At 37.2% G+C, this 71511-nt stretch overlaps 6 protein-coding genes across 7 annotated transcripts; all 6 read left to right on the forward strand.

The window, feature by feature from the left end:
- The first annotated feature begins 9748 nt into the window (after positions 1-9748).
- On the forward strand, positions 9749-13462 carry LOC121989455 (10 kDa chaperonin, mitochondrial-like). Its single transcript, XM_042543527.1, has 3 exons — positions 9749-10073; positions 12172-12311; positions 13260-13462. The coding sequence occupies exons 1-3, from the start codon at positions 9969-9971 to the stop codon at positions 13306-13308; spliced, it is 294 nt and encodes a 97-aa protein (XP_042399461.1). The 5' UTR covers positions 9749-9968; the 3' UTR covers positions 13309-13462.
- Positions 13463-22059: 8597 nt separating this feature from the next.
- Positions 22060-25309, forward strand: LOC121989456 (probable 1-deoxy-D-xylulose-5-phosphate synthase, chloroplastic). Its single transcript, XM_042543528.1, has 9 exons — positions 22060-22248; positions 22344-22475; positions 22555-22719; positions 22806-22956; positions 23040-23311; positions 23460-23733; positions 23806-24395; positions 24481-24765; positions 24852-25309. The coding sequence occupies exons 1-9, from the start codon at positions 22126-22128 to the stop codon at positions 25011-25013; spliced, it is 2154 nt and encodes a 717-aa protein (XP_042399462.1). The 5' UTR covers positions 22060-22125; the 3' UTR covers positions 25014-25309.
- An 18414-nt stretch (positions 25310-43723) lies between these two features.
- Positions 43724-45742, forward strand: LOC121989457 (heavy metal-associated isoprenylated plant protein 33-like). The gene is made up of 3 exons (XM_042543529.1): positions 43724-44034; positions 44125-44200; positions 44330-45742. Exons 1-3 carry the CDS (start codon positions 43996-43998, stop codon positions 45631-45633), a joined length of 1419 nt encoding a protein of 472 aa, XP_042399463.1. The 5' UTR covers positions 43724-43995; the 3' UTR covers positions 45634-45742.
- A 3565-nt stretch (positions 45743-49307) lies between these two features.
- LOC121991516 (protein FAR1-RELATED SEQUENCE 5-like) lies at positions 49308-50764 on the forward strand. The gene is made up of 3 exons (XM_042545510.1): positions 49308-49824; positions 49887-50104; positions 50537-50764. The coding sequence occupies exons 1-3, from the start codon at positions 49308-49310 to the stop codon at positions 50762-50764; spliced, it is 963 nt and encodes a 320-aa protein (XP_042401444.1).
- Positions 50765-51422: 658 nt separating this feature from the next.
- On the forward strand, positions 51423-62070 carry LOC121989459 (NEDD8-activating enzyme E1 catalytic subunit-like). Its single transcript, XM_042543530.1, has 9 exons — positions 51423-51656; positions 51737-51900; positions 52457-52659; positions 53556-53788; positions 53866-53928; positions 54007-54063; positions 55338-55459; positions 58283-58400; positions 61538-62070. The coding sequence occupies exons 1-9, from the start codon at positions 51555-51557 to the stop codon at positions 61826-61828; spliced, it is 1353 nt and encodes a 450-aa protein (XP_042399464.1). The 5' UTR covers positions 51423-51554; the 3' UTR covers positions 61829-62070.
- Positions 62071-64011: 1941 nt separating this feature from the next.
- On the forward strand, positions 64012-65067 carry LOC121990661. Of its 2 annotated transcripts, none has more exons than XM_042544765.1 (2): positions 64012-64257; positions 64580-65067. In XM_042544765.1, exons 1-2 carry the CDS (start codon positions 64141-64143, stop codon positions 64838-64840), a joined length of 378 nt encoding a protein of 125 aa, XP_042400699.1. In that variant the 5' UTR covers positions 64012-64140; the 3' UTR covers positions 64841-65067. The 2 variants fall into 2 exon arrangements, with proteins under 2 accessions (XP_042400699.1, XP_042400700.1); XM_042544766.1 differs by having other exon boundaries at positions 64589-65067.
- Positions 65068-71511: the final 6444 nt, after the last annotated feature.

The following is a 71511-nucleotide window of genomic DNA, read 5'->3' on the forward strand; positions in this document are numbered from 1 at the left end:
TTTGTTTGAACACAAGGTCAATGTTACCTGATGTTAAAGATGTTATATTAGCTTGGCCTGAAGTTCAACCCAGCTGATGTTAAAGATGTTAAAGATGCACATTATTGATTCTATGTTATGTTATATAATTTGGACCATCACAGAACTAATGGACTTCTTGATATTTTGAATGAGTTTCGTTGTTGTGTGATTAGTTTTCATCCCTTCAGCCTCTTGCTCCAAGCCTTGTTCCTTTCGCTTTCATATTTGGTTTTATGACTAGCTGCAAATAGCAAAAAAATCTGGTTGCGGATTTTCCGCAGATGGAAGAGGAATTCTGCATCACAGCCAAAGATTTGGTGAAGAAGTTGAACTCGGCTTTCAAGCATATCATGTGAGATTCTCACTGGTTTTTGCAGCATGTTTTTGCCCCTATTATCTTGTCTTCAGATTAAGCTACTTCCTCCTCTCTTAATTTTCTTTTTGCATGGTTAAGCTACTGATCATGTTTTTTAGAAGAAGAGAAGAATGGAGTATTCATTTGTCTTCTTTTAATAGTATTTTTGAGGACGTCAATTGAGTTTTCTTAACCTTTCTTATCTTCCCTTCCTTAAAGTCTCTCTCTGGTTCAAATTAAGTCAATGATGTTAGGACCTTCAAATTAAGTCATGTTGTGGATCGGTCAGCAGACCGATCCATAGCCCTCTGGATCGATCAGGATATATCCTGATCGGTCTGGGAGGCTTCTGATTGGTCTGTGGATCGATCAGGGATCGGTCCACAGACCGATCCCCTATTGTTCTCTGAATCCCATCTGATCGGTCTACAGACCGATCAGATAACTTACAGTGAGAACTACTGTTTGGTTACTGATCGGTCACCAGACCGATCAGATAACCCACAGAACGCTACTGTTTGGTTACTGATCGGTCACCAGACCGATCAGATAACCACAGTATCACTGGATCGGTCTGCAGACCGATCCAATACCCATGTGGATTTAGGTTACTGATCGGTCACCAGACCGATCAGATAACCACAGTATCACTGGATCGGTCTGCAGACCGATCCAATACCCATGTGGATTTAGAGCTTCCTGATCTAGAGAAGACTGTAGTGGTAAAAAATCAATGGTGGCCTTCAGAAGACTGTAATGGTAAAAAATCAATGACCATTCATAATGATAGTCAAAATTAAGATTTTACCATGATATAATCCTAGTCCTGCGAGGGACCAAAAAAACAGTACAACAAGCAGAAAAATGAACTTCAAATCTATTAAGAAGAAACAACACATTGTTTACTAAATCAAGATGAATCATAGATACAACATTCGACCACAGAAGATTACAGTGCAAATCACAACAACACAAAACTATTCATATAAATATCAATCAACACAAAACTATAACTAATATCCAAACCATTGATGGTACATTTGAATTTCCTAGATTATGCTCACGAGAAGCAATGGGTTCACTACCTAACCTTGACTCTATTTTTCCTAACCTTCCACGGCATATTTCACTGTTGTCTTCATCAGAAAAAGTATCGGTTACCACCCACTTTTGCCAGCCATGCTGCCCACATCGATAATACCTCCTTCCGGGATTTTTGCTCGATCTAGAAACACAAACCACTGTTCTTTGTCCGCAATCCCTGCATGGTACATATTCAAATTTTGTATTGTCGATGGAGTTGTAACTTGATGATGCCACGAAATACCAACCTATTAAGCAAACAAGAATTACTTAAGTTCAAATATTTTTTAATGTTCATAGATTGTATGCTAAATAAATTTAAAAAAATAAATAAACTCAAAGTTATAATTCAAAGTTGTAAACAATGAGTTACTTGATGTTGAGTACAGATTGGAACTTGATGTTGAATTTGAATTCAGTGCTGCAATCTGAATACAAATTATTTCCAATCATCAGAGTTACTTGATGTTGATGTTCTTATAACTTCAATATCAACATTAAAGGCGAAACCTATATTATGCATAAGCAATTAACAGTTAAACTCAAATCAACATTATAACTTCAAAGTATTAGAATATGTTACAACAAACAGTTAAATAGTTATTCTTGCGTAGCATTCAATCCTACTTTCATGTGCATGCAACAAACACACAAACACAGAATAAACACAGATACATATATAGCAGGCTAATCACTGTTACAACCACATTCCAATATCATATGGCAATCTATAATATATAATAGCACAATATAAAGATGTAAAATGTTTCAAACAATGTCAGTTATATTTTGTTTTTGTAAAGAGTAATTTGTACATGTGCTGTATCATGTAGGGAATTAATCAACAACATTCAACTAAAATTGGCATATGCAGAACTCAAACAATTAAATAGTTAGGAATTCAAGCAAAGACAGTAAAATAGAAAACAAGCTTTCGTTGGCACAAACTGTCAGAACTTTGTAAAATCCATAGTTATAAGACTGTGGTTACTTGCAGAAAGTTCCAGATGGATTTTATTATGTAAAAAGGCCTCTATTGCAAGAATTGTTTGCTGGCCCTCAAAGCAAAATCACAGTCTTATAATCAGGGACATAACGATGTTTCTCGCGTTTTAGTGGAGAGCATCCGTCAGAAGCTAAAGAGCAAGAAGACTGACAATGATACCAGATCCCGGCGGATGATGGCGAGAGGAAAGGAAGAAGTGGAAGATGGCACCGGCGGATCGCAGATGCGGGGACGATGACTTGCGGCTAGGGCAGAGCTTGTGTTTCGCGTGGAAGAAGTCGAAGATGGCGTTTTCCGTCGCCGGCTTCAGTACCCGGCTTGAGGCTAGAGCTCGCTGCCTCTCGTCGTTTGGGCGTGAGGTTAGGGCTCCACCTGTTTTGCAGCTACACGTTTCGTCTCGGCGGACTTGGGGAGGATGGATGCTAGGGCTCGCGAGAAACACTGCCGATGCTTGCGTTTCGCGTGAGTTGAGTTTCGGGCGTGCACGTGCCTTGCGCGTAATACACGTTTTATATAGGTTTTGTGGTCCAGGGATGGTCCAGGGTTAGTTGGTCCAGAAGATCCGAACTGTAACAATTTGTAAGTTTCATTTTTTTTTTGTTTTGTAATTAATCTAGTGCATATTTTAGACTTAATAAATTGTATAATACTTTTTAAATATTATAAATAAAATGATTATAATTTCAATAATCTTTTTTCATTTTTTGAGAAAATTATATAATTGATGATCGTCATGACCGGTGGTAGAAGTGTAATTAAATCAAATCGAGCCAAATAGTAAGGGTTTAAGCACGACTCAATTGGTCTTTCATTAAGTTCAATCTCGACTCGAGTTCGATTCGAATTATAATTCTTAAACTTAAGCTTGGTTCGTAATAAAATTAAATAGTTCAGGAACGACTTGAGTTTGATTTGAAAATAGCTCATTTAAAAATTAAACGAACTTAATTCGAACTCGACTCGTTAACACATCAATTATAAATCATTAAGCAAGCTCAAGTTCAAGCTCGTTAGGTACATAATCAAACTGGAGTTCGAGCTCATGAAAATCACCTGCAGTACATGAAAATCAACTGCAGAAGATGTAAATTACCTGTAGCAATGAATACATGAGAATCTAATTAATATAAAATTAAACAACTTAAAATGTTAGCACATGGATTATAAATAACACTTAATAGTTCTTAACACTACATAGTACATAACATGAAAATGTAGTCAATAAACAATATATAAATAGTAAGGAAATTTAAAAAGTTCAATTGAAATTTCAACTCCCAACTTAATCAGCTTTGCTTTTAATCTTCTTGCCAAATAGTAAAATGTTGAAATAGTTAAGAGAAAGATATTTGAATGACAAGAAAAATTCTAAAATGATAGCTAGTTGAGTAGATTTTTCAATGGGTTACATCAAACTAGAAAATCAGAAGATAGAATGAAGACCTTTGTTAATACTTCTTGAATGTTAACAATAAAGGCAACATCTAACTCTATTGAATCTCTTTAATCTCAGATTTTTTTTTTTTTACATACAAATACATAGCATCAAAAAATTAGAAATGAACAAAACAAGATGCAGAACAAATGACAATAAGTCAACAACTAATTAAATAAAATATTTATATACTCTCCTTTGATTTTCTCTTGATTTCATAATGATAAGGCAACCAATCTGATATAGTAAATAATACTTGGACTGTATCTATTCTAAAAAGGCACGATAAGGTTTAATAATTACCCTACCACTCGCATTAGAAATTGATTCAGAAGCCATTATAGTTATCAGAATTGATAATCATAAGTCATTTTTTATAAGATCCTAAATTTTTAGTTACAAATTCTTCACCATGACATCAAAGTCAAATAACACACTCTTCATCAAAAGTACACATCTAATTTAGATTTTCCTTACTCAACACTATCAACACTTTTACTTTAACTAAAAAAGTATACTTTTACTTTACCTTTTTCTCTTCCATTTAAATTACTCCGACCATTAGAACTTTTTCTTTGAATTTCACCTTGAACATTGCCGCTACCAACATTAGCTTTACAAGCTCCAACATACTCATTGTACAACATGAACAATGTCTCACGGACCATAGAAATGTGCTCAATTACATCACTGATAGAATAGATATCCGAAAAATATTATTTAATCAACTTCATCTTCTTCCTTGGCTCCTACTGCTATAGAAATTAATAAATTATTAACATTTCAATATTTATCAAATTTAGTCTTCATCTTGTTAGTCATTTCTGCCATGAAATATCCTTTATCTGCACTTGCTTCATTTAATAATTTTTTTTATGATGTGAAGTTCAGCAAGGAATAAATTAGAAGTAGGATATTTACTTCTTGAAATGAGATGAGCTAATTAAATTCCTTAAGAAATGAATAAACAGCGGTAATCTTCTTCTAATCCTGCACATTTGGCCAAAAAGTGTAAGTTGCATTCCTTACTACATATCTAGGAAAAATGTCAAGAAGCTTGATAACATGCAAAATGTTGAATTCCACCTCATGCAATAATCTAAAATAAACTTCTTTGAAGATAATTTCAATTGCTTTGAAATTTTACTAAATATATTAACACGAATCTCTAAGACATTTCACACTTTTCTCAGATAATCCATCTTACATCAAAAGATTCAAGATGTGTGCATAATATCTTATATAAAATAATTTGCCACTAAGAAGAAGATTAATTTTACAGAAAATATTATCCTTCAATATTCTCACAATTATATCATTATATACCCCTAACATTATAAATTGTAATTGATCATATCTTATTTTCAATTCCCCATTTAGCCAAACATTTATTTAACGCATCACAAATGGAAACACCATTATGAGATGAAGAAGCATATAAAAAATTTAAATTCCACTTCTATAAATTTGAACTAAAGTCCACATAGCGACAAGTGATAACCATATACCAAACATGTTGATCTAACATCACATCTTTTAATCTTTTAATGATGTCATGACTTTGTCCTTCTCAATTTCATAAGAATTGTGCAATCTGTTTTCACAGTAGCATAGCTAATATGGAGTAACAGTCATCATCGATAATTGAATATTTCATATTAGGAGAAAAGGAATGACAATATTTTTTTATTTGGCACTAAGTATCCATCTTACATTGATTAATCTTGGGGGGAGGGTGATCGGCCTAGCCACACGAAAATTTTCCACCGATAACCAGAATAAATTAGAAAGTGCTCGCAGTGAGTGACCCATCAGCTTAGCATTTTTAGGTCAATCGCCCATTAAAGGAAATTTATACGTTAATTCGTCAAAGCTTGGACTCAATACTTAGATGTTTGAAAAACTAAGAAGACATTCTGCTATTACATCATTGCCCCGGGGCAAAGGAATGACAGCTCATTGTAGCAATGATCATTTGAGAAAGAATCTCCCTTATCTTCTTATAATCATACTTGAAATTCTGAACAATATTTACTATTTATGATTCAACAATAGTTGTAGAGATATTATTATTATTTTTATTTATCCTTCTAACTAATTTGCTTATACTGTCCTTGAGGTGCCTAAAAAAAGGGATTTAACTGTTGGATCGAAAGTGCTAGAGGAGGAGGGGAGGGGAAGGGGGTGAATAGCACTCGTGGCTTTCACTGGTTTCGGAATCGCAAAACTCGAGTAATCACGCAGCAGAACTCCTACTCCAAGGTCCGCAGTCGTTGATCGCTTTCGGTGGACAACAACTATAATATCGAAAATGAATTACAAGTTAAGTACAAGGAAAACAGTAAACTTATACCAATGACAGGAGGAAAATAATAATATTAAGTCTCCGGGTCATCGGCGTCAAGTCGCAGCTTCGTCGGATCGTCTCGTTAGCAATTTGTCGTAAAAAGATGGCTCATGAGTTGTTGTTATAAGCTGCTGCTCGAACCCCTCTTTTATACAGTGCTGGAGGCGCCTCTAAACCTATCTGAGGCGTCTCCAGGCTGTCGAGTCGCACGCGTGGATCAGCACAGAACTGGTCGCACTATCTGCTTTAAGGCGCCTCCAAACCTCTTCAAGGCGCCTTCAAACCTTGGTCCAAGGCACCTCCAGCTACGTCCAAGGTGCCTCCAGCTCCTCTGAACAACTGGCTTCGGCTTGCACCCGAGGCACCTCCATGCTTCGGCTTGCACCCGAGGCGCCTCCAAGCTCCATGGAGGCGCCTCAGACACTGTTCATCTGAGGCTTACCTTTGGTGTTTTTGTACCTGCAAGATGTGTTAGCTCCAAAACAATAGCCTACCCTGCAAGACAAATATTAGCACACATAAAATATAATAAAGACAGTAAATGACAGTCTCCGAACTGTCCGAGTCTGACTTCAAATTTCCTACCGGAAACCCTAGGTCGACCCGACGTCTACTATTCCCTTTACGAGGAACGCGTCCTCACCTACTCCACTCAGGAGAGTTACCTTATGTCAGTCTGGTCCTCCAGACCGACTGGTCTTTCTGCCTAGGGTTACCACCTCCTAGGACCGCCCCCTAGGGTTTTTCTCCACCTAGAGTTACCACCCCCTAGGACCTAAGGTTACCCCCCTTAGGGTTTTCCTCCACCTAGGGTTACCGTCCCCTAGGACCTAAGATTACCACCCCTTAGGATTTTCCTTCACCTAGGGTTACCGCCCCCTAGGACCTAGGGTTACCACCCCCTAGATTTTTTTCACCTGCCTAATCGTAGTTAGGACTTTTCTGTAATCTTATTTGAGCACATCAGATAACAATTAACCTTAACTTTGAATCCCTTTACCATTATCAAAACTAAGGTTCGATCGTCAAATGCTTCCTGCACCAACATTAACATCAGTCTTGTTCTTTATGAGTTGATATTTATAATGAATACATTTCACCTTTGTTATCCCATCTAAAAGAGTAACCTCTTTAAAGTTAGTTCATGTTTTGGATGACCGTTTTTTTTTTCTTTGAGTTATATGAATTTTCATCTTCTTCTTCAATGGTTTTGGATTGCTACATATTATTGCTTTGAGTTGCTTCATTGATATTATTTGCTAAAGGTTGAATTTCTTTCAAAATAGGACTTGCGGTTGAATCTTCAGTTGATAAATGCGGAATTGACATGGATTGTTACGTTCCTCCCTTTGTAGCTCACTACACATTCAAATACAGCAGTTAATGGCTACATCACTAATATTACAACATTAGTGACTAAAGCCAAAATTAAAAACACATAGAATCATGCTGTAAACTAAAAAAAAAAAATAAAAAAAAAATAGATCTGTTATCTTAGCGGCCCTCTTAGTGTCGGCCCTACGGATATGAAGGGAGATTCATGTAAGTACATAGGTCATAGACACATGGCTGAGTAAATCTCAGGTTGTCAGTTCTTGAGAATCGACTCCTGATTATTATGCCAGAGATACCATGCGTCCACTGTTTATGTTATACCCTGAAGGTATCATGCTGTAAACTAAAGTTTTGACAAATATTTGCAGATATTCAAATCCAAATTCTATTTTACTTTATATAAAAATTATAATTTGCCATGAAGCAATAAAACAATTAAGGATCCATATCATATTATTTTCATGACTAATCGTTGCAAATCATAGCAGATTGGGAATACTGTAACCGTTTGCAATGGAGAGAAAGTAGGCCTACAACAGAACAAGAATATATTGCATTTCAATTTTCACAGCTCTAACAGAAGTTATGAATCCGTTCTATTCTGAATTTGACACGACGATAAATAAATTTTATCCCTTGATATTATTTTCTAATACTCAATCTTATAATAGTCAATTTCGTACCATTATAAGAACATTATTCTCTAATTTTGTCCTTGATATGCACATATATACAGAGAGAATTAAATCCCTTGACAGTTGACACGCGCACATAAATATTACTAACGGGGCGTTTGGTTCTTTCCTAGGACTAGGAATAGGAATCGGAATGGGAATCATTGTATTGTGGAATGTGAATGGATATGAGCATGGATATCACTCTTAAAAGCAATGTTTGGTTAGTTGTATATCTTCTATCGGAATAAATCAAAGTTTCTTTTTTTACCCTTAAAGGAAAATAAGAGAAAAAATTAGATGTGAGATAAAGATGAATGTGAGAGAAAAATATGATGAAAGAGAATGATGAGAGAGAAAGTGTGATAAGAAAGAATGAAGAGAGAGAAAGTGTGATGAGAGAAAATGAAAAAAGAGAGTGTGATTGGAGAGAACATGATGAGAGAAAATATGATGTGAGAGAAAGTATGATAGGAGAGGATGAAGAGAGTGAAAATATAATGAAAAAAATGAGGAGAGAGAGTGTGATGAGAGAGATTGAAGAGAGAGAAAGTATGGTGAGAGAAAAAGAGAACAGTGAATATGATGGGAGAGATTGAGGAGAGAGAAAGTAGATGAGAGAGAAAGTGTGTTGAGGAAAAAAGGAGTAAATGTGATAAGAGAGATTAAGGAGAGAGAAAGTATGATGAGAGAGAAAGTGTGTTGAGGAAAAAAGGAGGAAGTGTGATAAGAGAGATTGAGGAGAGAGAAAGTGTGATGAGAGAGAAAGTATGATGAGGAAAAAAAGAATGAAGAGAGTGCGATGGAAGAGATTGAGTAGAGAGAAAGTGTGATGAGAGAGAAAGTATGATGAGGAAAAAAGAGGAAAGAGAGTGTGATAGGAGAGATTAAGGAGAGAGAAAGTGTGTAATAAAATGATGAGAGAGAAACTATGATGAGAGAGAAAATATCATGAGAGAGAATAAAGAGAGATAATTGATATGAAAGAATAAATAAATAAATAAATTTTGATATTTGATATTAATGAAGAAAATTTTAGTTTTAAGTCAAGGGTATTTTTGGAATAAGGGAATATTTTGATTGATGAAAATAGGGTAATGACTCATTGAAGGGGAGGTACATGGGAATGAGTTATTACCCAATTTTAAGGATTCATTCCCCACTCCTATTATCCTAAACCAAATGCCCCCTAAGTATAATCACGACAATAAAAACACAATTATGAGTTCGTGGTGCAGTAATTACGAGCAAATAATAAAAAGATTAAATTTTAAATAAGATAAATATTTTAAAAATTGATCGCACATAAATTGTACTTCGAATTTGTTAAATAGACGAACCCTTTCAAAATTAGTTAGCAATATCTAAAATATTAAGAAAAAAAATAATTGTGAACGTTTCTAAAATATAAATTTGGGCCGAGTCCATAAAAAGCCCAGCACAGCTCTCCCATTTTGTCGAGAGTTCTATGCAGTCCCAAAACCCTAGATGCCAAAATCAAATGTGCAGCAGGGATTCGCAGACTGTCACCGCGCAGTCCGCATTTGCCCTTCCTCCCGTGCCGAGCGAAATGGGAATGAGAGGGTAGTTCGAGAAGCGATTGAGGGGGTGTTTAGGGTATTTCGTTGCTTCCATAACCCCTTCTTAAGCCCTTCGAGCCAAAGGTGTTTCCAAGTCGTTCGCCGTCGCCTCTGCTTCTCGTGTTCATTTCGATGGCAAGGCGTCTGATTCCTTCCCTAAACCGTGTTCTCGTGGAGAAGATCGTCCCTCCCTCCAAGAACAGCTCCGGGATACTTCTGCCGGAGAAGACGAACCAGGTGATTAATGGGGCCTTGATTTTGTAATTTGGATGAGTGAAATTGAGTCTTGATTTCTATTTGAAAATCTGTGGTTATTTATGCGCATTGCTTCGGTTTTATGCCAAAAGAAATGAAATTAATGATGAATTTGCTCCGTAAGTACTATTTTATCGAGGATTTACTTTTCGTCATTACCTGAGAGGTGGATAAAGTCTACAAGACTCAATTTTTTTACCCTTTTGAATGCAAACTCGGGGATTAAAAGATAAGGGTTCATGACGTCTTTTTTGAGAAATATAAAGTCGGATGTTCTATTTTGTGATTTATTCTCGGAAGGTTTTGCTACAGAGTTATGAGGTTGGTCACATTGGTGATGATGCTTCTGTTAGTTCAAATTGCCTCATTCTTTAGTTTTCTTACTCATGCTTATACAGGAATTGGATATAAGAAAAAAAAAAAGACCCAAATCCATTTTCATATCGTATGTTAGGCGATGTGAAACTATGATAAACATGCATATAAAACGAGGAAGAGGAAGACCAAAAAAGACTTGGTTAGCAACAATAAAACAAGATAAAATTTATTTAAATATAGATGATGATATAATAGGAGATAGAGCTCAATGGCGTAAAAGGATTCATACAGCCGACCCCACTTAGTGGGAAAAGGCTTGGTTGTTGTTGTTGTTGTTGTATGTTAGGTCGGCATTTAGCAAAGGTAGATCAAAGGGTGACATTTTAAGCAGCATGATAACTTAAAGATACTGTTGGCTTAAAACAAGGTTACTCATTTTGATGTTTATTACTCTACGTCGCTCGTGTGGAAGATCTATATACCAAGTTATCCATTAAAGCAGTTTTTTCCTTGTAATCTGATCTATATTGCAATGCACACATAGATGTCTTGCACCGTTCTTGGTTTAAATCCACTCAGAAGTCCGTAAAAAAAGGAATATTATTGGAATTGTGCCCTTGCCTGGTAGATCTTTGCTAAAATAACCATGAACAGCAATTAGTTGCAACTTTGCTTGTCTAATGAACAGCCAGTGCTGATAGTAAGGCCTACTGATTTTGTATAAACATACACGCACATTTAAAATTCGATGTTCATAGATCATGCTAACATCATTAGGATTTTGTCGGATAACAATCAAGTTATTTATAGCTTGGTACCAGAATGAGTAACATGTGAAGTTTAAGGCTGTGAACAAGCAGAGGGCTGCCAAGCTTGATGATATTCAAGTTTTTTATCAGGATTTAGCAAAACAAGTTTAAAATAAAGCTAAATCTGAGATCAATGGTAATTGAGTTTAACATATTGAGTTGGAGCTTGAATATCAAAAATGTTTATGGAGTACAAATCAAGCTCAACAAAGACAAGGCCATACTTAAAAAATAACTAACATTCAATTCAGTATGCGAAATTTATTTATTTATATTTTTCTGTAACATACTGTAGATAACAATGCTTAGAATGCAATCAAAAGTCTATGCTGATCTAAGGGAAAATACCATCTTTTAAATTGTTTGTTGATTTAGTTAACTTATCTATATTTTCATATTTTAGCATAACGTTAATTATAAACTAGTTTTCTTTCATTATGGCTTTATGACTATTGACTATTAATTTACTGAATAGCTCTTCTCTAAGATAATGTCTCTATGCTCTTCTCCATCATCTTCTCTTCTCTATTTTTCATCTTCAACGTTTACAGATGTTCCCTTCAAAACAGCAAAATAGGCTAAATAGCTAGTTAAGGCTGTAGAAATCTTACTTGCTGCAATTTTTGTTCACCGTCACTCTTTCTTTCAGTTTGATTAAAATATTTTGTTAAATGTCTCAAATTGCTCCATATGATTATCTTTAATTTATCACTGTACATGTGAACCAGATCATTAAGTTTTTTTTTTGGTGACGCACATCTTAAGTTTCAGAAAGCAGTTATTATACTACTATTCTATGTGTAATCTTGTGAAGATTTTCGCTTTCATTCATTTAACTAATTGTTTGTTGAATAAGCGATTCTCAGTAATGTTAGTTCATAATATGTGAGATGGTAACATTTTTTTTAGTAGTGGATATGGGTTTTACTTGTTTATTTGCTCTCTATTTGCAGTTAAACTCTGGAAAAGTTATAGCAGTAGGCGCTGGAGCACGTGATAGGGATGGGAAACTTATCCCAGTTACCGTGAAGGAAGGTGATACTGTTCTACTGCCCGAATATGGAGGGACTGAGGTTAAGCTTGGTGATAAAGAGTATGCTTATCTTACTTCTATGATCTGTCTTCTCTATAGTTATTTGCATTGTGAAGAAAGTAGGCAAAAGTTCTGAGGGTTTATCATTGTTTCAAAGTTTTTGTTATTTGCTTTATATGCTTTCCCTGGTTATCCACGTTCAATATCCGTTTTGGCATGGGGACCAAAGTAATTTATCATATAACATGATTCAATTAGTTCACAAATTTAAGAAATACCTCAATTGACTAAGATAGATGAAAATATTAGCCAATAGAAGGTTCATTTGAACTTGGAATCATTTCAATTCACAAATAATGTGGAAGTAATAACTTGGAAGTTTGTTAGAGTTGGGCTAGTCGATGAAACTTCTGCATTATTTATGATCCTATATGGTCATGTTGATGACAAATACAATGCTGCACCTAGCTGCTAGATCTTGTTAATTATGGGTTGGACAAGAATAAGGAGATAATGTGTTGCAGAACATTTTGTTTTCTTCACGAGGTGCTTTAGTGCCCATTTAGTTATCTATTCTGTCAGACTGTCAAGAATACGTTACATTCATCCCCTCACAGCTGAAAGTTCTGGGACAAAGTGGCTGCCAATCAATTCTAACTGTTACTTCATCAACTGATTTTTTAGTTTTGGGCTAGTGAAGAATACTTACTCACCCATAAAGGGGGATTATTAAGGGGTTTAATTATATAGATTGGATCCTCTATTGCTGTTTTGAATTTTTGAGGATGGCGATTATATGGTAAAATATTCCATATGGAAAGCATCTCTTGAAGAAAGATGATTTTATTGACTGCTATCACTAAAGATAACCGTTTTAAACTAGTTATTAACTTGAGTGGATGTTACACACTTACCTAATGTGTTTACCTCAGTTGCCTAATTTACTTGGTCATGTCTGATATGGTAGTATGGATCTTCCTGATCTGAGATGGTGCTGGCCGTTTTCAGGTTTCACCTCTACCCAGAGGACGACATTCTTGGGACCCTTCATGATTGATTTCCAAGTAGATAAAGTATATCACTTGTCTCGGAATGCTTTTACAATTGTGGCGGAGATGTAATGAGAGTTGAACTCGTGTACTTCGTGTATCCTTTTTGGAGCACTGAAACTTTTATAATTTAAATGCAGGATTTTGTTTCTTTTCCGCTAATATTTTGTAGATTCGACCGCCAGGTATGACAATCTGTGATATTTTCAAATATCCTAGAGATTATGCCTTTGGCTTCGAGTTGGGTATTGTATTGGTGAGCATATCTCTTGGTCCACAAAAAAAAAAGTGGATCAAGAGATGGACTACTTGTAATTACGGTCGGATTGTGGCCGCGATTTAATCATAATTGATTGCGATCTGTCTTTGGATTTACCCTCTCCACTAGATTATAATTTGGGTCGGAGGTTGTCAATTGTGATTGAATTGTGGTCATAATTCGATTGTAATTACAATGGACCGTAATTACAAGTGGTCCATCCTCTGATCATTTTTTTATGGACTAGGAGATATGGTCTCATTGTACTGGAAATCATTTTTGATTTTTCATGACTTGTTTCTGAATACAAAGCATTGGTCGTGGAAAGGAATAGGCACTTGAGTGTTCTTAAGGTTGGTTGTTTATGATTAAACGGTACATGCTCTTATGATTGTTTCAAGACTATTGTTCTCAGAGGTTTTGAACTATTTGGTATTATACAATTATTGCCTGTAACACAAATGAACAAAATCTTCAGTACAGTAGGATCTGCTAAAAACTTTTTTTTTTTTTTCATTTTTTGTGAATAAAAGGGCCAACCTATATGGTATTGCTGGAAGGATAATTGATGTCTAATAGTGTTATTGTGCTTGTTTGTCATTATTTCCTTGCTCGTGGAGGCGTGATTAAATTAGCTACTACATGAGCTTCAAGGCTAAAACGTTCATATTGGATCCAAGTCAATAATCTCGACCCAATATTCAACAATTATTATAAGCAAAACTCACCTCGATCGCCAACCTTGTCAATTTCTCATATTGGTCTTAGTGTTTGAGTTTCAAACTCATTTCTCAGATTCAAACCATTTATTGTTCTTTGATTCTCATTATAGCAAAAGACGATTAATCTTTGGTCTCCTTATAGCACATCATCAAGTTAAAAAGATTTTTTTCCTGGATATATGCACGTTGAGACGTAATAAGCTTCGTGTTTGAGTATATGAAAGCATCTGTTAGGTAGAGAATTAACCAAATCAGCTGGCAACTTCGCTTACTCAGAAGCCTTGCATGCACTAAATTAATAGGGCGGTAGTCAGCAGCATTAAACATCTCTCGTCTCTTCAGTTCAATTCTAGAGTTGACATCGCACTTTGGACCGCCCCAGTTCCCAACCGGCCAACCCCCACTTCCCTCTGCTCTCCGCCCACCAACTCGGCGACGATGACGACGACGAGCCCACTTGATTAATGGAGGAGTAACGTGTTGCTAACTGAGCTCCGCCACTCCACTCACCAACTGCTCGACGAAATGCCAAGTGCTCCCTCCACTGCCATGCCCTCTCTTTCAGTATATTTGTCTCTTCGATTGTGACCCCTACTTGTTCTTTGTCTTGCGATTAGTTAGTTAGTGGTTAGATTCTCTGCATTATATGTCTGGATTCAGAATTCTCATTTGACCACGGCGCGGTCTTTCACTGTCTACGTTGCAGAAACGGCAGACCAATCTCCAATGGAAGGAATGATGCACTTTATCTTTGTTCTGATGCCCGACTGAAGTGGTCCAGTAAGATGCAAGAGATATCACATCAGTTAAGGGTGCACTTTCCACTCAGGAGTAGGAGACAGAGAAGCAGAGTAAAGAGGGTGGAGTGAACACTCCACGGACAAGGCAGGCAGGCCAACTGACCTAACTCCCTGTCGCAATTGAATAGCAACGCCTGCCGGACCAAACTATTATGATATTCTTCTTCATCTTGCTTTATATGAAAACTCATTTGATGACTCTTGAATTTAAGAGGAACTGATTTCTATTGATGATCGATTAATAGCAAAGCATAATTCCTCTTCCACGTTTTCGTAAAGAAAGCATCTAGCACCTCAGCCTACATTGCAACTGTTAGATCCTCCCAATAATTAATCAGGCATTTAAAGTTAAATATTTAACTACGATCTGTTACACAAAATATTTTTAAGTGGAACGATAAATTTAAGAATGTTGGCTGTTTGTATAAATGTTCAGGTGTGCTTTTCAATTTAACGCGATGGCTCGTCGTTAGAATTAATTGATTCAAACGGAATATTTACTTTTATAAATTTCTTCCGACTCATTTTTGCTCAATTGATAGTTAATTAAATATTCAAGCACGTGTTTTTTAATCACATAATATTTTAGACATGATTAAAAAAAATTTCTTTCAATTATATATGCATGATACTAATACAGTAGAAATCCAAAGATTCCGGAGTTATGATTAAAAGTACTTGATGATCAATAATTCATTACGTGCCGGTTGTTAGTCATCGAATTCCCATACGCTATAAGATCTCATGCGCGACTGCTCATTTTTAAACTTCTGTAAATTGTGTGAGGTTTTTTGTGTATCAATACAACAACAATAATAACAAGTTTTTTCCCACCAGGTAAGGTCAATTGTATGAATCCTTTTATGTCATTAAGCCCTATCTCCTATTATATTATCATCTATATTTAAATAAATTTTATCTTGTTTTATTGTTGCTAATCAAGTCTTTTTTGGTCGTCCTCTTCCTCGTTTGATATGCATGTTTATCATGGTTTCACATCGCCTAACTGGAGTATTTATTGGTCGTCTAAGTACATGTCCGTACCATCTTAAACATGTCTCTCGGAGTTTGTCCTCAATAGATGCAACTCCGACTTTCTCTCTAATGCTCTCATTCCTTATTTTGTCCATCTTCGTATGTCCACACATCCACCTTAACATCCTCATCTCTGCAACTCTCATCTTATGCTCATGTGCTCGAGTCATAGCCCAACATTCAGTTCCATATAACATAGCAGGTCTAACTGCGATTTTATAGAACTTACCTTTAAGTTTAAGAGGTACTTTACGATCACATAAAACACCATGCTCCCCTCCATTTCACCCATCCTGCTTGTATTCTATGTAAGACATCTCTCTCAATCTCTCCATCATTTTGTAAAAAAGATCCTAAATATTTTGTTTAAGAGGTCTAACTGCAGTTTTTGGTGTATCAAATGCATGTATTTTTTTTTTTAATAATTTAAGTATTTAATTTTTACGATTGAATTAATTCTAAAAATGGTTGTCCAATTTCATGAAAATTTTTACCGACTATAAATTAAATTTAAAAATACATATAAGAATTATTTTTTTAATATTTTTATTTTTTAAATCAGAAATAAACATATTTAATAAAATTTAAAATAAAAAAAAAAATGGAAAAACGGTTCCATGAACAGAGAGCCACTTCCTCGTAATTACACAAAAGGGCTTCCTTCAGTATAGAAGGGAGCTCCTTCGCTAAAGCCACATCATCGTGGAGCTCTAAAGACCTTAGTTTGTCCCCCGGGCGTAGCACAGATGGGGAGTGCATGGTTCTGTGGCCGAAAGGTCCAGGGGTCGATCCCCGGGGTGTCACTGCCTGGGGTTAACGTCTCCGCCATGCACTTTCCACCTGTGTACCTGCATTTACCTCCCTCCATATTCGTGGGATCGGCTCTAGGGGGGCCGCTGATGTGGCAGTTCCACATTTTTTTTTTTTCTAAAGACCTTAGTTTTGTGTTAAATTAATATCGTTTATTTTTAGCCTATCTATATTTTCTTTTATTTTAAATTTGGGAGAAGGAGATTTTAGTGAACTAAAAGTTAAAAGTTAAAAAAAAAAAAGAAGTAAAGAACAGAACTAAAAGTTGAAGTACAGAATTTATTTACAAGTGTTATTCTTAACTAATGAGACTAGCTAGGGCTCTATTTATATAGTCTATTGGTCGAATCTAACTTTTGCTGATGTGGCAGCTTTGGGCGCCTTGCATGACTCCAGGTGTCTAAGCGTGGATAAAACTTTATACATATCATAACGATTTTGCATAGGATAAATTACACTTTATCAGGTCCGGGAGCCCGGACCGTGTTGACGCTGCTTCGAACAGCGCTTATGCTCGTCGAGGAGGCGCCCCTAGGCTGCCCCAGAGGGTCCAGCGCCCGGATTGTTTGGGCGCCCGAACCAATCTAGGCGCCCGGGCAGTCAACAACAGGTTGACTATCCAGATTCTCCTGCATTCCGACTCCATTCGTTTGGGCGATTTCGATCATTCAGAATAAAGCTCGCTCGAATCCATCTTCTGACCTTCCACTCGAGCAAGCTTCCGCTCAAACTTCTCGTCCCTCGAAAATGTCGCACGCTTCCTTCTTGTCCGTCAACGTACTCTTCCACAGCACCTCGTCCCTAGGACGGATCGAGCTCGTTGACTCTCTCCCATACCGTCCTTCTTGCTAGCTACGTCTTTTGTTCGACTTCTTATACTCCTAAATTCTACACACTAGACACAAAGCATCAAATATATACATGACTTAACTTGACTTGGTTGATTACATCAAAACCACCACGAGATACTTATAATATCTCTCTTTTTGACGTGGATCAACCCATTTTAAGTTAAGGTAAAATAAATCATTAAAGTAAATGAATATGTAAATTAAAACATTAAATATATAGATTAAAATGTACCTTCCCTAAACTTAATCTATAATCCTCCTCTTTGATTACATTAAAAATAAGGGTTAAAAAAAACTAAGGGTAACACAATCAGTGATTAACACTTAGAAAAAATTTGAATAGTATATTTTGAAAACTAAATTTTTTGTGATTTAAAAATTAGGTTTTAAACTAAATAATTTTAAAATTAGTTTTAATAATTTAAAATTTTTAAAATTTTTTGTATCGGTTAAACATACTTATCTAAAATAGATATAAAATTTTCAAAAAAAAATAATAATAATTAGAGCAGTAATTAATTATTCTATATAGAAAGGTATATTTGTAAATAAAATTTTTAAAAATAGATTTTTAACTCGAAAAATCTTTAAAAAATTTTGAGAATGTAAAATAGTAAGTATTTTTTTTTAAGAAAAAGTAAATTGTCAAGAATAGAATGTTTAAGAATTTTTAATATTAAAAATTAGTATTTAAATAAATAATCTATAGAAAATCAAATAACTGTCGAAAAATTTTAAAAAATTTTCTTAGACAGAGAACATGATGTCTTATCACATTTTTTTTCAAAAATAACTCTGCAAAATAATTTTAAATTTAAATATATAAATTTTGCAATCCACTAATCAGTCGGTCGAAACTCACTGATCGACCTAGAGACCTCAAATTGCAACCATTTTAAGTCCTGTAGATTTCTAAAATTGTAAATATGCACTTCATTGTTATTTTCGGCATTACAAGTGGTGGTCCAAAGGTTTTGGAAAAAATAAATTCTCTTTTTTTTTAATTTTTTTTTCTCAATCCTATTGTAAGAGATCAAGTTCATGTTGGCATGATATCTCTTCATATTAGGCCTAATGTATCTCTCCATATCAGACCCAACAACAGAAAAAAGGAAAAAAAAGATTTATTTTTTCAAAACCTTTGGACAACCACTAGGAATGCCGAACATAACAATGGAGAGCATATTTAGACTTTGCAATTTTTTGAAATCTGCAAGACTTGAAATGGTTGCAATCTGAGGTTTCTAGGTCGCTCAGTGGGTATTTAATCCCATTGATCAACCTAGAGACCTCAGATTGTAACCATTTCAGGTCCTGTAAATTTCTAAAATTACAAGAACTCTAAATATGCTCTCCATTGTTATTTTCAACTTTACTAGTGGTGGTCCAAAGGTTTTAGAAAAAATAAATTCTCTTTTTTTCATCCTTTTTTATTATTTTTTTCTCAACCCTATTATAAGATATCAGGCCCACGTTGGGTCTGATATCACTTCATATCAGGCCCAACAATAGAAAAAAAAAAGAAAGAGAGATTTATTTTTTTCAAAACCTTTGGACAACCACTAGGAATGTCGAAAATAATAATAGAGAGCATATTTAGATTTCTTGCAATTTTAGAAATCTATAGGATCTAAAATGGTTGCAATATGAGATCTCTAGGTCTATCAGTGGGTTTCGGTCTTGCAACTATTTCAAGTCCTGTAGATTTCTAAAATTGCAAGAAATCTAAATATATTCTCCATTGTTATTTTTGGCATTATTAGTAGTGGTTCAAAGGTTTTGAAAAAACTAAATTCTCTTTTTCTTCATTTTATATTTTTTTTTCTCAACCCTACAATAGGAGATCAAATTCACGTTATGCCCGATATCTCTTCATATCAGGCCCAACAACAGAAAAAAAAAAAGGAAAAAGGATAAAAAAAGAAAGAGAGATTTATTTTTTTCAAAACATTTGGACAACTACTAGGAATGCTAAAATAAGACTCCTTGCCATTTTAGAAATCTACAAGACCTGAAATGATTACAATCTGAGCTCTCTAGGCCGATTAGCGGTCAATCCACTGATTAATTTAGAGAGCTCATATTGCAACCATTTCAGGTCTCGTAGATTTCTAAAATTGCAAGAAGTCTAAATATGCTCTCCATTGTTATTTTTGGCATTCCTAGTGGTTGTCCAAAGGTTTTAAAAATATTTTTCCTGGTCAAAACCCACTGATCGATCTAGAAACCTCAGATTGCAATCATTTCATGTCCTATGGATTTGTAGAATTGTAGAATGGCAAGAATTATAAATATGCTCTCCATTGTTATTTTCGACATCTCTAGTGGTTGTTCAAAGGTTTTTTAAAAAAAATAAATTCTTTTTTTTCCTTATTTTTTTCTTCTTTTTTGTCAACTCTATTATAGGAGATCAGACTCAGACCCACGTTGGACCTGATATCTCTTCATATCAGCCTTAATGTGGGTCCGATATCTCTCCATATCATGCCCAACAATAGAAAAAAAAAAAAAGACAGAAAGAGAGCGCTCTGTTCGCACGAGTATGCTTCTCAATCGATCGGCTGATCGATTGGGAATTCAATCGATCAACTGATTGATTCGAGAGTGCTCTGTTCACATGAGTATGCTTCTCAATCGATCGGCTGATCGATTGGGAATCTAATCAATCAATTGATTGATTCGAGAGTGCTCTATTCACACAAGTATGCTTCTCAATCGACCGGCTGATCAATTGGGAATCTAATCGATCAACTGATCGATTCAAGAGCGCTTTGTTCACACGTGTATGCTTTTCAATCGATTGCCCAATCGATTGAATGTTTTCAATTGATTAGTCAATCGATTGATACATTCTTTTGTTCACAGGTCTTAGCTTTTAGCTCACCATTCGTTGACAAACTTACCAATCAATCTTGTTCGACAAACATATTCATATTTACAAACTCTAAATAATAATTCTTTCCAACAAGCATACTGTTGGGGTTGCAAGGTTACAAACATAGTCCCATATTGAAAACACATGGGAAAAATCATGGGTTTATAAGAGAAAGATATCTCCATTGGTATGAGGTATTTTGGGTAGAGCCTAAGAGTAAAACCATAAGGGCTTAGGCCCAAAGTGGATAATATCATATCATTGTGGAGATATCTAAATTCTTTTCGATCCTAGAATTGGTATCAGAACCCAGACTGCCAGAATGACTAACCGCCAATTGTACACAAGAGCAAAGAAGTGGGGGCTCCCGTGTCCGGATCAAGAGAACGATGGATCATGTGAACCACCTGGAAATGGTTCACATAATATTTCATCATCTTCATTGTTCCCTCCATGAAGATTCCCTCCAATGGGTAACTTTTCATGCACATCTTCTTGTTGTTGTACCTCTTTTTGGGTTACTTGTGATTATTGTACCTCTTCTTGTAATGATTGTACCTCTCATGCAAGTCTCTCTTGTCGACACTATCTGTCAGAAGTCGTTGGTCTATTCCTCCTTGAAAATGTTTTCAACATTTTTATTGCACATAAGAAATAAGTGGATTAGATATACAACCAACATGTATTGAAAAGAAACAGAGATGTTCGACCACTAAAAATGTAACAAAACATAATGTATTCGGCAACACACAACCAAACAAATTTGTCGGTGTTCAGCTGCTGGAGGCCAAACGTTTAGTGTTTCGTTCAACGTTCATTGATCGAACACATTGTGTTGCATTCAGTAAACCATGACGGAACAGATCCTGGTGCATTCGGCATATTGTAGATGAACAAGTGACAAACTAGGGAAAAATGACGTGCGACTGAAATTTGAGAGATTTTCATGAGCACTTGAAACATAAACACAAAATCTAACAAAAACAATATAATGATTTGAACGAGCACTAATATTATTTGATTCGGCTGGAAATCGAGTTGCCCAAGTGGAGAGATGAGAGAGAGAGACGACAAAAATGGCGAAGGCGATGACGAAAATGGCACAGGTAGGAGCGACGGTGAAAATCGCAGGTAGGAAGATGATACTAAAGATTTGTATGGTTTTTAGGATTTTTAGAAAGGGTAATATAGTAATTTTATGGGGTGTAATTTTATGGGGTGTATTAAAAAGGAATTATGATAAAATATTTTTTTGATGAGCGAATTTAGAAAATAGGGTGTGTTTAATAATTCTTGGGGTGTGGATAGCCGCTCCCTTCACACAACACATTATGGTCCATATTAGTTTTATCCAACACCCCCACCCAACTTAAGGGCTAAGCCACTTTACTCGTCCGATTTGCTCCCCCCCCTATAATAATTTGCAGCCGTCTTCTCAAATCTCATTCATTGAGTTTTTGCTTTGTTCCTTCGATGGCTCTCTCCACATTCTCCTTCCCCTGCCATCTTCTTGCTGCAGCTGCCTCTAATCACCACAAGAGTTCCATGTTGCTTTCTGAACTTCATCACCAGCAACATCCCCGCAGATTTCTCAAGGTTAGTCTTCCTTTAATCGCTGTCTTAATTAACTTCGTTAACTGAAAAGGCTCAACCTTGATCTCTTAATTGATTTGCTTGAATTTATTGACTAGCAATTGAAGAAGAGAAGGGCATCCGTTTGTGCATCGCAATCAGAGATCGGAGAGTACCATTCACAGAGGCCTGCGACTCCACTTCTGGACACCATCAACTATCCCGCTCACATGAAAAACCTCTCTCTCAGGGTACGCAGCCAAAAACTGAACGCAGCCTCTCCTTCAGGATCGCTTAAGCATTTATTTTTGATGATTTGAATTGCTTCAGGAGCTTAAGCAGTTATCAGATGAACTCCGTTCTGATATCATCTTCAACGTCTCCAATACTGGAGGCCATCTCGGTTCGAGCCTCGGAGTCGTCGAGCTCACCGTTGCCATCCACCATGTCTTCAGTGCTCCGAAGGACAAGATACTCTGGGATGTTGGCCACCAGGTTTCCTTCTTTATTCGCATTTGTTCCTCTGTTTTTTTAGTTTCCTTAGAAAGTGAATAAGTTCTAAATATTGGAGCGGTTTGCAGTCTTACCCTCACAAGATATTAACTGGAAGGCGAGACAAGATGCAAACTCTGAGACAAACTAATGGCTTATCCGGGTTCACTAAGCGTTCCGAGAGCGATTACGATGCCTTTGGTGCAGGGCATAGTTCAACCAGCATATCAGCAGCACTCGGTACGTAAGAAAAAAACTCAGATTAAAATATTGATTTTCTTCGATTAAATGGGTTCGATCGAGCTAAGATTACAAATGAACAGGGATGGCGGTTGGGAGGGATCTGAAGGGAAGGAAGAACAATGTGATAGCAGTGATTGGCGACGGAGCCATGACTGCCGGGCAAGCATATGAAGCCATGAACAACGCAGGATATTTGGACACCGATATGATTGTGATTTTAAATGACAACAAGCAAGTCTCTCTCCCCACCGCAACTCTCGATGGCCCTGCGCCGCCTGTCGGGGCTTTGAGCAGCGCCCTCAGCAGGTTGCAGTCGAGCAAGCCACTGAGAGAGCTGAGGGAGTTGGCTAAGGTCAGTATCCATGTGCGATTAAAACAAGTTGAAGGATCTTTTCTTCATTGGATCTTGTTCAGAGGAATATTACTAAACGAATCATATCGACCAGAGTCCTCTTTGTCGTGACTAAACGAATCTGAAATAGCATCTCTCGACGCTGCAGGGAATGACAAAGCAAATCGGTGGGTCCGTGCACGACATAGCGGCTAAAGTCGATGAATACGCCCGAGGAATGATCAGTGGATCCGGCTCGACTTTGTTCGAAGAGCTTGGCCTCTACTACATCGGCCCAGTGGACGGGCACAACATAGATGACCTCGTCACCATTCTCAAAGAGATCAAGAGCACAAAGACAACGGGTCCAGTTCTCATTCATGTCATCACGGAGAAAGGAAGAGGATACCCTTATGCGGAGAGAGCTGCGGACAAGTATCACGGTAGGTCATAATTCACTGACAATATGTAAATTAAATTCCTCTGCTAAATTTTTGTTGTCGTTGTTGTTGAAGGTGTCACCAAATTCGATCCGGCGACTGGGAAACAGTTCAAATCAAGCTGTTCGACAAAATCTTACACCGACTACTTCGCCGAGGCGCTGGTGGCGGAGGCGGAGGTGGACAAGGACATCGTGGCGATCCATGCAGCCATGGGAGGTGGAACCGGGCTCAACCACTTCCTTCGGAAGTTCCCAGACAGGTGCTTCGATGTGGGAATAGCAGAGCAGCACGCGGTCACGTTTGCGGCCGGGTTGGCTTGCGAGGGCCTTAAGCCTTTCTGCGCCATCTACTCTTCCTTCTTGCAGAGAGCTTACGATCAGGTGGTGCACGACGTCGACTTGCAGAAGCTTCCGGTGAGGTTCGCGTTGGATCGCGCCGGCCTCGTGGGGGCCGACGGACCGACGCACTCGGGGGCGTTCGACGTGGCCTACATGGCCTGCCTGCCGAACATGGTGGTAATGGCGCCGTCCGACGAAGCAGAGCTGTTCCACATGGTGGCCACAGCGGCTGCCATTGACGACAGACCGTCGTGCTTCCGGTACCCGAGAGGAAACGGCGTCGCCGTTCCTCTTCCTCAGGGAAACAAGGGTGTTCCTCTGGAGGTTACTAGTAATTCGATCATCTTCGGGGTTCAGATCTCTATGCACGCGCTTCCAATTGGTTGATTATCAGTTGTTTATTTCTCAGATTGGGAAAGGAAGGATACTAATTGAAGGGGAAAGGGTGGCGCTGCTGGGGTACGGGACGGCGGTGCGGAGTTGCTTGGCGGCGGCTTCCATGGTGGAGCTCCACGGCCTCAAGATCACGGTGGCCGACGCACGGTTCTGCAAGCCACTTGACCGAAGCTTGATTCGGAGCTTGGCGAAGTCGCACGAGGTTCTCATCACCGTGGAAGAAGCATCAATTGGCGGCTTCAGCTCTCACGTAGCTCAGTTCATGGCTCTGGATGGCCTCTTCGATGGCAAACTCAAGGTAATTAAACAGATTCATTAGTAATTAGTGCGATCGATGATTAAAGGATTAATTAAAAACTTCTTGAATTGTTGTTGTTGCAACAGTGGAGGCCTTTGGCTCTTCCTGATAGATACATCGACCATGGATCGGCAAGTGATCAGTTATCAGAGGCTGGACTGACACCGTCGCATATCGCAGCGAGTGTGTTCAACGTCATTGGACAGACAAGAGACGCACTTAAAATTATGATGCCGTTGGAAAAATAGGAAGAGACATTAAACGTACGGTTTAATTTCTTCTTGTTTTTCTTCAATCCGGTGGATTAATTGCTTATTCTCTGGTAGCTGATAACGAATAGGAAATGGTATGAAAAGGACAAATCGAGCCAAGCATAATAATATGGACGCAGGCCGAATCATAACTACAGGAACATGATATTTCTTCATATTAGGCTTTATCGTTCTAGTAGTGGTTGCGTTTCAATTGGTTTTGTTATTGCTGGTGTAGGTGGTTTTGATGGGATTGTAGGAATTATATAATAATTGCATAAAATAATTAAACATTTATAGTGATTTTATGTAGATTTGTAATCGATGATGGTAGGATTTGCTATCGGAAGAACGATCACAAAATCAGAAATATCTTTATGGTTCACAAACCAAATCCCTCTCTAATGAATGTTCTCATTATCTACAAGACACAGTCTCGGATAGTCTCAGTAGAATTCTGACAGTACTTCTGTTGTGCTTCGATCTCATCTACGTACACAACACAAGAACCTTTTCCTGATGCATGCACTCCATTCTCATCATACATCAATTGCCTTGGACGCTCTTTTATATAGAGGAAGATGACTCTTCCTCTGCCTCCATTAATGGAGGAAGGTGAAAGGGTTAGAAGATGAAGGGGAGAGACACCCTTTCACCTTCTTAACATCAACATCTCTCACTCGTCCAAGTCAATTCTTAAAGGTTAACTGGTCACATAGACCATGTCAGTCACATAGATTACAAGGTGACCATGTCAGTCGCAATGCCAAAGCTAAACATTAATTGGTCACAATGACCGATTAAGTCATTTAGACTATTTGACGATCAAATCACAAAGACCAGAGCAAAATAATTAGTCACAAAGACCAAATAAGAACATTCATTCCATACATTAGGGAAAATGATTCGTGCGACAACAAGCACACTGAGCAATTATTGCTAAGAAGATTGTTACATCTTACATAGCTGCTCTCTAAGTGATCAATATTAACAAAGTTTGTACACTTTACTTACTCGCTCTTTCAAATGAATTAGAGACACTCTCATTATGACTCATATCTGTTACCCAGAAAATATTCAATCTCCTAGTAGCACACAACCATTATCTAGGAGATATCCATGTCTTGCTATTTATCTAGATTAAATAATCTTCATTTACATCAATATGAACATCTCTAATCCCTCATAATAACTATTATGTCAAGAGCATGTTTCATATTCAATATTCACAATCATTTCTATACATAACAAAAATGGATCGACCGGTGAATAACATCAAAAGATGTAAATCTATTTAATTTTCCTTTTTAGCTAGAATCTATTCATTTTAATTAGTCGTTTTTCTAGTTATGCTCTATAGACCGAATTATCCATAGCAATATGAAACATGCTAAAGTAGCAGACACTGATTATAACTTCAAATAGACAGCTAAATAGTCACTGAGGGTAAAATTGAGATTAACTTATAATCTCAAGTGTCTCACATAGTAGAGAAGTAGGGATCTATTCTTCTAGTACCTTTCTTGTCGCCATAGCACATGTGGTATGAATCACATGCTATGATGTTATTCTCTTTACTAAAAAGAGCGCATGTTTTTCTCAAATTTTAACATCGTACAGATTTCGATCTAGACATACCTAATGTCTAATCCTGAATTCAATATATGAATTCCAATCTGGCCTTTAAACATATTCAGTAAATGGTGGGTACATTTACTCCGATCATTACATAAATAATCTCATTTTGATACAATTATCAAGGTGACCTTAACTTATAGGTATGTCTCTATTCACAGCTACATAAGTTATCCCATAAGTAATGGTCTTACCTTTATTTATACTTAACAAATAGAGATGATTGTCCATGTGAGTGGACCAATCTTAATCTGCCAACATGCTCATCGAGACTTTAATCTAAAATGTAACAATATATACACTGAATAGATCATGACATTTTACAAAGTCATAAAGACTTCCCATATCCTTGAAATGACTCTTTAGTCAATGTCTTAGTAAAAGGATCTGCAACCATAGTACGTGTAGGGATATACTCAAGTATTATCATTTTCTTGTCCACAATATCCTTATAAAATTATGTTTAATTCTATATGCTTGCCTTTGCTGTGATATTTGGGATCCTCAACTTGACCATTATAGTACACTGTAACAGAACTCTCACTGTCCTTAGCAATCTTCAAATGCTTTAGGACCTTTTTAACCAGACAGATTATTGCACAATTGATACGCAAGTCACACAGCTTCCATTGTCGATAAGGCTACACAAGCCTAACAATATAGCTTCTATTGTCGACAAGACTACACAAGCCAAGCCACACGGCTTCCATTATCAACACGGCTACATAAACTTAGTTCTTGTTATTGCATGAGATGACACCACCATTTAGCAAGAAGGTATAGCCAAATGTAGATTTTCTTTCATCAAGGTCTCCTGTCCAATCTGCATCTATGTAGCCACCTAGGCTCATCTTAGATTCTTGAAAATAGATACATAATATGTTGTCCTTATAAGGTATTTTAATATCCTCTTCATCACTTTCCAGTGTCTCGATCTTGAGTTTAACTGGAAACGACTAACCAAGCCAACACCATGGCTTATATCAAGATGAGTACATAACATAGTGTATATCAAACTATCAATAGAACTGACATATGGTATTACCTTCATTTTGGCCATTTCTTTAGGAGTCTTGGGATATAATGTTGCAATCTGACATATTGAAGTGTTGTATCATCTTAGCGATATAAGTCTCTTAAGACAATTCCAAAAGTATTTTTGATTAATCTTTTATGATCTTTACTCCTAAGATGTACTTAACTTCTCTTCAAAAATAATACCCTACATTTGGGTATATCCTTTTGCAACTAGTCGAGCTTTGTATCGATTAATCAATCGATGCGCTTTTCTCTTGATTTTGAGAATCAACTTATTCTCAATAGCCCTTCGGCCTAGAGGAAGATCAACTATGATCACAAACTTGATTCTTTCTCATCGACTCCATCTTTTCAACTATTGCAACTTTTCAATTTTTTTTCTCTAACTTTACATCCCAATGCTTCTTATTAAGGTTTGTCATCGTCAATTGGAAGTGTTATCAATGCCTCATTTTCAATATCAAACCTCTTCTTAGGTTTGATTTTACGAACACTTCTTCGTAAATTAGGCTGTTGAGAAGTCAACTCATGATTCGGCATATCACTCCTACTCGGTTGACTAGACTCAGACATCCCTTTTGACACATCTCTTGTTGATAATATCTCATCATATTCAAATAAAGGAACTTTTTTATCAACATCACCTCTGATTGGGAACTCTATTTCAAGAAAAGTCACATATCTCAAATCTATTTCGGAGATGGTTTCATCTAGTTGCTCACCTATGAAAACAGAACCTTTGGAAATCTCATGATATCTAATAAAGATACATTTCTTACCCTTAGGTCCTAGTTTTCCATATTTGTGAGAACTCTCATGAACATAAGCAGCGACCCCAGGGTCTCAGATTACTTAAATCCGATTTTCTGCCTGTCCAATGTTCATATGGGATAGATGAAACTGACTTTGAAGGCACTTTGTTAAGTATATAGGTTGCAATTAATAATGTATCTTCCCAATAAGAGATTGGCAAATTAGCCTACGCTATCATAAACCTAACCATTTCAAGAAGAGTTCTATTTCTTCTTTTAACTATCCCATTTTGCTATGGAGTTTCAGGGATTGTCAGTTGTCTAATAATCCCTCTATCATTACATATTATCTTGAACATATCAAATAAATATTTCCCTCCACGGTCAATGCGTAAGGTCTTAACTTTACATTCTATTTGATTCTCAACTTCGTTCATATAACAAATGAAGCAATCCAATTCTTCAGATTTGTGAGAAATCAAATACACATGACCGAACCAAGAGAAATCATCAATAAATGTAATGAAATAGGAAACTCCATATCTAGCCTTCACATTCATTGGACCACAAATATTCGAATGAATTATTTGCAATGGAGATTCAGATTTAATAGTCTTACCAAATGGCTTCCTAGTTATTTTTTCAGTAAGATAATGCTCATATATAGACAAGTGAATCTTAGTTTGAGTGCCCAATAGACATTCTCTAGCCAACCGATTCATACGTTCTTGTCCTATACGTCCTAATCTAGCATGTCAAACATGATCAGTTATATCTACATTACTAGTTAGAGCAATGTTCGAAAAATAGCCTTCAATTGCACAATTGACATCTAGTTCTATTTCAAGAACCATAAAATTATTTATTAAAAAATCATATCCGATTAACACTGAGTCAATCTTAAGTTCAACACATTGGCTGTAAAAATTAATACAGTACCCTAAATCAAGAAGACATATAATGGAAACAAGATTCCATCAAATTTCAGGAGCATACAGGACATCATGTAGAAACAAAACACTACCGCCATGAAGGTTGAGTTTGCAAGTGTTGATTCCTTTGACTTCAACTCTTGCATTGTTTCCTACATAGATCCATTTCTTGCTAACTGGTACCCGATGGTACTCAACAAATGTAACTCGTTCCCGAGCTACATGGTTGGTTACTCCCAAAACTATAATCTACAAAAGATAAGAATCAGCTAACAACACTAAATTAGCAACAAAATGCTCAGTTAAAGAAGACACACATGGATTTACCTTTTTCGGCTCAGTGCACTCCCGAGCGAAGTGACCTTTCTTGCGGCAATTAAAACAAGTCAACTTATTTTTAGGTTTCTTTCCAGTATTCTTTCCTATCTTCTTGATTAGGCCCTACCCCATAGTAGCAACTTCTTTCTTCTTTCCCTTCTCTTTCTTGTACCATTTCTTTTTCATGGATACAGATGATCTAACAGAACCGACAGTCACATAGGCTTATACAAAAATCCTTGCAGATTCAACTCTCTCCGCCTCCAATTCTATATAGCATGAGACGTTAGTAAAAGTCTTGATACACTCACTGTGAGTCAGGATCTACTTCATGGTCTTCTAAGAATCTGGAAGGGAATGAATAACCGTTTGAACCTATTGTTTATCGGTCAACTCATGACCAGAAGTTTTAAGCTCCCGAATCATGTTCAACATCTCCCTAAGGTGTTGAACCATTGAAACATTCAGACGCTTCTTGTAGTTATCAAACCTGATTGTCAGCTATCGAAACTTGCTCAGACTTACTCCACTGTATTTTTAAGAGCTACCCAGACTGCATGAGTCAAAAGATAGGACTTATACTCAAAAGTTAGGTCATCTACCATTAAACTAATCAATATGTCCTTTGTAATGGAGTCCTTTTTCTTCCATGCCTTATAGGCATCAAGATCTCGTCTGTGTTGTGCAGTGAGACCATCTACAGGTTCTACCATAACCTGATTTATAGTCTCTAGAACTTCTTGTTCCTCAAGTACATATTGTATCTTGAGCTGTCAAATTTTGTAGTTATCTTTATATAATTTCTCTCTGTTATTGAGTTTAACTATGATGTTCTTATTTGCCATGATCTAACATAAATAAACATATTATTTAGTATTCGGTGTAATTCACATGGATGTAATTTTTTATTAACTCATTGTTAATTTGAGTTGGTTTACAAAATCAAGTGATAACTACGTTTTCACTCATCATTTGTATGATCTAATCAAATCAACATTGATCAATATTATTACACACATCCCAACTAATGAACTTAATCATTATTCTATCATGATTTCTTTAATTAAATGAACTAATCATTTTTTATGACACCATGTAGAGCAATCAGCATATGAATGAACATATCATTAACATAAACATGTTGTAGTTTGTTAACATATAACAAATTGACATGAACTAAATGGACTAATACTGTTCATACATAATGATAGAAACAATAATATAACTCTAATTAACTAGATAGGCTACTATCACTCCCACTAGGATAGACACTAGTGCAGTGATCAACATTATCCCTTTCAACCTAGACTCATTTGGGGTAATCTCAGGCGGGACAACTTCATGATTCTCCATCAGATCCCCAATTGGATCCTCTTCTGGATCCTCGATCATTTTCGGGCCCTCTTCAAATTTTTCAGGATCCTCTTCAGTCATATGGTGAAGCAGTTCCTCACATAATTCTGAATATATGACACGTCCTTGATGACGATCCCAAATATAGTTTGTTATCATCCTAGGATTATCTGGCAATGAACGTATCAAAGGCCAAATCCTATAACTGTCCAGGACTGGAAACTCTTCTCGCTCAAGTTTTTAAAATAGATCATCAAGTTGTTCAACGTGTTCGTCGACTCCATAAGCAGAGTTATACTCTATCTCCTAAATTTCCTCCCTGAGATGATTTCATCTCACTTCGCGACGAGTCAATATGGTAATTATCCGTGCCATCTGAAAAATTGAAATTAAATAAGTCAATACAAAATTGACTAACCAGTACGAAACCGGCTTAATTCAATTTATACATGCATAGTGCCAACATAATAAATCAAGAAAGAACAAATCTTTTCGATTTTCAGAAGTATAAGTCGACTAACTCATTAGATCAGTGATTGGGAATCCAGATCCTAAGTCTGGTCATTTGTCCTCGTTATAACTAATCTAATTTGACAAAGATTTATAGTACCTATGTTTTGTTATTGTTTAATCTAAGTCCATTTCAGCCAAACTCAGACTTATTGATTAAACTCAAGTTCGTTTGATCAAATCAAGGCTCATTGGTTAAAGTCTGACAAATTAGAATAAATCTAATCAAATTTGATCCAATAGAATAAATATAGTCATTTGATCATATTTGGTCTAAGTCCAATTAATCAACCCAAATTATTTCTAGTTTTGATCAAACTGATTCAATTAAACTAACTAATGATTTAATCTAAACCGAGGCTAAGTGGACAAAACTAATCTAGCCCATTAATTGAATCAAATTTTCAATTAATTACCGCATGCAAAAAATAATGCTACAGTATACTTGCGTTGGCAAAAAACATGCATTGATTAATTGAGACAAAAAATATAAAGTTTATCTTTATAAACCTACTATGTTTCTTGATTTCAAGATGCATACAGTAACGAAATGTTTTTTTATTATTATTCTTTTATTTTCTAAAAATAAATTTTTTCTCACGAAGCACTATGCTACGTGTTTATCCTTCGTTCATTTTCTTCATCGCACGATACCCACTCCGCCTCAACCGTTGCCTCCACGCAACCACGATAGACATAGTCACCGGCCACGAGGAGGCTAATCTCCGACTTACTGGTGCGGTCGCCGGTCCTATCCTGCACCAGAATCCAATCACTTTTGGCCTGACGAGGTTGTTGTTGGTTGTTCTACCCGTCCCGGCCACCAACATAACACTGGTTATCCGGTATGCCATCACTGGCCACGGAAAGCCTTCGTCGGCATATCCCTGTGGCTCGAGCCCGACTCTAATGAAAATCGTGACCCTCTCATGATTTTGGCGCAGTGCGCTGTTGAGCAGCAATGTTAACGTCGGCAGGCGACGCTTACTAGCGACCCTATCATCGGCAAGCGACACTTAAGAGCGACCCTGTCACTGGTCTCCCTGACACCCTAATGTCGGCATCATACAACTGTGATGCAGTCGCAAGCGCTTGTCTGCTACGACACATTGGTCGTGCAAACAGTGACGAGAAACCGCAACTAGGTATAATTCCTAATGCTCTGATACCATTGTAGGAATTATATAATAATTACACAAAACAATTAAACATTTACAGCGATCTTCCGTAGATTTGCAATCGACGATGGTAGGACTTACTATCGGAAGAACGATCATAAAATCGGGAAGCTCTTTATAGTTCACAAACCAAATCCCACTTTAACGGATGTTCTCCTTCTCTGCAAGACACATAGTCTCGGTAGAATTCTGATAGCATTTCTGTTGTGCTTCGATCTCATCTGTATACACAACACAACAACGTTTTCCTGATGCATGCACTCCTTTCTCGTCATACACCACTTGCCTTGGACTCTTTTTTATATAGAGGAAGATGAAGGGAAAGAGACACTCTTTCACCTTCTTAAAACCGACAGGTACGAGTAACATCTTAAAGTGGTTGTTATTTTTTATGAGAGCGTGTATCGGGTGTGAATCCAACATACCTATTGATCCAATAAGTGACATTCGAGGTGTGGCTCAACTGACTTATTGATGCTAAGTATTTAGTTCTTCGAATCTAATAATTTTAGAGTGAATAATTTCAATCCCATAAAAGTTTTTTTTTTTATTGATCATCAAAGTAAATTAAAAAACATAAATGGCACATGGTCCAACATCTAACGTCTCATCCTACTAGAGGAAAATATCCTAATATGTCTTAATTGGAAATTAAACTGTGAATACATGAAAACCACAAGGACAGGGCCAACATGGACCCAATGTAGGCAGGACCATGGTTTGTAAAATCGTGATCTGGATCGTACGATCCTACGATCCGAAAATCCAAAATCGATCCAGGATCGTACAAAATCGATTTTTACAGTAGGGTCGCAACAGGATTGGTAGGATCGTCACAAAATCGGTAGGATCGTAACAGGATCGAAGCAGGATCGGTGGAAGCTTTGAGAGGTCATAACTTTTGACTCGGATTGAACCACGGGGCCTATAATATATCAAACCAAAGCTCGTTCAAAGATCTTTAATAAATTTCAAAGTTTATCATTAACTACCCTATTTCAAATCCAAAAAATATCATTTAAATCATTTTCAGATGTCCAGAAGATTTTATCTTTTTTTTATTATCTTTTTTCGTCTTATTAGGGTTTTAAATTATTTAAACATATATTTATTTATTTTTGAGTTAGTTTTTTATTAATAATATTTTGTCATTTCTTTTTTCCAAAATGATGAGTTTTTGGATGTCTATTGTCTAGTATAGTGTGGCATCAACCAGTCTGATCCAGTGACAAGGTCGGGCCCCGCCCCGCAAAGAGGTCAATACCACGTGGAAGGTCAAAGTCAAGGCGGTCAACACCCCGGACTAGCGTCCGATCGGGTAACCCCATCGGCCAATCGGACTAGGGAATGGTCGGTCCGACGTTATTACAGCTCGGTCTTGCATCGAGCTTCCGACACTCAAAAGACTATTACCAAAGCAGGCGCCGACCGGCAAGCTAAGTCATGTGCCGAACGGCGAGCATCCCAACCGACCAAAGATTAGATCACAGCCAACAAAATGAAAACACGACTCAACAAGCCTAGACAGTGGAAGTAGATGAGCGGAAACCCCGCTCGGCCCAGACAGCAGAATTAGCCAAGCGGCCTCCCCGCTTGGCCCGCCAGCATACAAAAGTCGCCCGAGCGGCCCACCCGCTCGGCCCACTAGCAGACAGAGGCAGGATCAACTGGTATCCTCCTCGAGACCCGTGTCGTAGACAGAGAGCATGGTCGGCGACATGATCAGGCAGAGAATCATACGACGGAAGCTTCCACTGTTGTCAGGATATGCTCGAGCTGTTAAGGTACAACATCAAGTATACTTTTTTGACACGTCCTATCAAGGGAAGCTTTGAGATGCGTGCATGCCTCGAAGAGCGTGCACACCCCCCCGGAGCCCTATATAAAGGACCCCAAGCTTCAACGAAGGTATGCGCATTCTACTGTAGCCACAGTTACACTGCCACTTTCATTTCTTTACTTACCTGTTGCTTTCGCGGGAGATCTGACTTGAGCGTCAGAGGGTCATCCCCGGGGAACCACTCCCTGGCTCGACATTGACCCTTTTGTGCTTGCAGGCTAGTCTCATTGGAGGTCCACGCACGGTCAACAGAAGTGTCACATCCCTAGCGTCCGTCACCCTCGACTCTCGGACAGGATCACAGTCTTTAAAAGATTATTTCCTACGTTTATATTTGAATCAAAGGATTCAATAGCTTCTATTATGTACGTTAGGTGATTTGTTGGTCTTTAAATTGGATCATCTTATAAACCAAGAAAATATTTTTGACGTTGAATACGTTATTATTATTGTATTAATAGAAATTTTATATTATTTTATTTTATGATATGAAAATATAAATATTACTATGCGAGAATGGTAGTTAAATTACTAGTTAATTTAAATTTGTATATGTAGTAATGTAATATGAGGTGTTGAGTATAAATGGTTGTATATATATGCAAAATTAGTTATCTATTTATATGTAAATAAGTTTTTTAGGTATTTTTTTTCTAATTATTAATCATGTATGATAAGATTTTAAAGGTTTTTGGTAGGATTGTATGATTCTACGATCCAATCTGAAACCGATCCGATCCTAACCCTAAATCAATTTTACGTAAGATCATGTGGCAAAAGGCAAAATCGCTCGCCCCCAGCGCCCCCGCCGCACCCGACCCAAGGCCATCACGAGGGAGGTAAATCACAGCATCCTGAGCGAGCATGTGGCAGGTGGGGTGAGTTGCACAGGGACCGGGGATTTACGCCCCGACTACCCTGAGTTTCGACCCCGCGACCTCATGTGGCAAGCATCCCACCACATACCAACTCGGATGACCTGTGGGGTCTAATTTTATGTAAGATCATGATTCTACATACAATGGATAGGACCACAAAATATTGCATTACACATTGTGAAGGGAAAGCCCATAATAATAATCGAACTCCATAGCTCACAGTACAAAATAAAATTAAAATTTTTTAAACTTGGAAGACAAGATCGTGCAGAAATAATTATAGACAATCTCAAGTTCGGCACTTGCTCAAATGTCGTGAATTAGGCTTATAATATCGGTCGTATAACGATTATATGCTCTTGCTACGATCATGTCGTTTCTTAGTGGGGTAATAGTCGCTCACGAGACTACCACATTATTTCTTACTTCGTCGAGTAATGCAAAGTGACCACGCATGTACTGAACTAATATTCTAACTCCGTCCTGGAACTACTGGAATGTCATTGTCGTGGTAACGTAACGTGGGATTGTAATAACTATACTCTTGGAAATTGAGAAATTAGAAGGTCATTCCTGGTGCAAGTTTTATTTGCTAACAAAACAAAAATGTACAGCTCTACGATATATTAGAGTTACAATTAGGGTCGTCCTACCAAATAATGTAAGTAGATTTGATTAAAATTTTATTAATTCATTTAAAAATAAGTTTAGCCGGGTTAATCCATGGCAGGCTCGATTGACATATAGGTTTAGAAGTTTTTTTTTTTTTTTATCAAAATTTAAAATTAAAATGAAAAACCTAATATGCTCATGAGTTTAACTTACTTAATCCGCAACTAAATTTAAAATTTTTATTTTTATTTATAGTTTTTTTTATGATCTCGTGAACTGACTCATTTAACCCCAGCCCAGATCCTCTGGACCGCAAAAAGTGATCCAGGGGATGATCTCTTGATTTGGATTGGTAGAGATGAATGATCCCCACCTATTTTATGAATGGGGATCATCTCCTGAATCAATCCAAGCCAAAAGACCATCCCCTGGACCGCTTTTTGCGGTCCAGAGGATCTGCCCTCATTTAACCCGCAACTCATTTTAGATTATATTGAAAAATTTTTAATCGATTAGAATGACAGATTGGTACATCCTATCCTACCTTACGATAGGTTGAGTTTTTAACGGTTGGATCCACCCCGCCATGGGTTCCGTTTGGCCGCACAAACGATAATGAGAAAAGAACGTAACTAGCAACTGATGTTTAGGTAGATCAGTAATCAGAGTTTGTTTAATATAAAAGAAAAGTGATAAACGAAGAGTTCAAATTAATTATTTTATTACAGAAAAACATCTGCAGTGGAAGAAAATTACTAAATAAATTTAAAGCGTACTGTAAAAAAAATCTCAAATTATATAAATCATAAAAAGTACATTTAAAGCATTAATAATAATTAAAGACATTTTGCTTTTCAAAAATAACCTTACTTTTACTGCGGTTGTAATATAATACTATAACTAGCTGACACAATGTACTGTAATGGGTAACAATTAATATAACATTATTAGGGTAGGGTGTGTTTGAGTTAGGGTTCAGGATTATCGTTAGGTAATGATCATTGTTATCTTAATTATCTATTTAACATTATCAATAAAAAATTTATTTTATTTAAGTAATAAGTGATTTTGATAAAGGAGTATGTCTATCACGTCAGCCAAATAGGAGTATGTCTTGGAGTAGGAGTCGTCAAAAATTTCGAATCAAGTAAAAATTAACAGTGTCAGCGATTGTCTTTTTCTTTATTTCTTTCCGCTACGTTTTACTCCAACTATTTTTCGTATAAGTGAAAAAGCGACGAGCGCTATTCATCCCCCTAGAGTAACGATCCTAGAACTTCCACTAGAAAGACCACGATGAGATGTGTGAGCTCTGGAATGACGTCGTAATGCCGCTCTTGCTTTCACCACAAACAACTTTGGTGATGTTGTCCCATGGCACCCGAAGGCTTTCAACGCCGCATCTATTCTAATGGTGCGGGCTGGGAATAGTGGCGCAGTGGTAGTGGGAACGAAGTCATCAAGTGAGGATCTGGCGGCACAGTAGTCGTTCATGGTGTCGAGGAAGAGGTTCTGAACCAAGTTCATGGTGGAGTAGGAGGAGAAGATTCTGTTGTTGGCAGAGAAGGTGGGGTGGCGGATGCAGGGAGGAGACGAGGGGGCGGTGGACGAGTGGAGCACTTTTGCGACAAGGTCAGGGTGAGAAAACATGTGTTCATTGTAAGGTGTGGATGACAATAACAAGAGCTCACTAAAGTAGCAAAACCACCACCAACAGCAACAACATTTGCTTTCGGAATTAAGGGAATCTCTAATTGTTAAAGCTTTGAATAAGCTTTTTTTAGAATTCTAACATGCCACATCAACATTATAAAAACTCATTGAAACATTCCCAATCGTTAACGCTTGAGTGAGTTTTTTGTTTTTTTTTAATTCTCTCCACATATAGTTGCATGACTCCATGCATATTACATCAATTTCAATATAAATCAACTATTCTCTCCATAATTAAAAAAAAAAAAAAAACCTGCATACACTTTTTTCATTTAATATCTTTATATAGTTTCCATTTGATATTTTAATTAATTATAATCTTTAATTTAATTTATTTATAATTAACCATTAATAAATTAATAAATTTTTAATTTTTAATTTAATATAATTTATCATTTTATTTAATATTTAATTATTTTATAAATTTAATTTAATTATAGTCATTTGTATATTTTTTTTAACTTATCTCAAATATATTTATTTTTAAAAGAAAAAAAATATAATTTTAATTATTACTAATTATTTATAAATTGAAACATTATAATTAGCTCATCAAATAATTTATTTGTAAATTATTTTAAAAAGGTCAATCATGTACATTAATTATTGGCTCAATCTTCAAGAGAAAAAGCAGGTTTAAAAACTCAAACCTGTTCTTGAATTAAAAACTCCAAACCTCACCTACACAATCATAAAAGCCTTTTTAATGAAGTTTTAAAATTTTACAAACATTTGATAAAGCTTACATTGGAGATGCTCTAAAACGACGAAGAAGAATGCCAAAGCCAATAGATCCATTACCATCGCAACCATGAAATGCCGGGGAATGAGTGTACTTTCAATTACTTCAATTTATGATCATGTTATAACAGTAATTTCGTAGTTCTCGACTTCTTGGACCAGAATATTACAGTAAATATTAAACTAAATTATATACTAAAATTTCTAAATTTAAAATTAAATCAACTAATATTAAATTATATTTTATTTCGTGTAATATTGGTTATGCATGATAACTTGAATTGAATGCACCCTAATTATTTTAAAATAATTTTGATCCATTTAAAATGATTTTAATAGAGTTTAAATAATTTTAATTAGATTAGTAAATATATTTTAATATAATAGTATTCCTGATTTAAAATTTAAAATTGAACATCTTAAAAAATGTAGGACTTATAGTTGTGTAATAAGTAGCTTTTATATTAATTAATAGTCTGTATTACTATTTTAAAATAATAAAATTTAAATAATTTTAATAAAATATGACTAGTATGCAGTCGACAACTCTTATCGCATCTATTTTTCTAGAATAGTTTACTCACCGCCTGAGCAGTGAACTGGGCCTAGACCTCCTTTCCTATGGGCCTCCAAAGAGACTAATTTTGTCCAATAAGAAAGCTGGAACTCGTCATATGATTGATCTGTCAGCTAATATTGAATCCGGACGATTGATCTGATCCATAGAAATTTTTCGTACGTCCAGAAGTTCAGCATCTAGTAATCCGAAGGAAAAATCCGTCGTGATGGTGACCAGAGCTAATGAGAAGAAACGATAACAGTACGGTGACTGATGAAGTGAAAGGGCCAAGGGGCTTCCCTTCCCCCCCAAACTGTAGGTCAACTTTAAACAATGTCTCTCATCCGTCCACATCGTTGCACGAGACTGAGAACATTTGGAGGCAGGCAGGTTTTTGTGAGAATGCCTGAAAGAAGCCATTCGTTTTTCACTTCGCAGATATCGGAAGCTTTCAGTATCAGCTGCATGCAGAAGCACCTCTCGTGCTTTGCCTCCGGCAGCGCAGGCATCCTCTGCGACATGCACAGAAGCCCAGCCCGCGGATCCGGTCGCGTCTGTTACCGACCTCGGCCACTGAAACATCCTCGTCGTCGTCGAGGCTGCAAGGATAAGACTGCCGGCACTGATCCTTCGCATTGCTCGGGGCAAGATGAATTTTTTACATGGAATTAAATATTTACAGGAAAAGTCACAATACATAAATTTCAAAAGAGCTCATGAAAGTGATGGTTGATCTTTAGGATCCGAGATCTGCTTTTTTGCCCAGAATTAAGCTTTCTTTTCTGACCAACTTAAACATATGAACACCGGCAAGGCAAACTTCTTTAAGCCTGGAAGGCTTTAAGTGGCAGGAGCCTTCTAATTTGTACTTTTTTTTCTCTTTTAATAATTCAAGTGTCTCGGGTCCTATTAGTTTTGAATGTCTTAAAATTTTCATTATATGTGAGAAAATTGTTTTAAAAGTACAATTGTGAATACTTAAAAAATATTAATATCTCAGGCTCATCATCGAGGAAGATGGGCATGATTCCAGAAACTCAATCGAATATTTTAGAATTGCATGAAAGTGACTTAATTGGTCCCTCTCCTCTACTTGGCTTTTCCTAACTTTTTTTTTCATTCAATAATTATAATTAGGCTCCTATTTTTAATTCGTGCGATGCAAAAACATGTCCTTGATTGAGGACTTAAATCTATCATCCATGATGTAACTTCAGATTTGAAGATCGCAGCAGCGTAGGGTAGCAAAAGACTACCCTAGAATGTTCCAACCATGGTTTGGCATGTAGTTAAAAAAATGAGACGAAGAAAATATTAGACAATAAAATTATCAACAATATGAAAGACACGTTTAAAATTATGGGATTTTAAAAGGTACATTTATTTTTTACTAACTAATTATTACGATGCTACATTTGAAGAATACTACCACTATAAATTTCAAATATCATTACTACAGAAGTATTAATTTTAAGATTTATGTAGCATTAAAATGGTATTAAATTTTAAAAATCAACACTACAACTTAGAAAACTATTTAAGAATCGTGATATTTGAAATATGGACATATGTTACCCATGTACTTGTCCAAACTCACCTACTGGTACTTTGAGGTCATCAATGCGGTGCCCTAAATGAAATTATCATGCTGTTCCAAGGTTCCAGTTACTGCAGCCTTCTTCAATATCAACCTTCCTGTTGCAGTAAATAAATAAATGCTTTCCTCTGCCGCGCCTTCTTCCACCCCAAATCATCAATCCTTTTACTCACAAGCCACAACCAAACGAAAGCCAGGCGACAAAACTAAGGCAGTCAGCAGCCTGCGTTGCCGCTGCATGCTCTCCTTACCGCGTGTCAACAACTCCACTGTCAGAGATTCTTCTTCCTCCTCTTCTTTACTAATTTATTATTTTTCTGCTCATAAATTGGAGTGAATTTTTCATCATCTTTGAGATAATTGATTTGTCCACCAACCGTTCGAACAAATGAGCGATCCACAGCACAAGTCAATCTGACCGACTTCGAAAAAAAAAAAACAATCTTGCAATCAAAGATTCTTTCAGAACGCTTGCATGATTGCCACCGCAAGCTGCCAACGAATGCATGTGTCTCACACAGCTCCTCCGGAGCAGAACATTGATCGGACACTGAACTGCGCCAGACTTGTTTGTAGGAATGCCAAAACCAATGATGCGAACCACAGGAGAAGTCCATGATGTTTCTGAATTCCCCCGCTCTCCTTGCATCATCCTAAACCAATATTTCTTCAAGATGAAGTTTAGTCAAGTTCTATCCTAGAATTATAAAACAGGTGATCTGCTGCTTGAAAGATTCTCTCAGAGTGTTTGTGGGATGGCAGTGCAAGTGTCCAATGCATGCATGGCTCAAGCAGATTGTAGATTTGATACTGAACTGCCAACAGCTTAAATAATTAAGGGTGCCGAGAGGGGAAAAAGAAAGGCAAAGGTGATTAAAACCACAGAGGAGGCATGAGGTTGGGCAGTGGCATGTCCCCATCTACAATTAGGAGGAACAGAGACACCCATACTGGCATTTTCCAGTCCCACCTCCAGCTACTAGCAAACTAATCTCTTCCATTCCACCATATCCTTTCTTTCATGATCAATGTGCCCTACCACCTTATTCTAAATCTACTACCAAGTTTGGGCATCATTAGGATTGTTGTGTCGGCCACACTAAGTGAAGTTGGATTAGTAGATAAAGCTGCACTAAACAGTGTACTCTTATGCCTCTATAAAGCCATGATCCCAATCTTTACCTGAAAACTTCTAGAGTTTGTCCCACAGACTGCAAACATCTATAATGGTTGATCTTGAGATAGGAGATAAGCCACAATAACAATTAGTCAGCATATTTAGACTGATTGCCTGTAATGAGGGAAAAGGCAGAGCTGCACAGGCCATCAGGACCAGGTGGCATTGTGGCAGCAGTGGATGATGCTCTTGGGACATTAATCATGAAGGCCAATTTAGGTAGGGTCCTCTGAGGAAGCATTAGTCCAATAGTTTGACTTGACCACTGAGGCAGCCATATGCATATGTGCATGGGAAAGTGCACCTTATTTATTATAAACGAGTACAACAAAGTTTTTAGGTGAAATGAATGCGTGAATTCACTGCATGCCATGCTCTGTTCCAGTTCATGTCCTCACTGATTATATGCATGCCATAGATTGTAAGTGGTTTAGGAATTGCTGTTTTGTTGTTTAAAGAAACAAAAAATAATAATGGAGATAACTTCAATTGGTGGCAACTTGCATGAACAGTAGCGATCAGATTGGCATCTTTTTTTCTTTTAAAAAAAATTATTTGTTTTGGCCGAACCAATGTTACATTCTTCTGACATCGTGTATTTATCCTTTGAAAACCTAAATTTTGAAGTGTGTGCATAGATTCTTACAGTCTTACATCTAAATGACTATATATGAATACGTTTGTAGTTATTTTGGTAAAATATTTATGTTTTTGCCAGCATCATTTCATGTAATCTTTATGTTTCTGATTAATATAAATTAATACGTTTCTGTTCCTTCATTCTTGAGTTAGATTTAAACAGTTTGCGCAAGTTCAAATTGAAACAAACTGAACCTGATAAAAATTATCTGATATTCGATTGAAACCAATCCGGTAAAGTGACAAACTACATTTTCGATATGGTTGTTTTGTTTATTTGGTTTGGGCAATGGATCCCCACACCTAGTCTCTACAGCCTCCCATGTGGTATGTTCAAATACATGACCAATTAAGAACATATCTTTGCCTTCTGAAATGAGTGGCTTTATGCTTTGCAGGAAAGCGAGTGTTGATTGATTGCATCATTCTTCTTTATTTATGAATTCCGGAGCAGTGTAATTATGCTGTGATATCTTGTTCAAAGCGTAATAGTTATATTTCTTTTGTGCAATTCTCATGGTTTGGACAGGTTAATCTGATATGGAGCGTAGATTGTGAAAATGAGGTAGGAAGTTTATTTATCAGCCTGAAAGCCTTCAATGAATCTCAACATAGCAGACATCGATGCCATGCAGCAGGATGAGACAGTAACAACAGCCCTCGAAGCCATTAATTACAACTCTGAAACCTTTAGTGCTGTATAAATTGGTCTGATGTCATATATGTTAGAGTACGTAACTTCATTGCAGCATGAAATAATGGGTTGAGTAGGTTACGACACAGAAATGCGCAGACTCAGCTGTTGGCAGCAACTGTGCATTGCCATGAGGATCAAGTTCATGGACGCAAACTTTGTGAAAGTCTGTACAAAATCTGCGAGATTTTTCTTAGAAATGTTGGAAGTTTGTATTATTCGAGTTCTCAAGTTAATGCAGAGCTTTAATGCTTTCCAAGGTTACCACTGTTCGGAGTTGAATCGACTCTCGACTTTGACTTTGCTCATGCACAGTTCGAGGAAATCCTCCAGAAATGAGGAAGCAAGTTTATGAACTGTGCAGAGATCTCCACTGAAGATGTCTTCTTTGGCATTAACCCAGTCAAAATAAAAAATAATATCAGGTATTTTTTTTTTTCTATTATTTTGTGGGGAAAAAATAATAAATAAAAAATAATAATAATAAAGGACTAGATATCACGTGCATGTCACGTGATGAGGAACATAGTTAAGTACACACCTCACCAGCTGTGGAACGGCAGCAGCATGCTGTCATATTGCAACTTGTCAAGTATAAGCAGCATTCTGAAAACCCCAAAGCCTGCAGCTTTGCTGATCCAACTTGTGATCTCTCTCATTCCTTTTCTCTGCTCTTCCTCGACAAGCTTCAACGAGCTTCTCTCTTGATCTTTTTTCGCTTGTTCTCTTCTTCTTGTCTTCATTTCACAACGCAATTGCGCTTGGTCTTGAAGCGCATCTTTGCATTCTCTTGTTCAATCGGAGCTGTGAGGGATGAGTAAAGAAGAAGACATCAAGTTCCTCAAGATACAAGTAGAGCTCCAGTCTTTATGCCCTTTCTCTCTCTGTCTATCTCTTGCACTGATCAAGATATTGACTTGCAATGGCTTTCGTTCTTTGCAGACATGCACGCTTAAAGTGAACATTCACTGTGATGGGTGTAAGAAGAAGGTTAAGAAACTGCTCCAGAAAATTGAAGGTGCATCACTGGCAAGATTGCAATTTTTGATTGCCTTGTTTCTCCGCAATTGCATCAGCTGGTTCTGATTTCTTCTTGCTTGATTCCATTTGTTTCATGGTTTCTGGTTTGGATTGATTGTGTGAGCAGGGGTGTACACGACCAGCATAGATGCAGAACAGGGGAAGGTGACTGTGTCGGGCAATGTTGATCCTGCAACCCTCATAAAAAAGCTTGCAAAGGCTGGCAAGCATGCGGAGCTGCTTGGTGGTGGGAATGGCAACAACAAGGAGGGACAGAAGGCTCCGCCACAGAACGGCAAGGGGCAGCCCAAGGAGAACGGGAAGCCGCAAAAGGGCGGTGGTGGAAATGGTGGTGGGAAGGAGCAGAAAGCCCAGCTTCCGCAGCTCACACCGCAGCAGCAGATGATGCTCCAGCAACAACTGCAGCAGATGAAGGGGGCCAAAGACCTGCAGATGCCTCCTCAACTCAAGGGGGGCTTCAATTTCTCCCCGCAGAAAAACCCTAAAGCCGCCAACTTTGCCTTGCCCCCCAAGGGCTGCGACGACGACTATGACGACGAGGACGACTACGACGACGATTATGAGGACGATGATGACGAGATGGATGACTTTGACTGCTTCGACGCTGATCTTGAGGACGACTTCAAGGACATCAAGATCAAGCCGGCAGTCGCTGCGCCGGCACAAGATAAGAAGGGCGGGAATGGGAAGAAAGGGGGAGAAGCTCCGGTGCACGGGAAAGCCGTGGGGAATAATAACGAGGGGAAGAATGGCAAAAAGGGCGGCGGCGGAGGTGGATCTGCCACCAAAAGTAATGGCGGCGGACCGCAAGAGGGCAAAAATGGAGCAAATAATAACAAGGGCATGGGGAACGCTAATGGTGGCGGTAGCGACAACACTAACCCTGGCGGCAATGGAGGTAAGAAAGGGGGCGGGAAGAATGAGGCTGGCGTCGGCGGCGGCCAACCATTGGTCAATCCGAGGATGATGGGCCAAAGCTTCCCGGGTATGGGAGCTCAGATTGCCGGCAACATGCATCCCCATCCTGCCATGGGTCATATGGGAGCTACAGCCTCTGCCGCGGCCTTACAAGGACTCCCTGCCGGAGGGCCGCACCCCCCTGGCTACTACCAAGTAGGCATGACTCCGCCTCCAGCAGAGGCGATCGCGGCCGCCAACCCTTACCAGCAACAGCAGTACATGGCCGCCGTGATGCAACAGCAGCAACAGCAGCAGCAGCAGAGGATGATGATGATGAACGCCGCGCAAGATCGCGCCTTTCAGCCGCCCATGATGGGTTATGCTCGGCCGCCGATCCCGGCGTACTACAGCATGAACTTGCCCCCGCCGACGATGGCGCCACCGCACCACGGCGACACATACACCTACTTCAGTGATGAGAACGCCGATAGCAGCTGCACAATCATGTGAAAAACTCCGACCTTAATTGCTCAATTATGATCGGTTCTTCGATGTTCTTGTGTTTTTGTAATTTGCCACTTGGATTGCATCCATGATCCAGTTTGATCTCTCTTTTCAAGTTCTTCGATCGGGCGATGAAACTGTCATCCAAAGGAAAATAGTGGGGAGTCTATCATCTTACCCGCTGCAAATACCACATGAAAAATCAGTGATTTTCTATTTTCCCACTTTAACTCTCAGCTTTGTTTTAGGTAAAGAGTCCATATATCTATATATATTTCAACTGCAAGTTTAGATAGAAAACTAGTTAACGATTAGATGAGGACTTGCATTTGGTTTTCTCAGGCACTTGTGGTCGTCACTGGTATGTGGTCACAAGTTCAGAATCTCAGTAAATAACGATCGACATCAACTGCAAAATAGTCAACTCTGTATTGTTCCACTTCTGTGTCTGTCTTCTCATTTCCCATATACTGTGATGTCGAAAGTCCTGTATCAGACAACGGATCAAATTTTTAGGGAACATTTGAGAGATGAAGTCTAGATTCAAAGGTACAAGACGTTTAGTTCACTGCTAAACGCAAACCCTGCAAGCGGGCACAGGTTCTCGCAGAGATCCAACAAAGTCAACTTCAGAGAACATTACACATCAGGAATGATCAGATCCCTGCTCGTTCACCAGACGAGCTGCGCAAAAACGTAAACAGTTTTCGAGATGCACACATATTTTCTCCCCGTGAATTTGTAGACGAAAAAGTCAGAAAATTGAAGGAAAAAAAAAAAGAGAATGATGCTTTGCGAGCATTGGGGGAAGAGCAGAGGAGCATGGAATGATGCCTTCCTTCAGTTTTCTTTCATTACTTTAGTTACTCACTGCCCTCCATGCAACTCGCCTCCCCAGAACTTTGACCCAAAACGTACTGCCCAGTTCATACCGTGCTTGAACTCGGAGAGTCGGCAAGGGAGGAATAGAGGGAGGGAGCAGGAGCATCTTGGCTCCGGACGAGGAGGATGATCTAGTGCAGTAGTGCATGAATCTAGGCATGCAAGGGTGTCAGTATTTGCACGTACGGAGGGCACCAGTCAAGTTCGCCACAGTAACCGTGAGGACTCGTTCAAGGGCCGTCCAATCCAATCAATGGTCCTTTCTTTTCTCTTTAACATACGGAGGAGAGGAGGGGAGTGGGATGGGGGTAATAATAGCGGGGGCCGGCCGGGGCGCAGAGAGCCGATGGAGGGGATTCGATTAATTGGCTTAGAACCGTGCAACAACAAAGATGAACATCCATCAGTCTGCATCAATCAATCGGATCGGGGGAATGGGTATGGTTAAAACCTCTGTGCGCTGGTTGTTCTCCCCTTCGAGGTATGGGCGGCTCATGAGATGTCATCTCAGAGTCGTCCGCTACCAGTAACAGAAGAGAAACTACTGTCAGTCAGTGAACCCCTCTCGAGCTGGAGGCTAGTGCTAGTCTACTAGAGCTCTGGAGGAGGAGATGGTATCGTTCTTTTGGGATAACGAACAGCTAGCTCCATTGTCTTTTGGGAATTTTAAGTTGCATTTTGAATCACCGAGACTGCCGCCATTTGTGTGGTATAGTTTTTGTTAGTTAAGTTGGATCGATATTATATTTCATGTATTCTACTCAATTGCACGCCTAATTATTCTTAGCTTCCAAGTTTTTCTTCGCTCTTTATTGGGATGAGCGCGTGGGCTTTTAGGATGGACAAAAGAAGAGGAGTGATCGAGGGTTAATTGGCCAGCAATTTATCTATTTTTTTAATTTTTTTTAAATCGTTTATTAGGTAAATTTAGAAAGCACACTCACTCAGAAGTATATTTCTAAAATATTTATCAAATCTTAGATCACATGTTGCTCTCTTTGTTGGGCCTGATCTGCATGCCCAGCCCACCCACACCACTCCACCCCACCGGCCACCGTGCAAGCAGGACTTAACTTTGAGGATCCTATTTGTAAAATTCAAATGGTCAATAATTGGCCTTTTAAATCAGACCAGATTCTATCATCCACTATTTTATGAGCTAGGAAACTAAGGGATGGTCCATCAAATAATCATGGTTAAATCATCATCATAATTCGGCTATATTAGTTACAATTTCTCCTTAAATTTATATTTTTATCCAGATTATAATTGGGCTCGGAATGTGTTGTCCGAGGTTTCTCGGAAACTGTCCCCACTCAGCGCCCAGTTCAAATCTCCTGTCTCGAAACTCCCTGTCCCTCTGTCCCACGCAGAAAATGACAAACTTGAGCAGTCTTTCTCGTGAGAAACACGTGACGAAGACGGAAACCAAAAAAGTCAAAATCGCCGAACAGTTTAGTTGCGAGAAACTCTTTCGACGCAGCCCTCTCTTTGCCCTAACCCTTCCCCAGCTTCTGTCCCTCCAGCTGTCGACGGCAACAGGCGAGGCATCTGTTCCGACGAAGGCGAGCTGTCGACGGCAACAAACGAGGCTTCTATCCCTTTCGGTAGGTCCGCCGGTGCGAAATCCCCCTCCAACTCTCGACGACAACAGGCGTCTCCTTCCCACCTTCGACGCGACCCCTTCCCACCTTCGACGGGAGATCCTGTTTCGTTTCCGCCGTTCCTCGTCGAACATCATGCTTCGTCTCTGTCGAAAGATATAGGGTTCTAAAAAAAATGACTTCTTTTTTAAAGAACATAGCAGTGGAATCATTTTGTTTTTTATTAACACACTCTACTCTACGAATTGCTTCCCCGATACTTTTATTCTCTTCGCTCTTTTTTTTTTTTAAGGAAAAATAGTTGCTTTGTGTTTGCTCTTGGTTTTATCGGCAAAGAAGTGGAGTTTTTTGGGCATATTCTTTACCATATTAATGTTTCAACATTACATAACAAGAGTTGAATACCTTGTTAATTAGTTGGATATTCTGATTGTTAGAACGTGCTTAATTTTTAGTTGGATACCTTGTTAGTAAAGATTAAAGCTAACAAGGTATAGGGTTCTAGAAAAAAATGACTTCTTTTTTAAAGAACACAACGGTGGAATCATTTTATTTTTTATTATATTTTTTTATGTGTTTTTTTTCTACTTCTGGTGGAATCTGTGCCGTCGAATTTGCGCTGTGTGATTCCACCAAGTATGTACTGTGGTCTTGAAAAATTTTGCTTCAATTTGTTTCTGTATCACTAAATGTCAAGACAAATTATGATTTATTCAACCTGCATAAGAATTGTGATTTATTCCTAGAGCAACATAAAATCTTAAATTAAAATGCACTAGAAAGCAACATATTGTTAGAGTTTTTTGTGACTAGAGATATTAGCTATATGTATTTTAGGATTAATTTCATATCCATTAATATGACGGTCGAGTACCAGTTTTCTTGTGCTAATTTACACTTGTGCCAATTTCTGCCAATTATCTATAACTATTTTGTCATCATATTGTAGAATTCGCATTGTGATATGTGTATAAAATATATACATTTCTTAATTATTTTTTTTGTTCAGGCTCAAGGTAATTATCATGGAATTGTCGTTGGTTGAATCTACGAGTTGTCGTAGATTGAATTTTGATGCAAGTGCTGACTATCAGGATAATGAGTTTGATGTTATTGATGAGGGGTACGGACTCTACCATGTTATTGATGAGTTCTGACACATCTATCATAGAAGAATTGATGTCAAAAATCGGTATGAAATTTAAGACAGAAGAGGATGCCTATGAATTTTATTTGAAATATGCTAAACAAGTTGGATTTGACATAAGAAGGAGTAAAAGCCACAATGATAAATCGGGTAAATTAGCTGACAGGATTTTTTATTGTTGTGCACAAGGAAAAAGGGGAAAAGACAAACGAGATGTTTATGTGAAATCTCATCGTCCTGAAACAAGGTTTGGTTGTGATGCTAAAATGAAGATTAGTTGTCGAAAAAATGGCAACTTGAGTGTGGAGCAATTTGTTAAAGAGCATAACCATTATCTTTCAAGTCCAAACAAAACTCACCTCTACAGAAGTCATAGGAATATATCATCTTCTGCGGCAATACAAATTGACATGGCAAGTGATGTGGGAATCCATCAAAAAGCATCTCATGATCTTATGGTGAAACAAGTAGGTGGGAGGGATAATTTAGGTTTTATTCCTCAAGATTACAACAACTACTTGCGAGCCAAAAGAACAAGAAATATCAGAGTTGGTGATACAGGAGGTGTATTGGAATATTTGCAGAAAATACAGTTTGATGATCCTATTTTTTTTATGCTATTCAAGTTGATGAAGATGATTTGATAACTAATATTTTTTGGTGTGATGCTAAGATGAGAGCTGATTATGGCAATTTTGGATATGTTGTTTGCTTTGACACAACCTACAGGAAGAATAATGAAGGTCGTCCAATTGCGTTGTTTGTGGATATTAATCATCATAATCAATCCATAATTTTTGGTTTCCGCCTTCGTCACGTGTTTCTCACGAGAAAAACTGTTCAAGTTTGTCATTTTCTGCGTAGGACAGAGGGACAGGGAGTTTCGGGACAAGAGATTTGAACTGGGCGCCAAGACAGAAGTTGGGGAAGGGTTAGGGCAAAGAGAGGGCTGCGTCGAAAGAGTTTCTCGCAGCTAAACTGTTCGGCGATTTTGACTTTTTTGGTTTCCGCATTCGTCACGTGTTTCTCACGAGAAAGACTGTTCAAGTTTGTCATTTTCTGCGTGGGACAGAGGGACAGGGAGTTTCGAGACAGGAGATTTGAACTGTCCCACGCAGAAAATGACAAACTTGAACAGTCTTTCTCGTGAGAAACACGTGACGACGGCAACAAGCAATTCGTAGAGTGGAGTGTGTTAATAAAAAACAAAATGATTCCACCGCTGTATTCTTTCAAAAAGAAGTCATTTTTTCTAGAACCCTATACCTTTCGGCAGAGACGAAGCAGGATGTTCGACGAGGAACTACGGAGACGAAGCAGGATCTCCCGTCGAAGGTGGGAAGGGGTCGCGTCGAAGGTGGGAAGGAGACGCCTGTTGCCGTCGACAGTTGGAGGGGGATTTCGCACCGGCGGACCTGCCGAAAGGGATAGAAGCCTCGCCTGTTGCCGTCGACAGCTCGCCTTCGTTGGAACAGACGCCTCGCCTGTTGCCGTCGATAGCTAGAGGGACAGAAGCTAGGGAAGGGTTAGGGCAAAGAGAGGGCTGCGTCGAAAGAGTTTCTCGCAGCTAAACTGTTCAGCGATTTTGGCTTTTTTGGCTTCCGCCTTCGTCACGTGTTTCTCACGAGAAACACTGTTCAAGTTTGTCATTTTCTGCGTGGGACAGAAGGACAGGGAGTTTCGGGACAGGAGATTTGAACTGGGCGCCAGAAAACTCCCTGTCCTTCTGTCCCACGCAGAAAATGACAAACTTGAACAGTGTTTCTCGTGAGAAACACGTGACGAAAGCGGAAGCCAAAAAAGTCAAAATCGCCGAATAGTTTAGCTGCGAGAAACTCTTTCGACGCAGCCCTCTCTTTGCCCTAACCCTTCCCCAACTTCTGTTCCTCCAGCTGTCGACGGCAACAGACGAGGTGCTAAGTAAATCGGTCATCCATCCACCACCGGTGGTATTTGATTGTATATCCTGATTTAAATTATAATATGAATAGGAAGATAAATATAAGGAGAGATTGTAATCAATTATGATTAAATCATGATTATAATTTCATCGTGATTATGTTAATCCATAAACAGTGGACCAGAAAATCATGTATAGATATATATATATATACACACGCTAATGGCTCTCGGAAAAGAAAAGCGTACTCCAATAACTTTCGTACTCCGCAGGACCATGTTACCGACAAACAATTTATTCTGCTTTAGTGCATTCAGCCCTGCTCGAGGATTTGCCTTCTTTGGGTTTCCGGTTTGTAAAGAGACAGCGGGAGTTGCAGGAGGAAGCTCACCAAATGGAGGGGCTCTCCTCTGATCCGCGAAGGTGGAGGGACGTCGACAAGCTCCTCAGCCGCCCCGGCAACATCGTCGGTCAGGACTTCGAACCCAGCCCCACCGTGAGTATCATTATTCCGAAATCCGCATCACATTCGCTTTCCTAGTTTGGTGTGACCGTTTTCTGGGTCGATTGCCGTAGCTTAGGGAGGACATCGGAGATGTCGTAAGGGTGCTCGTGGTTGGGGCCGGCGGCTTGGGCTGCGAGCTGCTGAAGGATTTGGCCTTGTCCGGGTTCAAGAACATCGACGTCATTGACATGGATACAATTGAGGTCTCCAATCTTAACCGCCAGTTCCTCTTCAGGTCTCGGATTTAGATTGTACAGTAGTTGCAAATGTTTCCGTACTATGCCCCATAACTGTTTGATGTTTTGTGCACTAGATGGATGAAGCTATAATTTGATCAGTATTCATTTATATGCATTTGCAATTTTATTCTCTTTTCCACATTTTTTTTGTTCGATTTAACTTCGTAGCATAGTGTACATTTCACGCTTTTTCTTCTTCTGAAGATTCTACTTTGGTATTTTGGATTCAGAGATTGAAAAGATGGAATTGCTTGTTCTGAGGGAATATCAAAATTCCTTGTTTGCATGGTTAGGTACCGATAAGAAACGGGATCTTATTGTTTTAAGTGCAAGTATGCTAAGAGATGAACATAGGTCAGTCAGTGGTCTTAACAAACTCGCTTAGTTCCCCCACATTTCTGAAATGCAAAACTTTATTATGTAATTATATAGTTTTGGAATTGACCTATCACCCATATGATATTGCTCTAGGTTTTGCATTGTTTTGCCTCCTTATCAGCATATTCATCAGCATTTCACAATTTATATCTACTTATTAATTTCCGGTGTTAGAATTCACGATGTTGGGAAGTCCAAGGCAGAGGTAGCAGCTGAACGAGTGATGAAAAGAATTAATGGAGTGAACATTACACCTCATTTCTGCAGGATTGAGGACAAGGACTTAAGCTTCTATAATGATTTCAATATAATTGTCCTTGGCCTTGATTCAATTGAAGCTCGAAGCTACATAAATTCTATTGCTTGTGGCTTCCTTGGTAAGTGATCTAATTGCTATGTCGACTTAAGTTGCCATGGTTGTGATGCTGCCACTTACTGAAAAAGAAATAATTTTCTTATGAGATCTAAATTGAGAATGAAATATAGGTGTACTAGTTAAATGTGTTCTTTTATCCAAATATTTAAACAGACCTAGCTCAACTACATGATTCTTGTAATTTAGGGCTAGAAAGTAGGCAATAACTCAATTCAGCCTGGAATACAATCATCAGCAAAACATAAACCATTATTTTGGTGAAGGCACTAAGTATAAGTTTCTAAAATTTGATTGCAGTTCTAACTTGTAATTGCTGATTCAAACTTACATAATTAAGTCAGACAGTTAGATACAAATAAAGTTTAGTTGGTAATTTACAAATATGTACAAATATGCAAAAAATTACACTTGTCAGCAAGGAATGAAATACTTAATATTCATTGGATATGGGATGTCAATGTTGGGTTGAGATTCATGTAGTTGGCATTCATGACTTGTTATTGCAGTAAGGGTTGCAGTGTTCATTGTGTTAATGTACAAGTAAAAAATAGGACAAAAAGTATATAATGCTACCTTTTTTATTGTTGTTGTAGTAACGATTACAATATTGATTGTAAGTAACAAAAAGGCAAGGATTACACAATGCAAAGTTACCTATAATTATCAGTATTAATAAGATGTATGTTTTCTTAGTATTCTTTGAATATCAGTTTTTTAGTTATTTTATTTTTACAATCCAGTTCTCATTTGATTGCTTCTTTATATTTTAGTGGATACCTTAGCCATATCACTATAGTGACATGTTCAGCTCGATGTAAATAATTTTTTTCTTCTTCTTTTAACATTTCTTGCTACTCTCTATGGCTCTGTATATCTTATTGTTTCTCGGAAATCTAGAGTATGATGAGGATGACAGGCCTTTGCTCGAGACAATTAAACCTATTGTTGATGGTGGAACTGAAGGATTTAAGGGTCATGCTAGAGTAATCTTACCGGGAAGAACTCCGTGTTTTGAATGCAACATATGGCTTTTCCCACCACAAGTCAAGTTTCCATTATGTACTCTTGCAGAGACCCCTAGAACTGCTGCTCACTGTATTGAGTATGCACATCTGATCAAATGGGGGGAGGTATTGCCATATTACTTTCAATCTCTCGTATTTTGTGTTTCAGTTCCACTATTCTTATCATTATTTTGGTTTGATAGGTTCATCATGGGAAATCTTTTGACGCAGATGATCCTGAGCACATGCAGTGGGTTTACTTAGAGGTTTATTGCTTACAGTGTATATCTATTTTTACTAATATGAAATTTTCATATATTTATATTTTCTTTATATCTTGACAGGCTTTAAAGAGAGCTGAACTTTTTGGCATTACTGGTGTAACATTTTCCCTGACACAGGTATGATAAGCTTCCATATGCTTTTTTTTTCTAGTTCAGCGATTTCCATTGATGGATGAATGAGTACTCCTTTAGATTAGTTTGTTTGTATGGAATACATTACAGCTACTATTTGAAATTAATTTGTTAGTATAGAATACATCGTAGACATTATTTGAATTTAACATGCAATGACATCTCTACCTATATAATGTAGATATTTTATGTCCCGCTACCTGATACATGCCATTGTTGGTTTCATATAGGTATTTGTAATGTTGCTCCAAAATCGCTGGTTATTTGGATGGATTATAGTTGTGGGAGTGGAGACAAGTAGCAGTTTCCCCTAAAAGCTTATAAATGCAGAAATAAGGATTCCAAAGCCTAATTAAAATTTTAATATGACATACATTGGAAAACAATGAGCTTTTGTGGGGAGTGATATAAAAGTCCAGCAATTCTTATGATTTTTAATTTCCAATGTTTGGGAATTGAAGCATTAATTAAAAATCTCTTTATTTTAGTCAAGATTTCAGTCGAAGTGACCTCAGCTAATGCATTTTCTTGGAGACATAACTGTCTAGTAGTTGAAGGAAAAACACAAGCTGGACTCCAAAGTGTAGTCCTATTTCTATTTAGTGTTTATATGAGAGTTCTTCGGGCATTTCTTATGGGTTATTTTTGGAGAAAATTATAGCTAAACCTAAGCTATTAGGTTCATTTAAACAAGCATAACAACCTTCATTAGAGATGGTTGACTAGAGTGAATATTTTCCAGTGACCTGAATTCTTATATGAAATTAGAGGCCTACATTGTATGGTCATTTTTACTTTTCATTATAAAAAACTAACATTTTAGGTTTGGAACTTGGTAGTCAAATTGATTTTGAGCATGCCATTTACCTTTTATTTAACATATGGTGGATCAGCAAGGAAGGATTCTCAAAATAATGTCATCCTATCTGAACACTTTACCAGGTTTACCAACAGCATGCTTATATTTGATCGATGCGTACAATGAACATATTTTTTTCGACTTGTATCCCCCCAAAAACTTGAACTCTTTGCTGTATTTGACTGATTAGGTTGAAATGTAGTGGCTTTTTGGTCAAAGACTTAAATGCGCAATCCTAGTCTATAACCACATGTTTTATAATTTGAGAAATTCCTGATCTCCATAATATAAATCTGAAAGCAGAAAGCAGGCCAGCACATGATTGTGGTGTTATTTTAGCTCCAACCAGCCTCCTTTTGTAGTGTTCATTGTATTGTATACTCAACTTCCCATTTTGCAGGGTGTTGTGAAGAATATAATTCCTGCTATTGCATCCACGAATGCAATTGTTTCTGCTGCCTGTGCATTGGAAGCATTGAAGATAGTATCTGGATGCAGCAAAACATTATCCAATTATCTCACGTCAGTTCCTTTCTCTTTTTTTTTTTTCACGCTTGTTACGTTTTTTTTCTTTGAGAAAATCTTAGATCTGTTTACTTGGAGAATAGTAGTAGGAAGTATAGATTGATGGAGGGATAGACTATTGGAGGGAAAGAAACCATGTAAGAGATGTTCACTTTATAGGAAGATAGATGCAGATAGACAAGTGAGGATAGAAATTCTAGAACTAATTAAAGACCATTATCCCTCTTACCTTCTGGGTGCTTCGCTTCCTCCACATACATCACACACCAAAAAATGCTAGATAGACAAGTGAGGATAGGAATTCTAGAACTAATTAAAGACCACTATCCCTCTTACCTTCTGGGTGCTTCACTTCCTCCACATACATCGCACACCAAAAAATGCTAGTTCAGGGTTCAAAATTGTTCCATTTTTTATAGCATGGGCAAATCTTACAGTTCCGCAGATCAAGCAAAATCTGAACATGTTGTATATGAGTATTGCTCTTATCAATCCCTATCTATTGAATATCACTCATCTTGACCTTTACTGGTTGAGGGTTAAGACAGAAGAATCTTTGGCTAAGCTAGATTTTGGTGGTTACGGGAAAATGGACATCTATATCTATAAAAGGAGTGGTAAGGGAAAGGAGAAGATTCATGAAAAAGGAGAGGAGCAAAGGAAATTTACAAAGTCTAGGCTTTGAAGAGGTGTTAGACGAATGGGCAAAGATGGAAGTTGAGAATAATATGACACTGAGCATAACACTAAAGCAACTAACACATGTAGAGGTTGAGCAAGAGTAGCAGACTAGTAGAGCGATAATAAAGTGGTGGAATAGAAAAGGAAAGGTCAGATGGGTAGAGCGAATGCTGTAATTGTAAATTTAAAATTTCATAGTATAATTACAGAAAATTAATTGACTATACACTGTAACTATAAAAAAAGTCAATCCTACTTAATGGGATAAAGGCTTAATTGTCGTACACTGTAACTATAAAAAATTAAACTATTTGTATCCTAATTTAATCATATATTACATATTATATATCGGAAGAAATTGAGCTTATTTGAATCTTCCCTTGTGCTATTTTCTTCCTAATACAGCAAATGTGAATGTCTCGCCCTAAAACGTTCTCTGCCATTCCAAAAAGTACCCCAGTTGATCATTAGCGGAATCCCTTCAAGTGGCTTAGAATTTTCATTATGTTATGCTCGCCAAAAAGCAACTATTTCAAAATCTTAAAATGTGCTAAATTGGAATCTTATTCGAATGGGGGCTGAACTTGGCTTGACACAGTACATAAACAGGGTTGATCAGGCACTTACTGTGCCTGACCTGATCAGCCCATTTTGACATCACTACAGGTAATGTGTTTCTCTTATAACAGGATCTATGGTAAGTGCATGACCCTTGGATGCTGAAGGCATCCTTGGTCTCAACTTGTAGTTCTTATAGGGTGGCGACATTGAGGATAGTCCATCGAGCTCTTTCCTTTTGACCTTTTTTGCTCAGGGGCGACTATGGAGGTTTATGTAGATTTTTGATAGGGAGGAGGACAAGTGATATATTATTGATGCAGAGAATGCCTTCTTGCTGCTTGAGAGATACTTCTTTTCAAGACAATCTATGCACCTTTCCAAAATCCCTCTGTAACTAGGGTACCAGGTGATACTTTTGATGGTATCTATGCACCTTTCCAAAATCCCTCTGTAACTAGGGTACCAGGTGATACTTTTGATGGTATCTATGCACCTTTCCAAAATCCCTCTGTAACTAGGGTACCAGGTGATACTTTTGATGGTATCTATGCACCTTTCCAAAATCCCTCTGTAACTAGGGTACCAGGTGATACTTTTGATGGTTGCATAAATTGATGACTTGGATGGTTTAGTGTCTTATTAAAGCATATTTTTGTTTAAATTGATGGAAGTACTTCATAAATTACTTGGTGATGCTTATTCACTTACATAAAGTTTAAGCATTTCATCTTCATTCATTTGATTAGCCTATCCTGATATCTTTACATCTTTATAACTTACTGGCAGCAGCAATACTGAAATCACAACATGGAAAAGAAGAATGATAAGCATTGTGACGTTGACTTTTTGTAGTTGACTAGTTGTTGATTAAACTTAGCTTTATAATAAAGGAGAAGTAACAACCTTTATTCATTACTTAAACCCTACTTCTGCATACATATTAGCTTCTTGCTTGACTGGGTCTAACCCATTTACCAAAAAATAGCAACCTTTTATTAGATTAACTCAGTAGCAAGTTTTAGTAGTCTTTTTGTATATATGATATAATTGATGCCATTATTATTTATTAGTCAGAAGAGTTCACCCGTTTTTGCCTTTTCTGGTTGCTTCTCTGCACATAATTTACTTTTCTCAAAGCATACAGATTGAAGTAACATAGACAAACCAGGTAATATTGGAGTCTATTGGTTCCAAATAAAATACCACACTTTTTAAGAAATATATGAATGCTTGGTAGATGTTGAATACTAACTGAACATTGAAAAATATAGCCTCGAATTTTAAAAATATGCTCCTTCTTTAGCTATCTGATTATTAAATAAAATCATGCTGTCTTATGAAGCCTTTGTTTGCATTTTGTAGCTTTGCAGTTGTATCTGCCTTTGGATGAGTTCCTATAAGTAGCTCTGTTTCTAGAACATATTTGCCTATCTTTTATAATATTATCAAGAGAACACAAGCTTTGTCTAGTTGAGTTCTAAAAAAGGATGACACATATTTCTCCCTGCATGGTGGCTATGTTATTAAAAAATGTACAGACCATATTTCTTCTAACTATTCTATTGCCATGTTTTTCAGATACAATGGTCTGGATGGAACACACATAAAAGTAACTGATTTTGTCAGAGACATAGATTGTCTTGTGTGTGGACCTGGAACTCTCCTTGAACTTGACACTTCCACTACTCTTTCGCAGGTGACTTAACCTTTTAAGAGCTCTCTCATTGTTGAGATTTTCACTATTGATTTTTATTGTTTGTTTCACTTTAGTTTTGTGTCATGATCTTCTGAAGATGCCATCTGCTTAATTGACACATTCCTATTTGCTAAACATAGAGAGATGACTCCCTAGGAAGTAGGAGCTATTTATGAAAAAAATGCTTTTTTAAGTACAAGAAATATTGCAATCATATATAATGCAATTATTCTCTTTCTTTACTGGTGTTTGCAGCTTGCAGGCCTTCAAGATGAATTTTTTGGAATTCATGGATGAACTTTTTGTTTGATTTCATTGTTCTTCCCCAATAAAAAAGAATGCATGTGAAAAATATCTTGTAGGATCGAAAAGAATTTAGATATCTCCACAATTACATGATATTGTCCACTTTGGGCCTAAGCCCTCATGGTTTTGCTCTTGGGCTCTATCTAAAAGGTCTCATGCCAATGGAGATATCTTTTCTTTTATAAAGACATGATCTTTCCCATGTGTTTTCAATGTGAGACTATGTTTGCAACCTTATAACCCCAACAATCCCCCTACTCAAAGGACCACAGGATTCTCCCGTCCGATCCTCGATCCACTAGGTCTTCCTGCCCCTTAGTCCACCCGACCTACTAGGACTTCCTTGCCTAGCCACAACTAGGACTTCCTGCCTGGTGTCTGGTCCTCTTGATCCGAACATAGAAGTCCTCACTTTCTTTGTTCGAGGTCAATATTGTACCCACATGCCTCAATCAGACCATAGCTCTTGTGCACAGTCGGCGGTTAAACTTTCTGGCAATCCGGGCTCTGATACCAATTGTAGGATCGAAAAGAATTTAGATATCTCCATAATTGCATGATATTGTCCACTTTGGGCCTAAGCCTTCATAGTTTTGTTCTTGGGCTCTACCCAAAAGGCCTCATGCCAATGGAGATATCTTTTCTCTTATAAAGACATGATCTTTCCCATGTGTTTTCAATGTGAGACTATTTTTGCAACTTTACAACCCCAACACATCTTGTGGATCTACCTAATTAAATTAGTTATAGCGGAAAATATGAAACCTAAAAAAGCAGGGCTCAAATTTGAAATTTGATCTAATTGGACATTTTTTTCAAGGTAAAGGTTTGCATAAAAGGATTTAAGTGATGTCCATCTAATTGGACCATGCATTCATCATTTGAATTTTCTTTTTCATACTTTCATTTTTGTGAAGCTATATTCTGGAGTCTAATCTTAGTCATCCAAATCAAACCTGTGTCCCATTGGTCAGCCCTATTCTAATAATCAGTGGGAGGGACTATTTGAGGTCCAAGTCTGTTTTTTCTGCCTTCTTGAAGTCTTCACTGATCTAGGGCCAGTTGATTAATTGGGCTGTCTCAATTAATTGATTTTAATTTGCTGAGAATAGTTAGGTATCCAAATCTTTTCTGCATTCTCATTCCCATATTTTGAAGCATAATTATGTAGAAAGTTTATTCTGGAGACAACAATTTTACTTCTATTATGTCAATCTTTTAAAATGATCGAGTATTAACATGTAGCAAAACAAAATGTGCCAATTAACGAACTAACCATCTGCAAAGTTAAGGTTTGACTGAGTGGTTAGGTGTACTTGACCATTGTAATTGCTAGTGACAAGTTCAGCAATTGTCTCAATGCAATAATCCATGCAGACACGCGCAAGGGTTTACTTTCAGTATTTTGATTTGACAAAAGGGTCCTCTTCACTCTATCCTACATTGAAATCTTTATGATTTCTCATGATTTTCTGTAGATAGGCAAGTCCTATTTCCCATTCTAAGGTTAATAGTTTTGAAATCTAAGTTTGAGCTAGACAATGGATACTGGCTCGATAATAATTGATGAGTAATTTTGGGCGTTGAATGACTATGATTCAAGGTGTACACTTTGGATTCTAGATACAATAGGCAAGCTTGATATTGGCCCATGTGAGATGCGGCAAATGGTAATTTGTAAGTATCATACCTAGGCTTTCCTTGCTGAAATAGTTAGAAAGAACTACAGTTCTATGTATGCAAAGCTCATGTATGCATAACCATGTTTTCAAGTGTGTTGGATTGATCACTATATCTTCATCAAATTACGGTACAGTTCTTTGTAGTTTGAGGTGGTAGCATTATTGACACTCCCTGTTCTTTGGTGGTGCGCTCATGCCATATTCTCCAGGACATCCATTATAAACGAGTTGCAGAAATCTTCTAAATCACTGTAGTATTCTCAATATTTACAATTTCAGAGTGGTGACTATCTTCCTTCATACTTGGAACTTTTCTATTATATTGTTTTCTCTCTAAACAATAACTTTTACTTAATATAATGTTACAGTCGATATCCTTCAGAGAGTTGTGATAATGAGACCTTGAAAGAAATTTTCACCTTGAGTCCTGCTTCTTCCTTGAGCGAAAAGTGGTTTTGTTCTTATTCTTCCTATAAGAAATCTTTGTTTGTCATTTATTTCTCACCATACTATGTGAATATAGGTAGAATTTATGATTAACTATTTAGTCATATCTAACGGGGATCAATTGGTAATTCCTAGCCCTTTGATTTTCTATTTAGATTTTTTTATATATTACAATATGATTTTTTCCACTCCGATCTTCCTCTTTTGGACTATTTTATCATGGTTACTCTTCTTCATTAAATGTGGATGCTTTGGCTTGACAACTAGTATGCTATTAAAAGAATCTTAAAGCATATGCATGCCACCTTTTTCAGTCTATGGAAATTCTTACCCTATAAATATCTTTAAAATTTTTTTATCAAAGACATTAAACAGGGAGAGAGAAAGCTACTGTAGTATTTCCGTGGATTTACAATCATTCCACTTCGAGTGTTCATTTTGCTCACACCTAGATGCTAGTAAGCTTTTATTGAAGATTAATGTGTCAGAGAAAAGTTTTGGGTGTGCCTTTTTCCTTATCTTCCAAGAAAAAAGTAGTGTTGGGTTCCTGACTGCATATGTTTGCTGTAGCACCATAAGCAACTCATTTTTCTTTTAAAAGATGTTTTTCAACATGTTCATGTTATAATTGTGGAAGTTTTTTTTGTTTTGCTTGATTGCTCCATTGTGATTTTTTATTTTATTTTATTTTGTCTATTATAGTTCATTGGACTGCTTGGCGAACACCCTAAGCTTCTTGTGTCAAAAGCTAGCGTCACATACCGGGGCAAAAATCTTTACATGCAATCTCCCCCGATACTGGAAGAAATGACACGATCCAATCTCCAGATCCCCATGTTTCACCTGATGGATAAAGTTCCAAAGGACACCCTACATATTAGTGGTATATCTGAGAAAAATGATAAGAAAGCATCGTGCCTGAGGAAACTCCGTGTTGTCTTCAAAGGGGTTGCTGATGAGGCCTTAAAAATGGATACCACTGAGAGCTCATAAATTATCTCAGCTATAAATTCTACTTTTGTATTTTCTTTCGGCTTCGTATGGCATTGTCTTTATTATGTGGAATTATTTAGGCCAAGGAATTTTCTGAATGCGTGCCCAAATCATACAACAGTTGGGTCGGCATTCAGTTTCTTATTTGAAGAGCTAAAAGTAAACCTACTTCCGTGTAATGTTCTTTTTGGTTTTTTTGGTGTGCATGTGATTTAGATAAATAGAGTTAATTATCAGCTTTAGCCTTGGACATGTTTGTTTTATGAATTGCACAGGTAGCCTAGTATTGGCTAAAACAGCATCATATGGGCCTCTACGATTAAGATTTATTTAACTTGACAGATCTCCGATGATGTCAAGGTAACTCTTCTTGTGATCGTACTAGAATTTTCTTTTTCTAATTCATTGTGGCTGATATATGCATATTGAACTTTATACAGCTTTAAGCAGAATAGATATTGTATTCTAAGTCCATTGGATGATGGAAAAGCAAATTGAACAAAGGTTCATCCTCCAGACAGTGAGCTCTCTGCAGATGTTTGTCATATGATAATTGTGGGTGTGTATTATGATGCAATCCACTGCAAGTTGAGCCCATTCTCCATCACGAATTCACACCTAGTTTCCATCACTTGAAGTTGAAGAAACGTCGGACACAAGTAGACCTAGCAATGGTTCCATTATTCTTGTCAGGCCAGCTACATATGATCTGTAAGACTCTTCTAATACTGAAAGAACACTGTCAGTGCTGGCCAATCAGTTGAGTCATGAGACTGGGGACTTAACTGGTCCCTGTACCATGCAGCATAAAGGCCAAACAAATTTAATGGATATTATATATATATATATATATATATATATATATATATATATATATATATATATATATATATAAAGAACAAGAAAAAAATAACAAAGAAATGAGGTAGGTTGTGTAGCAGCTCAGCTGTCCATACTTGATAGTGCCGAGTACCTGCTGCATTATCCACTCAATCCTCTCCCCAACCTTTCAGGAAATATAGCAGGGAATGATTACTTTGGTGCAATTGTTTAATTTTTGCCACCAGTAACAGGTAGTTGAACAACTCATGTAAATTTAGGTCGAGTTGCAATTTGATTGAGAAATGTACAGGCGTGTAAACAATGCATATCCTATATCTGAATGAAACGTGGCATTCCAATTATTTGGGTGATCATGATTCCTAATTCCCTCAACCTATGGAAAAGGAGGTTGTTGAACTTCTCACACCAACTTTTGTTATCCAGTCAAATCCCTATCAAAAGCTCTGGTTCTCATTTGTGTCGTTCATTGCTGGCAACCTTGCCATCCAAGCTAGCAATCTAGGTCAATAGGACTTGATCAATTAATGTTGACTACTTTGTGACAATTTTGATTATGTTTTCTGTCTTAGAACTGATTACTTTGTTTAAAAAATTCTAGCATCTTAAACTTTTTTAGTGAAATATGAATTCTTTCTATGTTGTTGATTGAACTTGTAAGTTTCTAGTAAGACAAAAGTGGAATCTGTTGCCATAATCCACCACTATGAGGTAGTCCAAAAATTGAGAAATATAAGTTAGTGGTCAGAAACTCTACATAACTCACCTCCAATTTCTTGGATTGGCATCAGCTGCAACATTTAATGGCCTTCATTTAAAGTTTGAAAGGCTATGGGTTCTTGAACTTGTGAGGCTTTGTTGGCTACATTTGTTACCATAAGCTTCTCCCCTCATCCATTTCAAACTCTAACTAGGAGTCCTGTGAAATAGTGTTCTTTGTCCATTTACTACTCGGTCTTTCCAAAAATTCACAAATTTTCTTAATACTAGGAATCCTTTTGAGTCGTCCCAGTTCAAGGGCTCGCAGGAGTGGGCTTTAGACGATATAGCCAAGCGAACAAAAGCTTCAATATCACCTTGTAATAAAGTTTGTCCTAACATGAATGATTCCTCGATAGATTGAACCTTAGGTTTGAATCGATGTGCAAAAAGAATACTCTGATCACATACCTATAAGTGTGCATACAAACCCATCAAATTAAATTGAGACAACATTCTCTGCCCAGGGACATATGTGGAAAACCTTAAAATACTTTTTGGCCTTAAATGGGATTGGCCAACTTACGCTGGGCCCCAAATTGCTCCCAATCCACATGCCTCCCCCTCTTGCCTTCGCCTATTAAAGTACATCGCCAACCATAACAACTAGGAGAGAACAGCAATGAGCAGTTGAGCAGTAGACTTGAGAATTCCTCAAACGCTCTCTTTTCCTCCTCTTTTCAGTGAAAGAATTCCATCACTGGTTGTTGGATATGGCTCTAGAGGTGGAAGATGAAGCGTTTTTTGCAGAGCTTAGCAAGCAAATCGCAATGCTAATCACTGATGATGAGGAAGAACTCCCAATTCAGTATCCTCCCCTTCCAGTTCAGGTATCTTATTATCGACAATCATCCTTTCTTTTTCATTTTTTCCCCCTCTCTTTTCGTCATCAGAGGAACTGCCATGAATGAATGCTTTTCTACAACCCAACAAACAAGAGAGATTCACTAGATTCTTTTTTGGAAGCTGTTCGACTATATTCGCCTGAAAGGGGTGCTCAACCAATAAAAATTCAGTACCAATATCAATTTTCCTTGCTGAAGTTATCCATTGTGATAGGACCACCAAGGTCCAATTGTAAAGAACAACTCATAAATACTTTTTTAAAAGCCACTTTTTTTAAGTTTAAATCAATTTTAATTCGATGTTCAGTATAAACAGGAGATTGCATACATGCCCCATATGACGATGTGGATGCCACCATACATAAATGAGGTGCCCCAAAGAAGGGAGAGCAAAGGAACTGGAGTGTTCATCCCCAAATCTACTGCTCCAAGAAGGAAGAGCAAGTCAAGGAGACCCACTGCATCCATGGAAAATGGTAACAACAACAGAAACTCACAGAGGCTCCAACAAAAATATCCAAACTATAATTGCAGCAATTCAAGTAGCTTGCTGAAGAGGCAGATGTAGAACAGTGTGTTCGTTGTGTGATGTGTGATGATGGTGCCATGTACAGGGAAAATAACACACTTGCTGTTAGTGATTTGCTTGTGAGGAGGAGGGCGAAGGACAAGGTTGGGGCCTCCTTAGTGATTCGCATAATTAAAAGTGGACATGATTGCGCACCAATATTGCAATAATTGATGAATGTAAAATATCAAATGAATCAATGAATGAAGCAAGATTGATTTGTGGAAGAACTTGCAGCATTATGCTTTTTTTTTCACATATTTATTACAAGTGTAAGTAAGTTAGCTTGTTTATTTACTTATAGAATTTGTTTAAATTTATTCATTAAAAAGCTTATTAAGCTCAAGTTGAACTTAACTGATGCGGCGGAAATAGCAAAGGCCGCATGGCAGGCCTGAGACTTGGTCAACGCACTCAACTTGAGTTAGTCAACTCATGGGCAAACTTGAACTCGGGTCAACCTAGCAGACTCATGGCCGAGTTTGATTCAAGTTAGTCCGAGTCACATTTGAGTTGAGTCCAACGTGCAAGATCTAAGATCAGGCTCGGATTAAATTGCTCCCAAGCTCGGAGGAAATCCTAACCACCTCTTCGCTTCTTACATAAGCTAATAATAACAACATCAAGAGATAACAATGTGACATTGGCATTAATGTTCTCATTTTTTTTTCTATCCTTTCTCTCTTAAATTTGACTTGAGCGTTGGAAGGATCTTGCTCTTCTAAACTTTTTCGATCCTGACAAAAACCGATTCAATATAACTGACTTTATAGAGGCTAACCTGACCAGAGTCGGCCTTAATGCATCCAACATACAAAAAGAGCTCGACCACGGATGTACCGATAAATCAACTTATCCCTTAATTTCAGACCGAATCATTAATTAATAACATTGCTATAATAGTAAGTTTATGTTATTTTTCTATTTTTAATATATTATAAATAAATTTTTATTATCTTTAAATTTGTTCGATGTAGATAAATGGAGCATGCCAACTTGATAGGTTTGTCAAGTGAAGTAAGGTGAGTTATGGCAAGCTAAATCAGTTGAATTCTATAAATTAAATTAAATAAGGTGGGTTAAATAAATTATTTAATTAATTAAAATTTCCTCTTTTTAAAATTATGATATATCGATAATTAAGGATGGCATTAAATATTATATTAATCTCAGCAGCAAAAAGTTTTTTGTTTCCGCCATGTGCTGCCAAAAAGGACGAGTTTTCAGTATCCAAGGAGTGGGCCCAGAATCTAACCACATGCACATGCATGACACACCATGAATGTCGGGGATTTTTACGCATCCCACGGGTTCTTTTGCCAAACAAAGTAATCATATAATAAATAGATAATACATATTTATCCACATCATCCCAATTGTATCCCTCCTTCTTTGGGTAAGTTCGATCCTATAAATAACGATACTGCTTGAACTTATTTATTGATCATCATGTGTATATTAACTATCAATTTTTTGTTAAAAAAATCATATAAATTATTAATTGGTATACACATAAGGACCAAAATGAATGGATTCAGATACTATCCTTATTTATAGAATGGAACTTATCTTTTTCTAATTAGAAAAACTATGTCAAATTAAATATTATGTTATTGTTCTATATATATATATATATATATATATATATATCTTATTTACTTTACCTCTAGAATTTTATGTTCTTATATTTTCCCCCCATTTTTTATTTATAATAAATAAAAAAATAAGAAAGCTTATTGAATGAAATCTTGTTCTTTTTTAAAATAGTACATAAATGTATTTCATTGTGTTCTTTTGGATCATGGTTACATTGTTAAAGTGTATACTAAAAGCCTAACTTTTAGTATAAATATTTATCTAGAAATAAGAATCACATTGATCAAATGTTTACATTTATGATAAATGTAGTTGTTCAATTAATTTATATTGTAGATAACATGGTGTGTGATGTCACACACAGAGGATCATGTTATCAGTACCTTATAAATTATAAACATTAGCTCACGGCCATAATGGAAAGGAACAAACCATTGGAAGGTCGTAGTGTAATTAGGTATTAGTTTATCTTAACTATATAATTACACTAGTACACTTAGAGTGTATTGAGTAGGACCATTAGAGGTCGTTTCTTTTATACTGACTTTATAAAGAAACAAAGACCTCAGTTATTATGGAAGTGTGTGCTCTTAATCCTAATATAATAACAAGCACATATATTTGATATTTATTTCTTTAATTTATCAATGGGTGAGATTTAGTTCGATGAATCAATAAGCCCCGATAAGTTGAGAAATGATATCACTTATAGTGTGTATTGTTGATTATAGAAGTAAACTGTGTCCTAGTGATCTAGGTTGAGAATGTCCTCAAGAGGAGCTCATAAGGATTGTCATGTTAAACCCTGCAAGTGGACTTAGTCCGACATGACGATGAAGTTGAGTGGTACTACTCTTGGAGCTAGATATTAATTAAGTGAGTTGTCAGTAACTTACTTAATTAGTGGACATTTGTTATCTTAAACACAAGGAGACTAACATACTCATAATAAGAAGGAGCCCAAAATGTAATTTGAGATTGATGCGGTAGTTCAATAATAGTTCTTTAGTGGAATGAATTATTATTGATAAAATTAAGTTGTGTGTTCGGGGCGAACACGGGATGCTTAATTTCATCGGGAGACCAAAACCAATTCCTTCTTTCGGTCCCTATCGTAGCCTCTAGTATATAGAGATTTATACACACCGCATACCCACCTTCTTACCCATCCAATAGGGCCGGCCAAGCTAGCTTGGAACCCAAGCTAGGGCCGGCCAAGACCAAGTGGATGGGTCATGTAGGTGGCCGGCCAAAGCATGGGTCCCAAGCTTAGGTGGCCAGCCACTAGAATATTAAAAAGGATTTTTATTAAAATTATTTCTTATGTGGATATCATGATTTTAAAAGAGAGTTTAAAAATTAAAAATTTCCTTTTATAGCTTTCTACAAAAGATTAAGAGAAGAGATTAATCTCTTTCCTTATTTGTAGTTTAAAAGGATGGTTTTAATTTTTTGTAAAAACTTTCCTTATTTGTAAATCATCTACATGTTTTAAAGAAAGTTTAAAATTTGAAATCTTTCCTTATTTGTTGATTAAAGGAGGATTTTAAATTTTAAGAAAAACTTTCCTTTTTAACCATGTTCATGATTTAAAAGAAAGTTTAAAAATTAAATATTCTCTTTTATAAGTTTCTACAAGAGATTAAGAAAAGATTTGATATCTTTCCTTATTTGTAGATTAAAAGAGATTTTAATTTTTAGAGATAACTTTCTTTTTATCCACATGTTTAAAAGAAAGATTTTAATTTATAAAATTTCCTTTTTATTAACCAATCATGAAGGGATTAAATTATTAGAGAAATTTTTATAAATTTCTGGAAACAAATTAGGAAGTTTTAATTCTTGTTTTAATTAAAACTTTCCTTGATTTGGGGCTTGAGGTGGCCGGCCATTACAAATTAAAAAGAAAAATTATTTTTAATTAAATAAATTTTCCTTTTTAATGGAAAAAGAATTAAGGAAGTTTTTTATTAAATTTTCCTTATTTGCCAAGACCAAGGATTATAAAAGAGGGGGTAGAGGAGGCTTCAAGGTGAATGATCTCTATTCTTTTCCTTCCTCTCCTCTTTGGTTTTAGTGGTCGGCCCTATTACTCTCCTCTCCTCTTGTTGGCTGAAACTTATCTCTTGGTGGAGCTTTTGTTTGTGGCCGGATCAAGGAAGGAGAAGAAGGAGAGAAAGCAAGCCTCGTTTCTAGTATCCCTTGGAGCATGGTGGTGGTGGTCGAACCTCTTCATCCTAGAAGAAGTTTTGATGGCTGAAACTTGCAAGGAAGAAGAAGGTGCTTGGTGGTTCTCATCTCGGAAGATCGTTGCCCACACAACGTCCGAGGTTAGAAGAGGAATACGGTAGAAGATCAAGAGGTTTTTCTAAAAGGTATAACTAGTAATTTTTGTTTCCGCATCATACTAGTTATTTTTGGAAATAATACTAAATACAAGAGGCATACGATTCTAGAGTTTCGAATTTGTTTTCGATATAGTGTTCTTTTGTTTTTCTTTCCCTTGTGATTTGATTGTTCTTTTCGGTTGACCTAAAGTTATTTTAGGAAATTAAATATTAGCTTTCCTTAAAAGGTTTTGTCTAGTCGGTGGTGGTTGCTCCCATATCCAAGAAGGTCATGTGCCTCGCCACGTCAGTACTGGGAATCAATTTTGGAAATTAATATTTAATGGAATTAAATAACTTAGGAGATTTGGATCAAACGTGTTAAGTTCCGCAGGAGATCCAAGTCAAAACCTAAAAGAACAAATAGATTAAGTTTTGGATCAAACGTGTTAAGTTCCGCAGGCGATCCAAAATTTAATTTAAAAGAACACATGGTAGCTAGGAAAAGGTTCAGACCTTTGTACAAAATTTTTGTACAGTGGAACCTCTAGGTTTTCCGAGTAGCAATTAACAATTGGTATCAGAGCTAGGGTTTTGCCTCTGTGTATTTGGTATTAGTTTAATTATGCACATGTCATATATAATTTAGGCAGGTTAATAGTAGGATGTGCTAACTTTGTGGATGCAGGATCCAACTATTATGGCTTATAGTTATTATGTGTGTGATTGGACCCTTGGACATGTCAAGGGCATTTTATTGTGTGTGCATGATTGTATTATAAAATACAGCAGGAGCTGTATTTAGTTTTATTAGGATTTTATTTTTTGATCTAGTTACATGTACATTCCTTTTATGGAATATAGGATCGATGAATGTAAATTTTGTTTTATGTTCGATCTAGTTTACATGTACATTCCTTTGAGGAATATAGGATCGAAAAATGTAAAATTCTATTTATGTCGCGGATCGAATCTTGCAAAGCGTGGAACCTTCTGAGGACCAGAGGCGCAGCGGAACAAGGATCAAGATGGATGCGACAGCTAGACCCGGTGGCAGTGGCCAAATATGGCAGCAGCTTGGGATGACAACACACGGAGGACAACTAGAGATAAAAGCCATAATAGTTGAAAATTAGATTTTCTATTTATTGCTTTTATATTGTGTTGTGTGTGCATGTTAGTTTACATATTTAGTAGACTAGCATAGTTAAAATTCCTCATTTATAAATAACTAAGTGGGAGAGGGATTTTTAAGTAAATCTCATGGTCTCCATTACTGGTTTGTAAGTGATGCAAACAAGCTTGCGCGTTGGCTCTGAGTGCCTTCCTCCATAACGGATGAGCTTGTTTGTGGATCACTAGAACAGACTTCCATTTTTGGATGACTATAGGAAGTTAATTAAGAACGTGTGATCTTCCCTAACAGAAGGGGCATAATCTTATTAATGGACTTAGTGTCAAGTAATGGTATACACTTAGACACATCTAATAGTATCCTCCCCATCGGAGTCACTGCTATTATTTGTGTGACCAAATGATACCAACTATTAATTTTATTTGTCAAAAAGTTAGGTTGACAAGATAATAAAATTAATGGGTTAAAACCCTCCTTTTACAAATGTTGAATTTGTATACGTCCACACTAACGTGGCATGCAAAATTCACGGTGTTTGAGGTGTTGGTAAATTTAAATAATATTGTTTGAGGAATCAATGTTATTTTAAATTCAAAAAGTTTTGACCAAATAGTTGATCAAAGACAGATCAACTATTAATTTTATTCGTCATAAAGTAAAGTTGACGAGATAATAAAATTAATGAATAAAATCTCCTCTTCAATTTTGTATACACAAAATTCATGGAAATTTTAAGGAGTTGATCTTGACCAAATATTTTTGTGATTCTTAGGATTTAAAATGTTTGTCAATCCCTAATAGTCATACTATAGAAAAGACTTAGTAGTCCCAATTGTAATGATTGGAAATAGGACTTGGACATTAAGGTAGAATGTCTTCTTAGAACTAAGAACAATATAGGTGTATTTAATTCATTAGTTGAAACATGTTTAGTGGTGTTATCTACCAGAACCTGGAGTGTAGATACAGATGTCATCAATCATGTCTGCAATTCATTGCAGGGTTCCAGGAAACCCGACAACTAAATGAAAATTAAAACATCGTCCACATGGGCACTACTGTAAAAATGGTAGCTGTTGCAGTGGGAGATGTTTATCTTTTGATAAGAATAAAACATGGATTTTTGAGTAATTGTCTTTACGCACCAAGTTTAGAAAGAACTAGTTTTCAGTTTCTAAACTATTCAAAGAACTTGATATTCTGCCTCTTTTAATAACAAAGTTGTTATTAAGAAAAAGAGGGAAGTTATCTGTTCTGGTACGTTGGTTGGCAATTTATAAATCCAATAACTCTCACGATACAACAAATGGAAATTAGTAACACATCTTCTAATTTTAAGAGAAAGCAACCTTCGGAAATGAACCATTAATATCTTTGGCATCTAAGGCTAGGTTATATTAACTTGAGTAGGATTCATTGATAGCTGATGAACTTTTGGGTTCATTAGTAGTGGAAATCTTTCCAACCTGAGAGTCTTACTTGGAAGAAAAAATAACCAAGAAGCTTTTAAGTCTAAGGGGTATGGAGTCAAAGATATGTTGAAAATGATTCATTCTGATTTGTGTGATCCTATGACTATCCAGACAAGAGGTAGTATTGAATATTTCGTCTAT

Source organism: Zingiber officinale, chromosome 6B, assembly GCF_018446385.1.
Source record: "Zingiber officinale cultivar Zhangliang chromosome 6B, Zo_v1.1, whole genome shotgun sequence".
Taxonomy (NCBI): Eukaryota; Viridiplantae; Streptophyta; class Magnoliopsida; order Zingiberales; family Zingiberaceae; genus Zingiber; species Zingiber officinale.

Bases quoted from the DNA above. Each gene is read 5' to 3' on its own strand.
- LOC121989459 (XM_042543530.1), top strand. From the start codon at position 51,555: ATGGAGGGGCTCTCCTCTGATCCGCGAAGGTGGAGGGACGTCGACAAG. The intron at 52,660-53,555 runs GTAAGTGATCTA...TCGGAAATCTAG, and splicing joins TATTGCTTGTGGCTTCCTTG to AGTATGATGAGGATGACAGG. The intron at 58,401-61,537 runs GTGACTTAACCT...TGTCTATTATAG, and splicing joins CTTCCACTACTCTTTCGCAG to TTCATTGGACTGCTTGGCGA.
- LOC121991516 (XM_042545510.1), top strand. From the start codon at position 49,308: ATGAAATTTAAGACAGAAGAGGATGCCTATGAATTTTATTTGAAATAT. The intron at 49,825-49,886 runs GTGTATTGGAAT...ATGCTATTCAAG, and splicing joins CAGAGTTGGTGATACAGGAG to TTGATGAAGATGATTTGATA. The intron at 50,105-50,536 runs GTTTGTCATTTT...ACCTTTCGGCAG, and splicing joins TCACGAGAAAAACTGTTCAA to AGACGAAGCAGGATGTTCGA.
- LOC121989457 (XM_042543529.1), top strand. From the start codon at position 43,996: ATGAGTAAAGAAGAAGACATCAAGTTCCTCAAGATACAA. The intron at 44,035-44,124 runs GTAGAGCTCCAG...CGTTCTTTGCAG, and splicing joins TCAAGTTCCTCAAGATACAA to ACATGCACGCTTAAAGTGAA. The intron at 44,201-44,329 runs GTGCATCACTGG...TTGTGTGAGCAG, and splicing joins ACTGCTCCAGAAAATTGAAG to GGGTGTACACGACCAGCATA.
- LOC121989456 (XM_042543528.1), top strand. From the start codon at position 22,126: ATGGCTCTCTCCACATTCTCCTTCCCCTGCCATCTTCTTGCTGCAGCT. The intron at 24,396-24,480 runs GTTACTAGTAAT...TTTATTTCTCAG, and splicing joins ACAAGGGTGTTCCTCTGGAG to ATTGGGAAAGGAAGGATACT. The intron at 24,766-24,851 runs GTAATTAAACAG...TTGTTGCAACAG, and splicing joins TCTTCGATGGCAAACTCAAG to TGGAGGCCTTTGGCTCTTCC.
- LOC121989455 (XM_042543527.1), top strand. From the start codon at position 9,969: ATGGCAAGGCGTCTGATTCCTTCCCTAAACCGTGTTCTCGTGGAGAAG. The intron at 10,074-12,171 runs GTGATTAATGGG...CTCTATTTGCAG, and splicing joins TGCCGGAGAAGACGAACCAG to TTAAACTCTGGAAAAGTTAT. The intron at 12,312-13,259 runs GTATGCTTATCT...GGCCGTTTTCAG, and splicing joins GTTAAGCTTGGTGATAAAGA to GTTTCACCTCTACCCAGAGG.
- LOC121990661 (XM_042544765.1), top strand. From the start codon at position 64,141: ATGGCTCTAGAGGTGGAAGATGAAGCGTTTTTTGCAGAGCTTAGCAAG. The intron at 64,258-64,579 runs GTATCTTATTAT...TTCGATGTTCAG, and splicing joins ATCCTCCCCTTCCAGTTCAG to TATAAACAGGAGATTGCATA.